This window comes from Echiichthys vipera, assembly GCF_963691815.1.
Source record: "Echiichthys vipera genome assembly, chromosome: 5".
In the NCBI taxonomy this organism is placed as follows: Eukaryota; Metazoa; Chordata; class Actinopteri; order Perciformes; family Trachinidae; genus Echiichthys; species Echiichthys vipera.
In genome coordinates, this window is record NC_139830.1 from 6,106,234 (window position 1) to 6,178,322 (window position 72,089).

At 43.0% G+C, this 72,089-nt stretch overlaps 3 protein-coding genes across 3 annotated transcripts in view; 2 read left to right on the forward strand and 1 right to left on the reverse strand.

Annotated features, from left to right (window-relative positions):
* LOC310946998 (retinol-binding protein 2-like) overlaps positions 1–554 on the forward strand; it is a gene marked incomplete at both ends in the record, with an annotated part of 1,770 nt that extends 1,216 nt beyond the window's left edge. Inside the window, 2 exons of the mRNA XM_083913613.1 lie at positions 101–202; positions 501–554. Of these exons, the coding sequence (XP_083769739.1) occupies positions 101–202; positions 501–554 (156 nt within the window). The remainder of the gene's footprint in view (positions 1–100; positions 203–500) is intronic.
* A 3,787-nt stretch (positions 555–4,341) lies between these two features.
* On the forward strand, positions 4,342–17,292 carry LOC310947017 (coatomer subunit beta'-like). Its single transcript, XM_083913634.1, has 22 exons — positions 4,342–4,421; positions 5,928–6,065; positions 6,279–6,365; positions 7,057–7,183; positions 7,347–7,495; positions 7,735–7,881; positions 8,638–8,737; positions 8,912–9,054; positions 9,168–9,367; positions 9,962–10,072; positions 10,428–10,516; positions 10,614–10,720; positions 10,802–10,945; positions 11,143–11,273; positions 11,477–11,684; positions 12,003–12,113; positions 13,023–13,237; positions 13,337–13,429; positions 13,627–13,807; positions 13,939–14,010; positions 15,167–16,168; positions 16,297–17,292. Exons 1-22 carry the CDS (start codon positions 4,419–4,421, stop codon positions 16,384–16,386), a joined length of 3,648 nt encoding a protein of 1,215 aa, XP_083769760.1. The 5' UTR covers positions 4,342–4,418; the 3' UTR covers positions 16,387–17,292.
* Positions 17,293–17,588: 296 nt separating this feature from the next.
* mrps22 (mitochondrial ribosomal protein S22) lies at positions 17,589–22,561 on the reverse strand (the record flags this gene model as incomplete). Its single annotated transcript, XM_083913636.1, has 8 exons — positions 17,589–17,948; positions 18,511–18,619; positions 18,776–18,921; positions 19,179–19,262; positions 19,682–19,825; positions 21,044–21,208; positions 21,307–21,464; positions 22,435–22,561. 8 exons carry the CDS (start codon positions 22,559–22,561, stop codon positions 17,856–17,858), a joined length of 1,026 nt encoding a protein of 341 aa, XP_083769762.1. The 3' UTR covers positions 17,589–17,855.
* Positions 22,562–72,089: the final 49,528 nt, after the last annotated feature.

Consider the following 72,089-nt stretch of genomic DNA (forward strand, 5'->3'; position numbering starts at 1 on the left):
CGAACGAGGAAATGCTCTCGATGACTGTTGAGGTTGAGAGACAGTAATAAAACACTATTTTTTGATTGCACAGCCAATAATGTTTGCGTGTTGATATCAGACACTGGTGAAGTGGGACGGGGACAAGCTGGTGTGCGTGCAGAAGGGGGAGAAAGAAAACCGCGGCTGGACACATTGGATCGAGGGAGACATGCTCCACCTGGTGAGAGAATGAGCATGACACACTGACATGTTGTGATATATTTGCCAGGGTGCGATCAAAATGCAGTTTCTCAACTTGTCCACATTAAGTGAACAAAAAGTAAGAAAATGTTAAAGAAAAAAACAATTCTCCATCCACTGGGATAATGAAATATTGCCCTGATCGTAACAGTCAATAAACGAGATAAGGAATCCCTATCTAAAACATATATAAGCTCTGCCTGTTTGCGTCATAAGAGAGACAGCTGTTGCGTCATGTTGAACTCGCAGTCTAAAGGTCTCTGTTGTTTCTCTTGCAGGAAATCACGGTGCTCGACAAAGTCTGCCACCAAATATTCAAGAGGGCCCAATAAGACGAAGCCCATCTGCAAAAACTGTCTGTCGTGTGTTGCATGTTTCTGCCTATTTATAATGTAATTGTAATCAATTGACTCCAAGGTATAATATGTAATGTTTACACATTAAAATGTCTATAATGTCTAGACCTATGTTATGTATTTTGTTGAACTGTGTACTTGAGATTTCCCCAAATGTTTCCAATAATGTTCCAGCCCGGTGAAATCAGTTATTGCATTCAAGGTAACGACCCATTACATTTGGTTGCCTGTCAATGGCGTCATATATCTTATACCCACTCTAGTTGCTCTATTTTAGGGAGACATGAGAGAAAGATCAGGTGATATATTAGAGAGTACCTTTAGGAAATCATACAATGTTAAAGAAATATGCATAGGAGCAGTAATAGCTATTTTTCTGCCACACTAATCCATTAGAGACCTCAGTCATTCGCCACTTAGCTGTAGCTTTATGGGTAGTCGACTCATGTAGAAGATCACTTTATCTTGGCTAACATTACTTGCGGTTATTCATAATGTGACATACTGTGAAAAATGAGTAACTAAAACTCCAGTACATTCATTCATTCATCTTCAACCGCTTATCCCTGTCGGGGTCGCCGGGGGGCTGGAGCCGAACCCAGCTGACATCGGGCGTGAGGTGGGGTAAACCCTGGACAGGACACCAGTCTATCACAGGGCACATGGAGACGAACAGAGACGGATAACCATCAATTAACCTAACACGTGCACGTCTTTGGATTGTGGGAGGAAACCGGAGAACCCGGAGAAAACCCACGCAGACACGGGGAGAACATGCAAACTCCACACAGAAAGGCCCGTGAAAATGATTTCTGCCGGAATAAAAGATTCAAGATTCAAGATTCAAGAAGCTTTATTTATCCCGAGGGAAATTATTGTGCAACAGTTTCAATACAAAGACGGGAAAGGATCAGAGTAACAATAAGCATAAAAACATAAATCAAATCAAAAGAAAGCTAACGTAAAATAAACCAAAAAATGACTAAATGTGACAGAGTGCAACGGACATTGTGGTTAAACGTAGGTTTTATACGATCACAGATTTTCATTAGCAATTACGGTTGTTTAACAATTAAGACGACAACTCCTATGACCCAATGCTACTTCATGACTTCATGATCAGTATGTTTCACACCACTTGTATTCTTAATTTAAATATGTAGGCTACTACAATTATAGAGCAATTAGCTGTTTTTCCATATTCAAGAAGAAGAAGAAGAATTCCTTTATTCATCCCGCAATGGGGAAATTCAATTTTCACTCTATTTTTTCATTTTTTTACACACAGGCCCGAAATACACATACATGCACAGACAGGACCTATATACATGCAACTAGTGAAGAGATGTTAGAGCGAGGGGGCTGCCAGTGACCGGCGCCCCGAGCAGTTGGGGGTTTGGTGCCTTGCTCAACAGCACCTCGGCAGTGCCCAGGAGATGAACTGGCACCTCTCCAGCCACCCTCTCCCCATTTCCCTTCACTCTGGACAGCCATATCAAAATAATATTAATAATATTTGTCAACGTATCTGGTACAGAAACAGTCTGATTGACGCCTCTGGTCCCTGGACTTCATCTCGTTTACCATCCCGTCGGTCCGTACTGAACTCGGCAAGAAGGCATTTCCCTACGCCGCGCCTGCGACCTGGAACAAGCTCCAGCAGAGGCCGAAGCTGTCCAGCTTTATTTCTTCAGGGGACTTCAAACTGCTTGTAGGGAAGGCTGTTGAGACAGTGTGTGGGGGTCGGCACTTGTACATAACTTGTTCTTTGCCCTTTGCAGTTTGTACTGTATTGTTTTACTGTTTGTGTTCTGTGTTGTGTCTCCTGTATGTTCAGTTAGTCTGTCACTTTGTGTTTTGCTGGTGCCTCTGGTGATGTGGTGGTTAGCACTGTCGCTTCACAGCGAGAGGGTTCCTGGTTCAAATCCCGGCTGGGGCCCTCCTGTGTGGAGTTTGCATGTTCTCCCCGTGTCTGTGTGGGTTTTCTTCGGGTTCTCCGGTTTCCTCTCACAGTCCAAAGACGTGCATGTGTTAGCTTAAGTGACGACTCTAAAATTGTAGGTGTGAATGGTTGTCTGTCTCTGTTTGTCTCTATGTGCCCTGCTGATGGACTGGTGTCCTGTCCAGGGTGTACCCCGCCTCACGCCCGATGTCAGCTGGGATCGGCTCCAGCACCCCCGCGACCCCGACCCCGGGATAAGCGGTTGAAGATGAATGAATGAATGTATCTGACACAGAAACAGTCCGATCGCAGCCTCTGGTCCCTGGACTTCATCTCGTTTGCCATCCCGTCAGTCCGTACTGAACTCGGCAAGAAGGCATTTTCCTGCGACCTGGAACAAGCTCCAGCAGAGGCCGAAGCTGTCCAGCTTTATTTCTTTAGGGGACTTCAAACTGCTTGTAGGAAGGCTGTTGAGACAGTGTGTGGGGGTCGGCACTTGTACATAATTTAACTTGTACTTAACTTGTTCTTTGCCCTTTGCAGTTTGTACTGCATCCTTTTACTGTTTGTGTTCTGTGTTGTGTCTCCTGTATGTTCAGTTAGTCTGTAACTTTGTGTCTTGCTGCTGCCTCAATTGAGACCCTGGGTCTCAATGAGATTTAACCTGTATAAAAAAAGGCCTTTTTTAGGCCTGGTAGCACAATGAATGTGGCCTACTGTACTGTTTTTTGAGCATTTTCATAAAACAAAGTGACAAGAAAGAGGCTGATGATGCACTGTAAAAAGGTCCAAATAAAACTAGTGCAACTTTCACATTATAACAGTTAGAAGTGTCTGAAAATGTTGCATGAGACAAAGGCACAAAAGGCCATTTTCATATTTTCCATTCACTTTGTAGACTGTAGGGATTAGGACTCCAAAGTAAGTAGGTGGGTTGTTTGCAGCCCGTGTTATTTTTTGCAGTGTAGCACGGACTCACAGGTACAGCATGTTCTGCTTCTCTGCCGGATCTTGAGCTGCTCCCTCCCACAGGAAGCGCTGGAGGATCCACGTCGTCAAAAAGAAGCAGCGTCAAATCACACAGCGACAGAGAGATCATGACCGGAAATGGGGCGTAATGGCCTCAAAATAAAAGCCTTAAATGTGCAACCATAAAATCCTAAACGTAAGGCACAGCGGTAATACTTAGCCCATTAGCTAGTAGTCACCACAAAATGTCCGTGTACATTATCTATTGTGTCAATATCATATTTGTTACATTAATGCAGAAAAAGCATAATAAATTGAATTTAATTATGGTCAACCGTAAGTACATATGATATGTAGCCTTTGGGTTATAGGTGGCGTTTTACAACCAGCTCTTCCATGCACCTTTGCACTATCTTTATCCCTTTAAATGACTAGTTTGACCTTTTCATGTAGGCATTTGTTGTTTATATAGGGTTACTAAACAAGCATACAACTATTAGGCCTATATAACATTAATGAAGAATTAAAAACTAGTGGAAGTTAAATATTTTGTTTGCATACTTGACTAATACACCTCTGATTCTGATTATTAGACCTACAATGCCTGCAATTAATTACCAGCTATTAGTGTGTATGTATATTTAATGGTTTGTATTAATTGTGGAAATTACAAGATTATATTTGTACTTTTAGATTAAAATGTTTGCCTCATCTGCTATAGTTTTACTTGCAGTTTTGTGTAGTTGATTTATTTATTTCTTTACTAACTTCTTGGAGGTTTATTGTGAAAATAAATACCGGATATGAGTCATTCCGCTTGGTCACCAAAGTTTCTCCACTGAGCTCCAGACTCGAAGCCCGACTCGGGCATCAGGAAACTCGGTACATTTTCACTGGACAGCCCGGCAGAGACTCACTGACGTGGAAACATGGTAGGCGGAAATAAAACATTAAAACGCCATAAACGATACTTTGTTTCTGTGTTGGCGGTTGTTTTGTAACTCTTAGTAGCTCAGTAGTAACTTAGTAGCTCCGTGGTACGCGGTGCCCCGTGTGCGTACACTCACTATCCACAACCCATTCAAAACACTCAGTGTACTGTAAGTACTGTAGGCTACTTACAGCAACGACAGAGACCAAAAACTGCATTTTATAACCAACAGTGTTAAAACCAGCACATTAAAAAACTTTTTTTCTTTTATGGCAACGTTTTTAGACTCGTTCCGGTGCTTTTTAGTTTCTCCCATTAGAAGTTAAATGAACAGGCTGCTAAGAGGAGTTTCAGCGGCAGGGCTAGTCCTGAGAGGACCCAGCCAGTGTGGAGCAGGCATGCATATTAAATGTGGAATGGGAAGTATCAACAGACACACCCCCTCCATTAGGCCCCGATATCTCCAAACCCTCAAATCCTTTTTATACACGAAAATACTTAATGCATATTGTTACTGTAGGTATGTGTGCACTCTGTGTGCTTTTCTCCTCTATTATGGCATCTCAGGTTTGTTCCAAAGTAATTCCCTTGTACGTGTGTGCAGTGACAATTACAGTGTCTATCTATCTATCTATGTATCTATGTATGTATGTATCTATCTGTCTATCTATCTATCTATCTATCTATCTGTGTGTGTGTCTGTCTGTCTGTCTGTCTGTCTGTCTGTCTGTCTGTCTGTGTGTGTGTGTGTGTGTGTGTGTGTGTGTGTGTCTCTGTCTGTCTGTCTGTCTGTCTATCTATCTATCTATCTATGTATCTATCTATTTATGTATCCATCTATCTATCTATCTGTCTATCATCTATCCGTCTGTCTGTCTGTCTGTCCTATCTATCTATCATCTATCTATCTGTCTGTCTGTCTGTCCATCTATCATCTATCTATCCTCTATATATCTATTTATCTATCATCTATCTATCTGTCTGTCTGTCTGTCCATCTATCATCTATCTATCCTCTATATATCTATTTATCTACCATCTATCTATCTATTTATGTATCCGTCTATCTATCTATCTATCTATCTATCTATCTATCTATCTATCTATCTATCTATCTATCTATCTATCTATCTATCTATCTATCTATCTATCCTCATCTGTCTATCTATCTGTCTATCTGTCTGTCTGTCCTCTATCTATCCTCTATATATCTATCATCTATCTATCTATCTATCTATCTATCTATCTATCTATCTATCTATCTATCTATCTATCTATCTATCTGTCTATCTATCTATCTGTCCAGTTGAATGCATTTTATTAAAACTGTTTACACCTCACAATATGTAAGTCATCGTCTACACTGCATACCATGAAGACATTTCAAAATGCAGGCTGCTTATTGAGGGTTTTTACAATCTTCTGGCAGAGAACGTCCACCACTGTTCAGAGGAGCAGATCGATATGTTTCTGTTCATTTTAAAAATCATCTTATTTTATATTAACAGCCTCTGCGGTTGGACATCAAGCGGAAGCTGACTGCTCGGTCAGACCGGGTGAAGAGTACCGATCTGCACCCCACTGAGCCCTGGATGGTGGCGAGCCTCTACAGCGGCACTGTGGTGGTCTGGAACCATGAGACACAGGTTACTATCAGTCAGTTACACATTCCTCCCAAACACACTTATTGAGTCATTCCTACACACACACACACACACACACACACACACACACACACACACACACACACACAATCACACACAATCAATTTGTGATCCAAGCTTTTAATTATTCAATGAAAGTAAAGTCTGTATAATGTTGACTCATGACTAATGTTGGCTGTGTCTGAGTGTGTGTAGATGATGGTGAAAACGTTTGAGCTGTGTGACCTGCCTGTCAGAGTGGCTAAGTTTGTAGCCAGGAAACACTGGGTCGTTGCTGGAGCTGTAAGTATTGCAAATTCATACATACATTCATACATATGAATATATGTATTAAAGCCCCAATTCATGTCAGTAACCTTTTCAGAGTGTTAACCGATAATAAATCAAGTTTAAAAGAACTTGCGATGAGCGCATTTAGATCAGATGTGCTTTGTCTCCAAGGGTAAATTCTGCTTGGGCAATAATAATTCTTTACACTGTTAAAATCAACGTAAAACAATATGTAGCCGCAAGACAGGACAGGACAGTGGTACTCAAAAGACACAATAAATAAGTCACATACAACAAGGATATGCAAGATATTGCACATGATATGTAAATGGATTTGTAAAATATTGCACATTCCCTCTGAGATAACATATATAAACATAGGCATTATGATATAGGGAAGGTAAATCATGAATACCATAAAACCACAGTAGAACTACAAGTAAACCATTGGTAGAAAAATATTGGGTCATCAATCAAACTCAAGATAAGTTACTGTAATGGAAATACTGAAATATGGTATGGTTCCAACTCTTTTAATCACACAGGTCAAATTTTCTGATTGTTATTGTACTGTATGTGTATTCTTTGCGGTTTTAAATGCCATGCGCATCATTTTGTACAACTAAAAATACATTTGTGACAGTCAGATAAGCCCGATGAATCAGTGTTTTTGTGCTTTGTTTCCCTCTGTCTGTCCTCTCAGGATGATATGCAGATCCGTGTGTTCAATTACAACACTCTAGAGCGAGTTCACATGTTTGAGGCTCACTCTGACTACATCCGCTGCATCGTTGTCCACCCTACACAGCCCTACATCCTCACCAGCAGTGGTATGAAAGACCTACATACCAACCAAAAATATATTTTTTAAAAACAACTCATTTAGTACACGAAGGGTTGTTAAACTCTCGCCTGACTGTAATTAGAAAAGAATGGCGTACTGACTGTTGAATACTCATTGTTTCGTGTTTTATACATTTGTTATGTTTTCAGATGACATGTTAATCAAGCTGTGGGACTGGGACAGAAAGTGGACGTGTAGTCAAGTGTTTGAGGGACACACTCACTATGTAATGCAGATTGTCATCAACCCCAAAGACAACAACCAGTTTGCCAGCGCCTCTCTGGACAGAACTGTTAAGGTACACGTATGCACGCATGCACACATGCAAATGCTTTTAAGAGTACAGACAAGTAAGATTGCTTTAGGGCACAAACAGACAAAGGTTGGTGCTGTTCTTCCACTTAAAATGAAGGTAAACGTAAGAGAAAGGAGGGTCATGCAGAGACATTTTCTCTTCAGCCAGAGGGGACAGTTCTCGATTGTTATACACATCTGCGTAATCACTGTCTTCCTGCATGTTTCTACTCTCTGCTGTAGGTGTGGCAGCTGGGCTCCAGGACTCCCAACTTCACCCTGGAAGGCCACGAGAAGGGGGTGAACTGCATTGATTACTACAGCGGGGGAGACAAGCCCTACCTCATATCAGGGGCAGATGACCGCCTGGTCAAGATCTGGGATTATCAGGTACTTAAATTCCAAATGAACTTTTCCTCAGCTCCCAGGCTTGCTCCAAGTAACTGTGATCGATGTTTCCGATGTGAACAACAGCCAACTTGTATGTATTTATCTTACTAAATAAGTATTGTGCAGCTCATCATAATCATTCAGACAGCATATCTAACAAATCCACTTTTCTTCCTCTAGACTGACAAACATCCAATTTCAACATTAAGTGGTAAAACACTAAAGCCCACCTGGGCACAATATCTTTACTTTTTTTAATATACAAAATATATTCTTATCAGCATATTCTTATGTTATCCTAAATGTACACCACACAGTGGTTTAGTCCATGCATCATGAGTGCACTGCTCTGTACTCTAACAGATGAATGTTCATCTTTGCATTATTTAAAAAAATGCTGCACAAAGTCATGCACATGCAACAACATGCACATCTTTTAAACCAGGATACAATCATTTGTTTATCCCAAACAAATACAGTATATCTCTTGTCAGCCTGCTCTCCATAACAGAGCTACACATATCTTCCAGTGGTTCTCAACCCATATGTATCAGTTTTGAAAAATGTAATATTTGTTTAGGGTTCATCATTTACTGTTTTAAAAACTAAACATGTTGTCAAGCGTACATACACTCCAGTGTAGCAGAAAGCGCATGCGACCTCTTCTTTATGTCAATATTCACTGTTATATATTGATAAGATACACACAAGAGCAGTTTAGTGTGAGTGCATGTGCTGTGTGTCTTTATCTACCAGAACAAAACCTGTGTTCAGACCCTGGAGGGTCACGCCCAGAATGTGACCTGCGTCAGTTACCATCCTGAGCTGCCAATCATCCTTACAGGCTCTGAGGATGGTAGGTTGTGAACTTAATAAAACATTTCTAAAGCTACACAAACACAGCTTTTATATATATATATATATATATATATATATATATATATATATATATATATATATATATATATATGTAGCCCCCGAATCACCACCAGTATCTTGGTTCAATTTGACCTCCCTGTTGTTTCATCAGGCACTGTTCGAGTGTGGCATTCCAACACCTACCGACTAGAAAACACACTGAACTATGGCATGGAGAGGGTGTGGTGTATATGCGGGCAGCCTGGCTCCAACAGTGTGGCTTTGGGCTATGACGAAGGCAGCATCATCATCAAGGTATACTGTGTTGTTGTTTTACAGATGCCACTAGCTCCCTAAACATTTGACGTTTTAATACATTACATTTTCCTGCACCTCATCCTCCTGTTTCCTCTCCCTCTCTGCGTCAGCTGGGTCGGGAGGAGCCGGCCATGTCCATGGACTCCAGTGGGAAGGTCATGTGGGCTCGTCACTCTGAGGTGCAGCAGGCCAACTTGAAGGCCCTGGGAGAAACTGAGATCAGTGATGGAGAGCGGCTGCCGCTGGGTATCAAAGACATGGGCAGCTGTGAGATCTTCCCCCAGACAATCCAACACAGCCCCAACGGGAGGTGAGACAGTGGGTCGATTAACTTCTGAGACTGTACAAATCAGCACTATAACACTGTCCATAATCATTCACACCCACACTTATCTGAGAGTTAATGCAGTTACAGTAAAAATATAATTTTCAGTCTAGAAATGATTTTCCTGCCACATAGTCCGGCTTACCAGAAGTACAGTGTGGGGGTAAAGCCTGACATCCAGCATATCACACTGCATTGTGATTGGTTTCAAGAAATACAAACAGACCAGAGCATGTTTTTTTCCACCTATTGGGGGAAAGTCTTGAGACGTCCTGCCACATAAATATTTTGGACTCTCACACATCTCTTCCCATCATGTGCGAAGGCTTTTATATGACTACTCTGATAGTTTCGAGCATCCTAGAACAACAAATGGACATTTTCTTATACAGCCGATATGTGTGTATATAACTTTTCACGACTGAGAGTAACAACGCATTTAAGTTTCCGGACTGTACTGTACTGTATGTTTGTTTGTAACCACAGTTTTACCATCCAGGACACATGCGAGTGCAGGTAAAAACGTGGTGCCGACCTGATTCTTTTGGGGTGATAATTGTCTTTATCGTCCATTTGCAGATTTGTTGTGGTGTGTGGAGATGGGGAGTATATCATCTACACCGCCATGGCCCTTAGGAACAAGAGCTTCGGTTCAGCTCAAGAGTTTGTCTGGGCACACGACTCCTCACAGTAAGTATTTAAAGGAATAGTGCGACATTGTGGCAGTGACACTTCTTTTTCTTTCAGATGAGAAGTCTGTAGTCTCTGTTTGCTGGCACTTCTGGAAAAATACCATTACGATAGGATTTATCAATCACCCCAAACATTGTTTTCTTCATTATATGTTCTGTAAAAGAAAATTCCATATTGGCGCACATTAGAAAATATATATATGCCGAGACACACCGTTATGGCTGCGAAAGGCCATTATTGGCCGCTAATAGCGACTGACCGATGTGTCAGGCTCTCATATGTCATAAGAGTAATTAACACTCTCCGATGTGGTCAGTCACATGTTTATTGAGTGTTTGCATTGTTTTCATAGGTACGCCATAAGGGAAGGAAGCACTATGGTCAAAATATTCAAGAACTTTAAAGAGAAGAAGGCTTTTAAACCAGATTTTGGGGCTGAAGGTGAGTTTCATTTGACACAACAGGGTTTTTTTTGTGTGTGTTTGTGGATACATTATGTATATGTATGTCTGATGCTTGGTATCCTGCTGTCCCACAGGTATCTTTGGTGGCTTCTTACTGGGCGTGAGGTCAAACAGTGGCCTGGCCTTCTATGACTGGGAGACTGCTGAACTGATCCGCCGTATCGAGATCCAGCCTAAACATGTGCGTCATACTGTTAGGGCTCTTACATCTCCAGCCGTCGGTCGATTGCCCTCTCCTAATATCAATTCTTCCTGTCTTTAGATCTTCTGGTCTGACTCTGGGGAGCTTGTGTGTATCAGTACGGACGAGTCCTTCTTTGTGCTGCGCTACCTACAAGAGAAAGTGTCAGCGGCCCAGGAGTCCAAGGCAGAGATGACGGAGGATGGGATAGAGGGTGCCTTTGAGGTCAGAAACCTGTAATTGTTTATTTCCTGAACAAATTTGCAGGGATGTCATTTGCAGAACGTACTCTCTAGAAACTTAGGCTAAAGTCTTAAAATATTTGGGTTTTTTTATTCTGGAAGATGCAGATAATAGAGATAAATAAGATGTTTCGACAGTTCATTTCAATGATTCTTTGTGTCTTTCATTCTGCTGAGCAGGTGCAGGGGGAGGTCCCAGATGTGGTGAAGACAGGGGTTTGGGTGGGTGACTGCTTCATCTACACCAGCTCTCTTAACAGACTAAACTACTTTGTTGGAGGGGAGATTATCACCATTGCTCACCTGGACAGGTACAATGCATGTCAATATATGATGTACCCACCGCTGGTGTATTCATCTCAGCCATCATCAACATTACCACTGAGTCTGCTGTGACTTGATGCCTCATGCTGTGACCACCTTTCTCTTGCTATCTATTTCTAGTCAGTGAATTAAAAATACATTGAAAAACATCTCGAAGAAGTACCTTGAAATTAGTCCCTCTCATGTATAGGACCATGTACCTGCTGGGCTACATCCCCAAGGACGATCGTCTCTACCTTGGAGACAAGGAGCTGAACGTCATCAGCTATTCCCTGCTGCTGTCAATGCTGGAGTACCAGACAGCTGTCATGAGGAAGGATTTCAGCACTGCCGACAAGGTTCTACCAACAATCCCCAAGGAGCAGAGGACCAGGGTAGCCCTCTTTTTGGAGAAACAGGTACGTTTGTGCAGCTCTCTGCTTTTCTCACTGCTCGAACTGCTTATACATTCAGGATTTGGTTATGAAATGCATAATTTACAGACCAGCAGGCAGCCAGATGGAGTAAAACCTCCGGGCAGAATTCTTGTCTGTTTCTTTTAGAGTATACAGTATTTATCATGGGAATGGTTTTTGCTTCTCACGCAGTCTCTTTTACCACTTTTTCTACATTCACACAGTTTTCACATATCTAATATTCAACTGTTGGCCACTGTCGGATAGCAGAGCAGAAAACTTGGACTAAAGTAACTGTTTGTGTTTTCCTGTGTTGTGTAGGGCTTCAGACAGCAGGCCCTCGCGGTGTCCACCGACCCAGAACACAAGTTTGAACTGGCTCTGCAGCTGGGAGAGCTCAAGATAGCCTACCAACTGGCCTCCGAGGCAGAGGTCAGAGCACACATTCACACAGACACAAGACTAAAGCTCCATACAGTACTTCACACTAATCCAAACAATATATGTGATATTGGTTGTCAAAAAAACCGCAGCTTTAGAAAGCTACTGCCATTTAACACATGACCGTGACAGGCTGTATTTAGGAACAGTGTTTTTGAGCTAAATCCTAACATCTGCATGCTAACATGTTCAGCATCTTAGTTAAGTGTCCTAGCATGATAATGTTTGCTAGCATTAAGCACAGACGGCAGAGGCTGAGGTAAATGTCATTAGTTTTGAAGGCATATTGTTATAAACCAAAGTAATGAACAAGTAGAAAGGCTGACCTGATAATGGCGTAAGATGAAAAGTCAGAGAATCACCATGGATACAATTGATCTTGAGGGGGAACTGAATGCGTGTACCGTATTTCCAAAAATAGTTGATGAGACATTTCAGCCCAAAACCACACATCAACATCATGGCAGCACAAGAGGAAGAGTCGGGGTTGAGACGGTACAATTAATTCTCTGGGAACCAAGAATGTTTGTATAAAATGTCCTGGAAATCTTTCAATAGATGCTGAGATATTTTAGTCTGGACCAAAGAAGTGGACCAAGTTAAGGACCTTGGGCCCTGCACACAGTCTTTTGGAGGATATTTAAATGAGTGTATATTATAATAACACGTTTCATAAACATTGTTTTTAAATCATTTTCTATAATGAGTAGCTGTGTAATATGCAGGATAATGTATGTAGAATCAATCAATTTTTACTCCAGAAGTCTTGCAGGGTGAGTCAGAACCCCGGCCTCCCATAGTTAGTAAGTGCTTCACAGTGTATTGTCGAGGTCCGTGCTTTTCCTTCTGTGATAATCCTCTCTCCGGTCTCTTTGGCACCTTGGCACGTGGGGGCTTCAGTCAGAGCAGAAATGGAAGCAGCTGGCAGAGCTCGCTACTACAAAGTGCCAGTTTAGCTTGGCCCAAGAGTGTCTGCACCAGGCTCAGGATTATGGGGGATTATTGCTGTTGGCGACCGCCTCGGGCAACGCCAACATGGTGGGCAAATTGGCCGAGGGAGCAGAGAGAGATGGGAAAACCAATGTGGCCTTTCTCACCTACTTCTTGAAGGGGAGGTGAGTGGGAGTAGAGGAAATGCGAATTACGGCCATTTTTTATACACATTTCTTTTTATTATTATTTTTTCACATCATCACTTCTCTGTATTTGCCCAGATTGGACAAATGTCTGGACCTTCTCATCGAAACAGATCGGTTGCCAGAGGCTGCTTTTCTGGCAAGAACATATCTGCCCAGCCATGTGTCAAGGTAAAGTTGTTCCTATTGAGTGTTGTACTCCAGGGTACTGGCTGTGTCTGTGAGCACACATTAATCCATAACAGAGAACAAAGCCCAAATCAAAATCCGTGGGGGACAAATGCAGTTCCTGAAAGTTTTTAATAATTGGAATGACTTTGTATATATTGTGCATCATTGGCAAGCTGTATGCGCTTCCCTTCCTCCAGGGTGGTGAAGCTGTGGAAGGAGAGTTTGTCCAAGGTCAACCAGAAGGCAGCAGATGCTCTGGCTGACCCCTCCCAGTACAGCAACCTGTTTCCTGGCCTCCAGCAAGCCCTGCTGGCTGAGGAGTACCTGAAGGAGACTCATGTCAGGGTCAGGCCCGCTGCAGAATACCCACTCATCATGGTCAGTGGAAGTCAGAGAAACTACACTTTTACTTTAATAGGTTATGGACAGAAGTTGTACTTAATTGTTCTTTCAAATTACATTTTGCTAATAATTGAGTCGTCTAAATTCACTATTTGACTCATTTTCAGCCAAATGAGGACCGTAATGTTCTGGAGGAATCTGCAAGTTTTGTGTCCAAAGGAGAGATCACTGAGCCGGAGGTGAGGATGTGTACCTGCTCCTCTCCATCATAGGTTCACACTTTTCAATACTCACAGGCCCATACGCCCTACGCTGATAAAATGCTTGGTCATGGTTATTGTTCCTGTGATCCATACTGACTCTGAAGAGACATGTGAGGCCTCTGCAGTCTGAGTTAGGCGAATCAAATGGGTAACTACCGAAGATTTTTTTTACAAAACTCCCTCTTGGCATTACTATCCTTCAGCCACAACTGACCAAGGAAATACTGTGTGGACGTGAGATACCCTCTTCGTTTTGCCATAGTTCTGAAGCCTCATATTAGTAATTGCTGCTTAATTTAAGAAATAGATTTTGCACGGAATGAGGACAGTGGATTTTGTCCCCCACTCTGTGACGTTAAATTAAAATAGATTTAGAAAGGGATCTCTTCACAGCCAATATGGAGAGAAGGAACAATTACAGTGACCAACGTTTTCAGCGATGGAAAGTCACTAAGAACATTTACTCTTGCCCTGTACTAAAGTGCAATCTTGAGTTATTTACCTTAACTTTGAGAACACATCCTAAGTTTCTGAAATGAAATGCATTGTTAAAGATTCGACCAGTGGTTCCCAGTTTTCTTTTGTCTTATAAAAGAGCAGTGTGTCCTCCTGGTCATATTTCAGATGTTCATAAGTTGTTAGCAGTTCTGGCATGGTTTAATCTGAATAACTGTTCAAGACCCAAAGAGAGAAATAAATGAAGATGAGAGAAATGTAAAAAAAATGAATATAAACATGTGTAGCAGAATTTTGTTTTGCCTTCTTTCCTCTTTTGTTAATCATCTCATCACGTTGGAAACCACTGGACTAAATTACCCTACCTTACAATAGACACTTACTGATTATGCATTTGTGCATCAGTATTAAAAATCAGATGTTATATCTAATAATATATCAGTCACATGGACGTTTTTCCCGTTTTTACTGTTGATATTTGCTGATAATACTTCCATACTTTTAATGAAGTAGGATGTTGAATGCAGGTCTGTTACTTCACACTTGGGTTACTGGTCCTAGTGATTTTTAGTGTGTTGTAATAGAGATGATGACTTTTATTCATTAGTACTTTTACTTTACAAATGTGAACCTGTTCTCTAAAACATAATTGCTATGCTGCTTGTTGTATATACAGGGGGTGGAAAAGAGCATAAATGAAGATGTGGTGGTAGCAGCAGTGACACAGGCTGCACCTGAAGAAACAGCAGTCGTGGAGGAACCCCTTCCACTAACACAGGAGGTTATCGATCCGGTTTCAGCAACAGAAGAAGAATCCACTCCAACAGCAGGATCCCCTCTGCCTGTCACAGTAACAGAAGAGCCTGTTGAACCAGAGCAAGCAGACTCTGTGTCTTCTCAGGAGGAGGCCATCACTGAATCAGAGGAGGCTCCGGTCTCTGCAGAGGAAGACATTTTGGAGTCCAACACAGAGATTCTCCCCGCAGAGCCAGAGATGGTAAAATCCAGTCCTGTGGAAGACGTCAGTTCATCAGTTGAGACAGAAATGTCCGCAGAAACAGATGCTGTGCCTGCTGCCTGTGTATCTGAAACATATTTAATCGAGACAACATCAGAAACCGTCATGGCAACAGAAGAAACGCAGACAAAAACCATAGCAACAGAGGATGTCCTTGCTAGCACCGGTCCGGTAGTTGACGTTGATGTAAAAGAATCTATAGCAACTGGAGAAACGCTTCTTTATGAGGAACTTGAAGCAGGTATCGACTCCTCAGGAACAACAAACATCATAGATACAGCAGAAGAGGAGACACATGTTACAGATGAACTCGTTTCAGAAACCACAGCGTCGCCCGTAGCAGTGGAGGAGCTCATCTCCTTTGACACCAAAGCAGATTCAGTGCTGGATGCGCCTGTTCAAGTCCAGACTTTTCCAGATTTGGTCCTTGACCCAGTGCTAGACACACTCCAAGATACAATGCCAGCGTTGAAGCCAGTCCCAGCAGAAGAACCAGAACAAGGGGAAGAAACCACAGCACTCCCAGTGAAGCCTGAGGACAGCCTGGAGTCTGCTGTGCCTCTCCAGGCTCAGCCAGAGGTTTTATCCCCAGTAGCAGTCGCTGTAGAGGGGAACGTAGCGGAGGAGGAGGCGTACCTCGAGACAGAGATGAATGAGGAGGTAAAAGGGAACAAATGTACTGCAGTAATATTGGCATGATTATGGAATAAAATGAATAATTTTATGTATCCATGATGCTTCTTGTGGCCTTTAATGCAACGTCTTTTGTTTGTTTTTTTTACCTTTAGCTCCTGGATGATCTGGATCTGGACAATTTTGACCTGGAAGACATCGACACCACAGACGTCAACCTGGACGATGAGTTCTTGAGCGAATAGCAGAAGAAATCTTTTGACGAGCCGAACCTTTCCATTTCTTTCAGGGACCAAAGAACTCAGTCAGCGGCAAACTGAAATGCATTTCAGCCTAATTAACAAGCATTTTCTTTATCGGTCGTGGAGTGAAATGATACCTTATCTACTTTCTGTAGATTTGTGATAGTGTAGGGCTTAATTGCTCTAAAGTACACCTCCAAGAATACAGGTTTATCAAAGTAAGCCACAGCCTTGATTAACCATTCTGAAGTGTCCAACCCAGTGGCACTCTGTAGTCAGTCATCACACGTAGACTGGAAGGGACAAACAAGGGGAAAAAAGGGATAATAAATACAACTGTTATTTGGAAATTTTGGATACATCCAGTTAAAACATCCCTGTTGTTGGTGACCTTTTTTACACTACACATTTTCTTTTGTAAAGTACTGAAACAGTCTCTATTTTAAGGGTAGGATGTTGCTCTTCCCTAGGGGACTGCAGTATGCACAAGCAAGTAAAGTAATCACTCACTCTCAGTACCTCTTCTTCTTCCTTATACCTCATGCAATAACACACTACTGTTGATCAGGGTGTTATCCAAGCCATTGAGGAATTCAAGTTTGAACATTGAACACGCTTTCATTCTTGAAGTGACATTTAGCCCTTTATTTTCTTAAACATTCCTGCTGGGTTTAAATTGATTGGAGCAGTGTTGTTTGAATTTCCACCTGGGACGAGGCTGTCAGTGTCTTCCATATGCCATTATTTTTATAAATAGTATGCATTAAAAATGTTGTACAAGCCCAAGATTTGAAATACAGCGACTATTACCATATCCTCTATTTTGTAATGTTCAGTGTCTTTATTACCTCTGTGTTGTTGACGTCCTAACGGTTTGGTGCATGTTTACTTCTCATAGCTCGTATCAACACATGCTGCTGTTTCTAGTTTACCAGATAAACTTATTTGCAATCTACGGTATGTTTGTGTGTTACATGTGTTCTTTTAAAGATTGTGTTTTTCCCCCCTTTCCTTTCTTTAAAGGATGTATGGTACCGTCTATCCAGACTTGGAATAGTGAATTAAAAAAAAGCTTCAATCAGTCAAGTCTTCTTTGCTATTCGGGCATCAAGTTATTTTACTCCAACAGCAGGTCACACAAGTACAAAGATCTTTATTTGTTATGTACATCATTTTACTTAACACATCAGGTTTGACTCAAAGGCCCAATGAAATACATACGTATATATATATATATGAGAGAGAGAGAAAGAATAAAGAGAGCACTTTTCTGTAATTCCTTTCAATGTTGTGCATCTTACAAGAGCTTTAAATGCAAATTCTTGATGGCTGCGAATCGTGTAGCTTTACTTTCAGTCAAGGAGCACGATCCAAAACATAAAGTCAATTTTCAGCCTGCCCCCCTGGTTTACAGGGAATTACCATTCCTCGCTGTGGATACATTTGTATATTTCTATCTAGGAGAGGGCCAGTCAGGCAGCAGAGCTCTTGGCAGCCAGCTGTTCGTACGCCTGCAGGGCCAGGTCGATGTAGCCCGACCTCTGCGACTCCTTCTGGGCATAGATCTGCAAAAACGAGGGCCGGAGGTCAGAAAAAGGTCACAACTTACTTTTGCAAAAAAAGCACCAACGCAGTATTAATTATTTTAGAGGCAGAATAATAAAATACATCTAAGTATGTGCTCTACGATCGAGCATGACTAAATGAGAGGCCTCGCGTGACGGTGCCTGTAGCAGACGGACACACACCCGTGTCTCCTGCTGCTAACCTTTCAAATTAAATGGCTGTCGTTCTCAATGTCGCTCTCCACTGCTTCAAGGCCGAGTGGCTGTGAGTGCTAATGAGACCTGATGTGTCCCGGGCTTGGCCCCGCGATTCCCACGCTGAAGACAAACCCAAACCCTCTCACACAGGAAACTTAAGATGAGACGGCCTTGACTTGACCTCTAAAGAGCAACACTGACTCCTGATTTACTCCAATACCCGAGGGACACCATTTCTATGACCTGGGCAATTGCTGGATCAAATGGCAATACAAAATATACACACAGCAAAGTGAATAGAAGTGTAAAACAAGAGCTAGGAGTCCGCAGGTATTTCCAGTCACGGTTGAGGTTTTTTTCTCACCTTGAGCAGGTCGGCGCCAGTGGCCTGCTGTTCGGCAGCTTCCTGGGCTGAATCACTGTGGGGGTGGACCATGTGGAACAGAGACACTAGGCTCACTGCATCCTGGAGCCTGGAAACACACACACACAGAGAGATTAGCTCTCTACCAGCAGGCACAGTGGCTGGTGTAACCTGGTACCAACAAAGACAGATATTCCAGTCCGAACATGCATCGCAAAAACAGCCTTTTATACGTGTATTAACCGTCCAGCACACACAAACTCACAGCTCTCTCTTCAGCATGTCCACTATAAGCCCGTCTACCCTGCGAGCGTTGAGCAGGTACCAGGCCATGCCTCCAAAATGTCTGGTGGAACGCAGCAGGTTATATTTGCCGTGCTTCTCCAGGTCCTCGTAGGTGGCTGCATGTACCTAGACACGAGGCACATAGAACGGACATTTCCCTAAATTCACTGGATATTGTAGACACTCAGCTCTTCACATCAAATTTCATAAACCTCCGATTCCACACTCTCTCTCCATTTTACACTCACACCGTAACAAGTGAGCCAAAGAAAATAAAGTACTGACTGTGGACGTTTCATGGTTTAACAGTCTATGTACAGTCTTCAGATTCCAGTGCAGTTGGTGATCAGGTCAAAATAACAGTTCAATCAACGTCATCTCACCCTGATGTAGTCCGAGGAGTCTGGTTCAAATTGGACCAGACACAGGTCCAACACGTCCACGTGACGGTCCTGGGAAAACACCATCTAATAGAAAGAGACATATAATTGTGAAAATTAAAGCATCTAGACGCTCACTGGACACTCATGCAGTTGGTTTCACTAATGTTGCCTGAATAGACCTCTTCTTTTGTCTATAGCTGCAAAAACAGTATACTATGACAGTAAGTATATGCCGTGCATAATTTGGATGGAGTATGGAATTGGGACACGGCATTGGAATTTTGTGACCTCCCACATTTCCTAGCGTAACTCCACCCAACGTCAACCGGCAAAAAAAAACACGTGTTCAGTTACTCTGCCCGTCGGGCCCAGGACATTTATTCAACTAAGGAAAGTTGTGAAGACTGATTTGGAGCTGATGCTGGCTTTAAATACATAAAGAAAAAGATAATAATGTAAATAATAATGTTATTATTAATAATGTTTTGATTGCAATTTCATACCTTTAGGTTCTCCTCCTTGAAGATGAGAGGTGCTGTGAGTTTGCGTCCTTCCCTGGGGAAGTAGACCTGAATGAGCCGGTCTCTCTCCTCCCATGTTGCCTTCCTGAGGGTCCCGGTGGGCTCCCGTATAACAATGAACCTCTCCTGGGGGGAAAAACAAAGCATATACGGTGTATAAAAGGATGAGTAACATCCAGAATCAGTTTCATCAAACTAAATTTAATACTTTAATATTTCAATAATGCATGAAACACAGAAAAAAACACCGGAGACCTGTTAGCACATAAATCTGTGTGACATCAATGCCAAAAAATCCGCAAAAGTAATATCTCCAAAATTGATTTCCAAAAAGAGAGCTGAGCCGGAAGGCAAAGCTCTCGATCTACCGGTCAATCTTCATTCCTACCCTCACCTATGGTCATGAAAGCAGGCTCATAAGTGAAAGAACAAGGTTGCGGGTACAAGCGGCCAAAATGGGTTTTCTCAGGAGGGTGGCTGGAGTCTCCCTTAGGGCGCACTCACACTGTCCTTCCGCACCGCGCCCCGGGCTTTGGGGTACTTGTGCGCACGCTCGTGCTTGTACATGTGCAAACGCGCTCTACAAAAGCCCACCTCTCTCGGACAGGCCGTGGACGGCCAGCTGGCCGCAGTTATGCGCGGAGCGGTTGCACTCACACTGGTCAAACGCACTAGGCTTGACCCGAAAAACCTGTTTAAGCCCGGTGCGGAAGGACAGTGTGAGTGTGCCCTTAGAGAGAGGGGGAGAAGTTCAGCATCCGTGAGGAACTCGGAGTAGAGCCGCTGCTCCTTTGCGTTGACAGGAGCCAGTTGAGGTGGTTCAGGATCATCTAGTAAGGATGCCCCCTGGGCGCCTCCCTAGGGAGGTGTTCCAGGCACGTCCAGCTGGGAGGAGGCCTCGGGGAAGACCCAGGAGCAGGTGGAGAGGTTATATCTCCACACTGGCCTGGGAACGTCTCGGGATCCCCCAGTTAGAGCTGGTTAATGTGGCCCGGGAAAGGGAAGTTTGGGGTCCCCTGCTAAAGCTGCTGCTCCCGCGACCCGACCCCGGATAAGCGGTTGAAGATGAGAGAGAATTTAAGATAGTTTTATTTTGTAACAATTGCACCTCAAGATTACGCCTCAACTTGATTTTACAAAACTCAACACACGTCAATACAGTTATGTGAGCGACTACACAGCTTTCTACCCAGGTGTTAAATGTTAGGTCGGTATTCTTCAGGCAACATTTGTCAGTCTTTCAATCTGACCTTGGCATAAAACATACAATTACTCACTAATTGTACCGTAGTATGTTTCAAGAAATCATGGATCCAACCCCCAGTGGCGGTAAAAACTACCTACCCTGTGTGAGATGTTGTAGGTGATGTCGGTGAAGGCATATTTGGCCGTGTCCATGCCGTCCAACATCTTGTCCTCAGACAGCACATCAGTGATGGGCTTTCTCTCCGGCAGAACAGGGGGCATCTGCAGCAGCTTCTTCGCCTGCTCTGTGGCTAACTCAACTGCCTGTAAACACACACACACATAGACTGGATGAGACATGTTACTGTGACACGGGTGTGCCCGATTGAGAGGGGGATGTCGTGGTTTATCCAAAGGGGTACCTGCTTCAGCTGCTCATCAGTCATGAGTTTATATGTGGGCGGCTTCAGCTCCTGTTTAATGGGTCGGAACACTTTCTGCAGGTCCAGGCCTGTTATCCTGCTGAGGATATCCTGCACGGCTGGGTCTGAGAACTGGGGCTTTGCATCGTCTGAGAGAGCTGGAGAAGAAAGCGACACGAGTAAATAACTTGCACAAACGGCAGCTCTGTAAATGTAAGCACTCAAAGATAACTCACTATCTAATTTTTACATTATTTGCTGTTAAAACTAAAGTCTTCTAACATCTACCAGACCACACGCATAACAAATATTGCCACGTTTGACTGTCAAGTTAGGTGACAAAAGCTGTGGATACCTGGTTTATATTAAGACCATCTAACTCCTACGGCTCCCCGTTTGAATTACACCAACATATCTTTAATTAAAACTCAACTTTCATAGTTCATTTTATCACAGTTTCAACCATTTTCCCTTGTTAGGGTGGGAAAATGGCTGAAACTTAGTAGCTCAGCTCAGATTCGGCTGGGAACCGGAGGGTCCCAGGTTCGAGCCCCTGTGTAGACCGTGAATGAAGTGTGGACTGGTGGCTGGAGAGGTGCCAGCTCATCTCCTGGGCACTGCCGAGGTGCTGTTGAGCAAGGCACCGGACCCCCAACTGCTCGGGGCGCCGATCCATTGGCAGCCCCCTCGCTCTGACATCACTCCAATAATTGCATGTATATAGGTCCTGTTTGTGCATGTGTGTGTATTTCCGGGCCTGTGTGGGTGTAACATGTATAATAACAGTATATCATCAATATCATCAATTGTAAACTTATGCTTACGCAGTGGGAAGCTAGCACTTGTACCTTTAATATGAGATGTTATTACAAAGCTGCTAACTCTTCATTAGCTACCGTGATGCCGAATTCATAACAATACTTAAAACATTTCTAAAAATGCATTAAGAATATTCTACAGTTTCTATATCTTTGCAAAAACGGTAAGACAATCATAAACTGGTAGATTTGTTAAGGGAGTCTGACAGCCACATTGAAAGTACCGAGGCTAACGAAACAAGCTACAAGGTCAGCGTTACAATAAAGAAAATAATTACATTTAAATGTTATTTATTACATTAAAACATACCGTTGTCTTGTGTTCCGCTACACAGCGTCCTGACGCCGCATTTGACCAACAATTGTTTGCTCCTTTGGACATTTTTCACCCGAGAGTAGCTCCGAAATAAGCACCGTGCTGTACCGAGCGCCGCCATGTTTGTTATGACGTCACAGATGCGACCTGACCTTTCAACAGCCAAGTGGTCATGGGAAATGTAGTGTATATATGTGTATTATGTATTATGTATATATGTATTATACTTTTTCACTAAATCAATACGCAATGAATTATAAAAATGTATTTTGATAGGATGCTATGGAAAATAAGTTGTATTTTGTAAGATACGTGTTAAGTAAAGTTAAAAAAGTAATGTTGGTGGAGTTTGAAAATAAATTATAATAATAAATAAATAAATAAATAATAAAATGTATGACAAAGGAAGCTGATAACTAACTAAAAACCATGATGGAGAAGTGTAGGGGTTAAATAAGTGTATACTTTAATTTTCTATATGACCTTTTATGTTTTTCTTTTTTACACGTTTGAATGAATCAATAATTTAAAAAAAGAAAGTTAAGGACACTTAATAACACAAGAAAACCGAATATTTTCTTATGTAGTAGCTAGATATATATAAAAAAAAAGAATCAGACAAAGATGCAAAACATCACCACTACTATAGTAAGTGTAAATTAACAATAGAAATATATTAAAAGACCATTATAATATTTTGGGCTTTATATGATTGTGGGTGATATTCATGTAGGCTACTTTCTTGGTATTTGGTATTACTTAAAATTAAATAATGTACTATAACAATGCAAAATCTTAAGACAAAAAGAAAGAATCAGACAAAGATTCTGTTAACTTACTAAAGTAAGGGATTAACACTTACTATAGTAAGTGTAAATTAATAATATAAATATATTAAAAGACCTTTATAATATTTTGGACTTTATATGATTGCTGGTGATATTCATGTAGGATACTTCCTTGGTATTTGGAATTTACTTACAATTAAATAATGTACTATAACAATGCAAAATCTTAAAAGAAAAAAAAAAATCAGACAAAGATGTAAAACATCACCACTACTATAGTAAGTGTAAATTAACAATAGGGTCGCTGGTTCGAGTCCCTGTGTGGACCATGAATGGAGCGTGGACTGGTGCTGGAGAGGTGCCAGTTCATCTCCTGGGCACTGCCGAGGTGCTGTTGAGCAAGGCACCGAACTCCCAACTGCTCGGGGTGCTGGTCACTGGCAGCCCCCTCGCTCTAACATCTCTCCTTTAATTGCATGTATATAGGTCCTGTCTGTGCATGTGTGTGTATTTCAGGCCTGTGTGTGTAACATGTATAATAACAAAAGAGTGAAAATTGAATTTCCCCGTTGTGGGACAAATAAAGGAATTCTTCTTATTATTATTATTATTAAAAGACCTTTATAATTTTTTGGACTTTATATGATTCGGGGTGATATTCACATAGGCTACTCCCTTGGTATTCGGTATTACTTACAATTAAATAATAGCCTATAACAATGCAAAATCTTTAAAGAAATACAAAATAAAAAAGTGAATTGGAGTGCTATTTTGATCACCAGGTGGCACTATGTTACCAAATATCCTGAAACCCTGTGAGGCCCGCACAACACAATCACCAGTGCAGCATCTGTCACTCTCTGAGGCCTGTGAGAGATAATGCTCATTCACAGGTTACATGTCGTACGTTTGTATCAGAGTCTCACAGCATCTTTTGTCTATCTCCTTCGTGGCTCGTCTCTGCGTAGCCTACACACATTCCTAACAAACAGTGTGTTCTGGGATTGGCTGATAACTTTTCAAAGTCTGTCTGGACGATAAGAGCCGCGCTTAGTTAAACACACTCGCAGAAATGTACACGCTCTATCAAAACAGTACAAATTGTGCACTCAAAACACATTTTACTGTGTAAAGTGTGACCCAAAATGATGATGTACAATTATCCATGAGCAGTAACAACCTGTAGATAATTTATGATATGTAATAATTACAGTACAGTTCTCCTTTTTACTTATATTTCTAAATGACTGATGAATTATGCATTTTTAAGGAGATCCATTAAGATATGCATATTGTATTTGGATATGCATTCATAGATTTCTAATTGATTATAAAATAAAAAGGATGCAAACACACACACTTTTGTATCTATGCACAAAAAAAAGACATTTTAATTATTATACGAGTACGTTTTTGCATCTCTGAAGTGTTTCTTTGCTCTCGTTCAGCTTAGAAATGGACACAAAGTCTGCAGAAATGTCACCGTCTTACCGCAGGGCTACAGATACTGCGCATCAAGTTGTGTCGCTTTGGGAGTCAGTTATTGACACAGGATTCAAACACAGGTCATCGGACTAATTTAGTCACATTTACATTGGCTAAAAAATGTCCATCTGAAAAAGCTGTTCTGAAGAGATGAAGAAAAGCTGAGGATGAGTAACTTTTGCTATTTGTATTACAACAAGTCACTGAGCAGTGGGTTCCTATATTTAGCATATTTATCATAAATAGTTGGTGGTGTTTTGTTTTCAGTACAGCACAATTTAAAAAAGTCAAAAAATCCAATCATTACTTCTGTTATTAGTAACTTGTGGTGAAATCGCTTCATGAACAACTCTAATTACCCTTTGATGTAGACATTTAAAGCTGCATACGTGCTACTAAAATATAATTTCCATGTGGAAGTAAATACTTAAATAAATGTTCTGGTACGTGATCAGCAGTTAAAGGATACTGCTGGCAATATTCTATATTTCATTATAAAATACTGTCAATTATAATATACAATATAATATATTATTTCCAACAAGTCCCATAAAGCCAACATCCAACAGTGCTGTCTGACTTCCCTACACGTCTGAGTCTGTGTGCCCCGAACGTATTTGTTCCCACTGGTGTGAAAAAATAATATACAACAAAAAATGTCCTAAAACAGCTGGATACTGTAATTTTAGCAAGCATTTCCCAGACAGGTGGCAAACACTGCTGCATTTGTTGGGGACTATTTTCAGTTGTGTATTTGATGTGCTAGTGAGTATTTACAGCAGCAGGGCGGACGTGCATGTGAGAAGAGAGTGTGTGTGTGTGTTCATGGTAATGAAGGGACATGTCAGCTAGTCCACCACAGTGGCTCGCTGATGTGTTTTTAATTGGTTTTGGACAACAAGGGCACAGAGGAATAAGATATATCAGGCTGTGACTACACAGGCAATATGTACAGTATAGGACCGACAGATCAATTTATTGTTGCTGTTTGTATTTTAGTTGGGATTTGTTGACAATAAGGCAATAATAGTAATAATAATATCACTAGATTTTTCCTTTTAAGGACAAAAAATGATGCATGCAGACAAACATTTGAAGGACGATACCCAAGCAGCCGCCCTTCGCCAGATAAAGGTCAACTGTGAAGAATCGAAGCTCTATAATAAAGCTCTTTTCTCATTTACAATCATCATGACGCCACCGCTCTCTTCTGTCTGACTCTCTCAGTAGTACAGTATTGCAGTCACAAGCCCCCCCCCCCCCCCCCCCCCAACATGCCACCACTACCCACAAACCCAAAAGAGCAGCCGCTGCCACCGCACAACCCTAGAGATCATGAATAAAACCTCATGTGCCACGCACAAAGCCTTCCTCTAGGATCTTGTTTCACCTCTCCCCCCCTCCATCCTCCTCCTCCTCCTCCCTCCTCCAGGCCCTGATTCCCCCAACTAATCTGCAGTAGGATTTAGATATTAGTCGGACAGATGGAGGTGTGGCTCGGTCGGTAATGAGGTGAGCAGTGGCAGCGAGTCCGGAGGCCCAGACACCGGCAAAACGATGTGTGGATTGAGCTGTAAGAGGCCCCTACACAACCAGATGTACACAGCTGTCACACTGCTGACAGAGAGTAATCCTGCGACCCCAGCCCACTGCCAGAGAGAGAGAGAATACCAATCTCTATCCTGTGGACATTTCAATGACTGCAAACAGTTTTGTTTCCAGATTCATAAAGGTCTGTCTATCTTTCTATCTATCTATCTATCTATCTATCTATCTATCTGTCTGTCTATCTATCTATCTATATAACTATATATCTGTCTGTCTGTCTATCTATCTATCTATCTATCTATCTATCATCTATATAACTATATATCTATCTGTCTGTCTATCTATCTATCTGTCTATCTATCTATCTATATAACTATATATCTGTCCGTCTGTCTGTCTGTCTATCAATCTATCTATCAATCTATATAACTATATATCTGTCTGTCTGTCTATCTATCTATCTGTCTATCTATCTATCATCTATATAACTATATATCTATCTGTCTGTCTATCTATCTATCTGTCTATCTATCTATCTCTATAACTATATATCTGTCCGTCTGTCTGTCTGTCTATCAATCTGTCTATCTATCTATATAACTATCTATCTATATCTATCTGTCTGTCTGTCTGTCTGTCTGTCTGTCTATCTATCTATCTCTCTGTTTCATGCAGGGGGGGAGGGGGAGCATGAACCTTCAGTGTAACTCTAAGTGATCCTAAAGTGGCACTTAGCTTCAGCTCCCAGGTATGAAATGTGAAATGCTCGCTGTTGAATTGGAATTTCCGTTCACCTCCTGAACTGAAATTGAGTTGACCCTGAAACAGAAGGCATGCAGTGGAGACACACGGACATGGACGCATTTGCATTTACACATGCGCTAAACACACGCACACGCACACGCACACGCACACGCACACACACACATACACACACGCACATACACATACACACACACTTACTTCTTACTTCTTACAAAGTTTCATTCATTTAATTTTCAATTTATGTCAAATTCAGGTAAAAATTGTCTTTTAGATTCTGAAAGTGGGAGACAAAATACCAATAGCTATTGCAGTTTTGTGTTTTTCAGCATCTTTGTAACAAGGCTTCAAACATCTTTTAATGATTTAACCCCTGAATTATGGGAGTTCACACTAAAATATTTGCATTGACTTCTTTAAAAAAGTACAATTACAAATGTAGATACTTGTACACTGCTACTTTATACTGACACATTTCAGAAGGAATTAAGGTACTTTTTACTTCACTACATGTATCTGACAGCTGTAGTTACTTTACTTCTAACATTTTTTCTTATAAATCCTCATCTTTTAAAATATAATGCACTGTTGTAGATACAAGAAGAAGAACTCCTTTATTAGTCCTGCAACAGGGAAATTTCAAACTCTATTATTTACGTTACACACACAAACACAGGACCTATATACAAGCAATTAATGAAGAGGTGTTAGAGTGAGGGCCACCAGTCCACAATCCATTCATGGTCCACACAGGGACTCAAACCAGCGATGCTCCAGTTCCCAGCAAAGTCACCTATGGACTGAGCTACCGCCACCCTATCAGATGCCCATCACTATATGAAGCCATCTAAATTGGCTCCAGATCAACCAGCTTCGATACCATAATGCAACTTCAATGCCTCACCAATGCATTAATAATAATAGTAATAAAAAAATTAATATAAAACATAGAATAAAATAAAATTAACCTCTGAAAATGATGCATAGTTTTACATTCTACTTTTCTGTACATTATGCAGGATGTTACCTGTAACTGTGTATTTTGAAAGAGCACTTTTAAAGCATTGCTACTCTTACTCAAGTATAAATACTTCTTCCACCGCCGCTCCTGTGACAGTCAAAAGGTTGAGTGTAAGAGTGTGTGTCAGCGTGACTGGGAGCAGCAGGAAGCTGAGAGGTGAAACCTGAGTGTAGAAGAGGGACTGGATGGGGGGGGGATCATGGAAAGGGGATGCAGGGGGTGTAACGGGTGGTGTGAGCGACAGTGGTGGTGGTGGTGGTGGTGGGGCACTTTGGGAATGACTTGCTGCATATGTTTATTAAGTTTTCTGCACAGTGGACGGAGGAACGGGTTCAGGGCAGGGTGAAACGGAAAGGTGTGTGTGTGTGTGTGTCTGTGTGTGTGTGTGTATGTGAGAGAGAGAGAGAGAGAGAGAGAGAGAGAGAGAGAGAGAGAGAGAGAGAGAGAGAGAGAGTGAAACTGTAAAGAGGATGTCTATCCTCAAACAACTGCAGCGTCAAACTCTTGAGAGGAGGTGATGGAACAAGTAACTTCATTTTAAACTAAAATACGTGCGTTTTTGTTAAATGGTTTGTAAACAGAACAATCAGGTGTTTATTTCAAAACTGAACATTGTTCTCAGCTCATAATATTCTTGCTCTGTAATGTTCTTATTCTGGGCTTTATGTCTTCACTGCTGCGTGTGTTAAAATAGTAAAAATCATTGGTACATATGTTTTGTATTTTCTGACCTTCTTCAATTATGTAGAAAAGTGAACCCTTCCTTTTGTCATACACCAGATTTGATAATACAGAAACCAGCCTTCCATATAGTATTGTTGTTGCACCAAATATGGAAATATCACGTTTTTTAAACAGTAGTATGGCCTTTGTATGTTCGGCCTCTTATGAACAAACTGTTAGAACTCCAAAGAAATATAGATAGACTCTTAACAAGTTTATTAAAAGTCTATTGTAGAATTTAAATGAGTCCATTGTATGTTAATAATATTTTACAGCTGGCGTCTCAAAGAAACCAAAACCAATAATGTGTCATGTCATCACTTCAAAATTGTATTATTTAGAAATGTATAAGTTGCAAAGGACTAGCTAATGAAACAATGTTACGTATTATTTTGGACCGTCATAGAGGGCCTGTGGTCTCCAAGACCGAATTTGTGCTTCATTTAAATGCATTTCTATTTGTCGAGCAAAGTTATCTGTTCAAGTTTCAATCTGGGACTCTTGGTGTATATCAATTATTTCTGTTTTTGGATGCAGCCATTTTGGCCAGGTCTGTCTTGTAAAATATTGTATTGTATATTGTATCTAAAGGGACATCCTGGTTAAATAAAAGAATAAATATAATTATACGTCCTCTGGTTTTGTACAGGCTAATTCCACTGATTTAAACTACAATGAGATGAAGCATTTACAGCCTCCTGTGTATATATATATATATATAGAGAGCGAGAGAGCTATGAAGAATTTAACGATTGTGTGTGTGTGTGTGTGTGTGTGTGTGTGTGTGTGTGTGTGCGTGTGTGTGTGTGTGTGTGTGTGTGTGTGTGTTGATTATGTTGTGGCTTGGGAGTGGGCACTCAAGGCCGGTCTTATTCTCCTCCTCCTCCTCCTCCTCCTCCTTCTCCCGGTCTTTGAAGAGGAATGAGGATGGGGGGAGAGGGCACATAGAAGGCCAGAGGAGACGCAGCGATAGGAGAAGTGAGGGGGAGATAGCGGGGAGGAGAGGAGGGAGGGAAGGGGGCAGAGGGCACACTGACATTTCCTCCACCACCTCCCTCTGCAGCTGATTTAATAATTCACAGACTGAGTGATTCAAATGAAAGGACAGAGTGTGTGCTGTGAAAGAGGGAGGACCTTATTAATGTGTGTATTTGATTTATTACATATATGTAAAGCTTTTTTTTGTAAAGCATGTTAAAAATGTGTCAACCCAACTAACACAGAGACTCCAATTGACTCGTGGAACGTTTTAACTCTTACCTACTGAACTTCCTTGACGTACCATTATCTGAAATGAAGTATACAAATACTACTTTTGCAGTATTAAGTAAAATGCACGATAAAGTGGAACACTGTATGTATTTTTTCAAAAGGCTGTTCTCAGTCACTGTTCATATACCTACTTGCAGGGCTGCCTCTACAGAGAAAGGCAGGCAACGTAGTATAAAGAGCAAGAAAATCGGCATAGGGAGAAGGTCGGGGTGGATGCATGGGTCGAACAAATAGGACTTTCACCAGGAGACCACTTTTCGTGCCCCATGTGAAAGCTAAAGTCAATGTGATTCACTTTAAACTTAGGTTAATTGATGACTCTAAAATAGCCGGTAGTTGTGAATGATTTGTTGTCTCTGTGTGTCTCTATGTGTCCTGCGATAGTCTGGCATCCTATGTCAGCTGGGATCGGCCCCAGCCCCCCGCGAACCCGACAGGGACAAGCGGTTGAAGATGAATGAATAAATGAATGAATATACTCCTTAAGATTTGAGATCCGTTGTTTCTAGCGGTCTCTGTGGCGGTAAGATGCAACCTGTTCTTTCAGAGCCTCCATGTTGTCACGTTCATGGTCACTGTGTGTTGACAGTTGTATTTATTTTCCCGCTCTTTTGTAAACTTTATTAAAACACATTCACCTCTCTACTTCTAATCCGCCCCCCATATTTTACCCTCTTAAATCCACACATACACACACGGTCCTATTATACTTCTACCCTTACTACAAGCCTGACTCAGAAATTGGAATTTACGATTTCAAGTGAACGCAGCATAACTGTTGTTGAGATCTGGGCACAGCACATGGTGCATATTTACATCTAGCCTGCGAATGTCGCCACAGACACGGATACTGGAATACTTGGGTAAAATGGCAAGTAGAAGTGCTTTCGTTAGTGGGTCATATGCTCAATCAGCATTGTTTTAACATACTATTTGATAGATATTAACTTAGTAAATAGATGGAAATCTTAGTACAACTCTAACTTACTTTTGTCATGTAACTTACATCCTTAACTAATACCACATATGTAACTTATGTGAGAAACATATTCATTTGAACCCAAACCACAATCTTTCCTAAACCATCAATGGTGTTGTTGGACATTCGTAGATACATACAAAAAATTGTGCATAATATTTCATAATATATTGTATGTACAATTATATGAGGATGCACTGTTTTTCACTGAGACACAGACAGGAAATGAGAGAAGAGAAAAGGGATGACATGCAATAAATGGTCCCCCGCTGGAAACCACCCCGGGGACGCTGCTGTCATGTGGTAAGCGCCTTAACCACGATGCCAGCCGGATTCCTACAGTGGGATAATTTTAACCAGTTGACTAAATGTTTCTTTTGCTTTAAAAAAAAGATTTTAGGTTGAGTATGAGCATCTTGACATTTGCTGCCATTTGAGATAGAGAAAGAAAGAACAAGGGAATGCTGAAGGTATGAACGCTGATGGCAGCAGAGTTCACCTGCACCTAATGACCTCCACTGGCCTCCATCCATCTGTTTATATTCACTGATTCCATGCCTCCCAGAAACGACTACACACACACACACACACGCACACGCACATGCACACGCACACACACACACACACACACACACATACGCACACACACACACACACACACACACACACACACACACACACACAAGATGTAGTCACAAAGCTTTAAAAAAATAAAATAAAATACAATAGATATATATTAAATGGATTTATAGCATTTTGGAAAAGAGCTCCTCATATACAAACATACAGAAAAAAAACACAAACAATAACACAATCTCATGGGAGGGCATATAAAAAGCACGTGCCGTTTAATGCCCCGTTCTTATTCTCAAGTCATCATATTTAAACGTGATTAACGCTGTGATAACAAACTAAACTACTTGGTTAGTTAGGTTTAGGAAAAGATCAAGGTTTGGGTTCAAATAGTAGTATAGTTAAGCAGTCACACAGGACACGAACAGCAGCACCTCCATTCACCTTTAACTCCCTCTCGCGGACGTTGGCATTCTTGTTTTTTAATTTTTATTAAGTGCAATTTCTTTTTAAGTATGTAGGAAAGGTGTCCCACACAAATGCACCGTTACAGAGAAAAAACATGCATATGCACACACTAACCTGACTTCGGCCTCACCTCCATCGCCCAAAACCCCCCGTCGGCTCAAAGTGTAAGAAACACCAACACCGACCCACACACACTCCTCCATCAACCCTCAGCACTGCATTTGTTTCCAACTAAACCCCCAGCCGGTAGGGTTTACGGGGTTTACATGCAATGCGAGAAGCAGCACACACTCCTGCACCCCCTCCACTCTCACTTTGTTATTTCTATAATTCAAGATTGGGGTGGGTAAGAGATGGGGTGACAGGGGGAGCGTGGCACTGATAAGGTAGCTAATACTCAGCTTTTTAAAAGGTCAAAGGTCACCTCTGTTTGACTGGGTGGTGGTGAGCGTGTTTTATGCGTACGGGGGGGCTGAGGTTTTGAACTGTGGGGGTTAAAGGAAGGGGGGAGTGTTTTTTTATCTTTTGCTATATAGCAATAAATAAAAACAAACAAGCAAAAAGCTGCAGAAGGAAAAGGAGAATGGTTTATCTCAGTGGTGGTTAGCAGAATCAGTCTCCCATAGGAACAGGAAATCCAGTGGGATCAGTCTTCTGATCTGCGCACACACACACACACACACACACACACACACACTTTTTGCCACTAAATCAGACTGTTGATTGAGCCGGCCTCTAATTTTAGCCCCAGACCCCGGCTCCCGACCAGCAGCGCTTTGCATCCAGGGTCCGGTTGGTAATAGGCGGAAGACAGTGTGATTAATAACTGTCATGTCTGTCACGGCAGAGTGGTGCACAAGAGGGGAGGGGTCTGCGGAGCTGACGCTGCGGGGGAAATGAAGTTACACGCGAGATGCTAACAGCTGTTGTTCTTGTTGTTGTCATCTGGGGAGGAGAACAACTGGAGTGCTTGCATGGGGCCTGCGTTTGTCGCTGTACAGCTATGCACAGACCCCTCAGTCAAATAGTTCTCCTTTTGCAACATACACAAAATATTCTGGATAGTTTAGATCACCCCAAATGCTCAGATAACACATCAGTGATAAAAAAAAAAACTTTTATCCAATCATTTGTTTCTCCAACATTTTATTTGTGGAATAAAATTCACTGAAAACAAATATTAAGAGACACATTCAGAAACTCATCTGTTTAAAAACTGATCCCTACACCACACTGTGACACTAAAGCGAGAGTCACTAGCTTATAGTGGACAGACCACCAGAGGGCGTTAGGTCAGAGAGCGATGGGTGACAACAGAGCAATCCTCACATGATTCCCTCAAACACTCCACGTTCCAAGATAATGTTTAACTTTGACAAAACTTGTATAGGCCACAGATGTAATCTCTAAGCTGTCTTATTCTTCCAAATACATCTAAAGATGGCTTCAACCAGGGGAGTGCAATTCTGGTCCTGGAGGGCCACTGCCCTGCATGTTTTAGGTTTCTCCCTGCACTAACACACCTGAATCTAACAATGATCAAAACTGTGAAAAGATTCAGCTGCTTGACAACGAGCACAGCATTAGAATCAGGTGTGTTGGAGCAAGAAGAAACCTCTAACATGCAGGACCGGAGTTGCCCACCCCTGGCTTAGATGTTGAGTTGCTGTAGAGGTTTTTATGTAAGCCCTGAGAGACATGTGAGGAAAAGTTGGATCTAAATTGTTTTCTCTCCTGTATTCCTGACTCAAAAAGAGGTGGGGAAAAAGTCACTCTGAAAGGCCTTTGCACACAAAAGACTATATTTTACATCTGAAATTGTCACATGTTGAAAAATGATGAATCAGTCACATTTACACAATGACTTGCTTCAGGTAGACACTGTGCCAAATGCAAACCACAGGCAGAGAGTGGAGACAGGTACTTCCAGTGGAGAGAGGTAGCGACAGCATTTTGTCTCAAATTGCAAATTTTCACAGCAAATACAATAATAAAATGCATCAGACACGGTGTGCAAGGTTTCTATATGGTCTGTGTGTGTGTCAGAAAAAGGGGTGGAGGGACTGGCACTTTTGTTGGCTAACAGCCTGATGTTTGGGTCATTCTCTGTAACAAGTATAGCCTTAAAACCCATTGGAATTAGTAAGTTAGCTAACTAGCTATCTAGCCAATTGTTAAATGAGTAGATTTTAACACCGTAATGCTTCATCCACACACTCATCACAGCGTAGGAAATCACATTGCTGTGGCCTGATGACAGACAACTTTGTTCCGGACATTTTCTGTAACAGGTGTAGCGTGAAAGTATAGTGCAATGAGCTAACTAGTTAGCTAGCTAGCTTAGGTAAAATTAGCCGAACAAAGTTATCATTCATATCTGCAGAGTATCCAATCAGAATACGAGGCAATGCGTAATATTCAACCACAGCGCAGGAGGGCGGGACTAGGCGCCGGCTCAGTGAAGCATGATGAGGAAGAAACATATGAATTCTGATATGACCGTTTTCACAGCGGTCACATGGCCGGTGATCAGCTATGCATCAGATTTAAGACCACATATGAAACTGGACCAGATCTGATTGGAAAAGATCTGATTTTTGTGTCCACATCACTCTGAAAAATCAGATCTGTCACGAGGGCAAAACAAAACTGATTCCTTCCATTAAAAATAATCTGTAAAAAAAAAGTTTTGTACACCACTATCCCCTGTTCTAAAAAGGACTAAAAGCATTCATGTTCTCTTCCAGGTGAGTGTAGCTCACACACTTTTAACATAAATTGAATTAACTCTTCAACCATGTATCTCTGGTTGCCCGGCTTCAGAATTAAACACAGTAGCTCAAAGCTGGTGTCTGTCTGTTGTACGTAGCAATCATCTGCGCTCCAGCACACTGCTGCATTTAAAGAGACAGTGTAATTAGCAGCAGCTGTGCCAATTAACCCACTCTGCTTTCATGAGGTATCCCCTCACCTCTCACTCCTGTAGGTGATTCCAAATCATGCTCCCCTGTACAGTGAGTTTCACCATGCGCTCCAAACACAAGGTACATATTGTGTGTTAGCAAGTTATGCAACATTAAAGTCATGTCTTTCTTTTGGCGGGTAATGTATTTTAATTGGTGCTAATGCTTTTAATTTGGAACCCCAGGTAGTGGTGCACTTTCGCTTCTTGTGGCCAAACTGGGTATTCGAACACCAAACACTTTTATTCCACCTGTTTCAGATGGGAAAAAAAATTAAAAACTTGATGGATCACCAGGATTTTTTTCCTCACTTGCCTCTCGGGGCTTTCATAGATTTTAGTGACCTTACACAGCGTGGTCCCCCACTTTTTTGGCTTATGACCCTTTACCCATAAATTCCCCAAGACGCAGAAGCACCATGTTTCAGCAGGGGCGCAGCTGCCAGAGCGAATCGTGGCCATTCTAGTCAATGCTTGTGATTTCGACCAGGCGCACCGTGGGACGTCCCGGAAGTGGCTCTTCAGTTAAGATAGGATCTGGTGGAATTTCGGGTTAAGCCAAGTTCAGGAGGTAGATGTGTGGGGATGGCTCATGAGAGCAGTGCCAGGTGAGTTGATTTTAATTGCGCTCTCCCCTTAAATGCAGTAGAGTCCTGGATCTCAGATGACTCCTCAATACTACAGACAGGCAGACCTCCCGGGCCTGCAGGTGGTAGGACATGACACCCATTGCGCCACGCTGATGGAGCTGGTTCTAAATTTGGTCACAGTTATCCCAGTCTCTTGCTCACTGAATGTGTCTGGGGATGTTAGTGTCATATTTACAAAAGTGGCTCAGTGACAGAGTAGATTGTCCTCCGTTTGCGAGATTGGTGATTCGATCCCGTGCTCCCCCGGTCCAGTGTCCTTGGGCAAGACACTGAACCTCTGAATTGCTTGTGTGTAAATGTGGTGTGAATGGTTAGATTAGATTAGATGGTATGTAGAATGTCTGTGTGAATGCGACAAGTAGTGTGAAAGCGCCGTGAGTAGTCAGAAGACTAGAAAGCCCATTTACTATTTACAATCCAAGTTCCCAAATCTTGTCATCTGTCCAGTTTGACATTTTCGTCTGCGTCTTTCTATAAGTCACCTTTCTTCCTCCATTCTATCTCTAAGAATAGGCCGGAGAATGTGCAGCGGTATTCACATGAGCCCACTCAGATTTGTTTGTTTTTTACCCTATGTTGGGAACCACCGACATAATCCATTTTTCTGGCATTGTTTGGATAATTGTAAAAAAAAATAACACTCAACCTAATAACAAAACAAAGCATCTAAAGCCAACTTCTTAAAGAAGAGTTCACGTTGCTCTCATACCTCTAGAAACCAATGAGACATTTGGAATACTCATCATCAGGAAGGTTTAGACTGGACACGGTGTGAGTGTGTTTGTAGTTTTCTACATGTAAATGTTTGAGATGTACCGTGGCTGAGTCTACATGTTAAAGTGTATTGTCGCAAGATATTTCACACTTCTTCACTTAGTGCTCTGTGTTACGCAAATTGCATCACTCGTGCACTCTCTCGCGTACACGCTCGGACACACTACACCCTTATATTATATCGCTTGTCAGTGCCGTCTAGAAGGCTTTAATCTTAATTAGCAGCCAACGTTCGCGATGTTTAGACGTGTCTGTCAGCACCAATCACTTAGAGCTGAGCTGGTTTCCAACAAATCAGCTCCAACTGACCTTGTTCCCTGGATGATTACCCAGTTAGCACCTGTTTGCTCTGCCACAGGTAAACTCTTGTTATGACTGCATCTGATAGAAAGCCATGAAGAAAATGTTGCAGGATGATACTGAAGGATTGCAAACAATGAAACCTGCATATCAGTACAAGGGTACAAGTTGAACCATGGCGCATAATGTTCTTGGACTGAAGCATGCACGTAGGTGTGTGTGTGTGTCCATCTGTGTGAGTGACCTCAATCTGTCCACCATATCTGTATCTCCGGTCCTGCAGACTGTGTATCCCCTCGTGAGTGGGAGGCTTCAGGCGTTTGATGTGGCTGACAGTCGCCTCCGCTCTCCCTCTGGCCTCAGATCAGTGGCCCAGGCCCGCGTGGGGCTGGCCCGGTTGAGATGACCGCAGCGGTGACGGTCAGCTGCCAAACCCACTGGTCAGGTTCTCCTCAGTCACATGACCTGGGTCACGTGACCCATTAAGGGCAGCCAATAGTGTTGCTGCCCTTGCCTCTTCATGTGGTGGGAAAACATTCCAACAGCTGGCCTCGGACTGTTTCTGAAACATCTGCAACGTCTGCCGCTAGTGAGAATCCCCCCTGCCGCCTCAGAACACAACCTTACGATAATAGAGTCGGTGGATTAGGAGTGATATTGAAAAGGCGTTTTTTTTTTTTCCTTTGGTATCCGTTGCTCAAGGTTGTGGGAGAGCATGAAGTTTTTCAAGAGCCGCTCATCATATTAGCCTGACACACTGAGTGGACTTATCTGTAGAGGTGCTGGGGTTATTCCTTATCATAAAGCAGATCTGAGTGTGTGTGCATGTGTGTGTGTGCGAGAGAACACTCCATAGCCTTTGACATATTGTTAATTTGAAGAATGTTTGAAGTATGATGCAACATCAGCTGCTCTCACTTAGCTTTGAGCTGCTTTCCTCTGAAAAGTCCCCTCCGGTCTCAAATTACCACAGAGACAGCGCTAGTACCAGTGCGTGTGTGCGTGCGCGTGTGCGTGTGTGTGTGTGTGTGTGTGTGTGTGTGTAATAACACTTTAAATGTCTGGTTAACGTGGTTAACACTGTAACATGCAATCCATATGAGATTAATCGAACATTATTTAGAAGCATTTATATGAGCTGACCAAATTTGGGGGGGGGGGGGGGGGGCATTTGTAATCTCCAAATCCAAAATGTGGAAAAGATAAGATCCATATCTGTTTTGGAAATTTGCGTTCGGCTAGTGCACAACCGAGGCCCAGTCTCCAGTTGGAGACTGTTATGAATAATACTCAGTTGAGTGTTTGCTTTGTTGTGATGTGGACGTGAGCGTAAGTGAGTTGAGTAAAACGGTGTTTTCCCAAATTTCAAAAATCTGTTGGTGGAAGTGTGCGGTGGAGATAATTTTGTTTGCATTGGGTCCCGTTTGTTTCCGTTCCTTATAACCCTGAAGGAGGGCGTTTGAGCGAACCCCCTTCATCCTCTTGTCATGATGTAATATGAAAGGTTTCTGTTATCTCTGATTGCAACCAAAGCCCCAAATGCCCCATTGTTCACATGAAGTTATGACAAGCCGAGTGCTCGGTGTGAACCGGTCGAAGAAATGCGCATGTGCTCGCTCAACCCTTGACATCACCCCTGATCCATGGAAGACATTGCTTCCTCATTCACACTCTCTTCCTTCAACACGTTGCGCCTTTTCGTTCTCGGTATTTTCCTCAGCACATGAGCTCATTTGTTAATTTACCTTTTCGGGGTTGGCCTCTATCCATCCTCATCGCTCCAACAGTTCCTGCTGGTGCTCTGCCAGGACTTTCGCACAAGTCTAAGGGTTTGGTACTGGAGGATCAGTTGGAGTTCTCCATGAGCAGCAGGCTTACTACTGATGCTGGAGTTTGATAAACAAGAGAGGACAGGATTCGTGGCGCCTCGGTAAATTGGCCGCGGCCCTTGTTGTGATCCTAGCAGAAATATATTAGCAGAGAAAAAAAATATACATATTCTTGTCATCCTCCTTCTGCTCCAGCACAATATGCTCAAAGCTAAGGAGTGAGTATGATCACATCCGAGTAAAGATGATGTTTTCAAGGTGAGTTTGCATCAAGACCAACTCCATACATGCCCATGTTAACTGACAGTATCGGTTATCATTGGAAAAGTAATTAGCAGAACTAGTGACTCACAAAATGTTTTTGCTAATACTAAGCTAAGTAGTGAGAACAATGAGAGGAAGATACGTTCGTCAAACTATTTTGTATCAATTACTAACTCCATACGTGCCCATGTAAAGCATAATCATAAAGCATAAAAAATAATTAAATAAAATAAGGGTGATGAAAACTTGTGGGTATAAAACTGAATGGTTCGACTTCGATTTTTACATTTTTTTTAAAGACATGATGAAAAAAACATGTTTGCGCTTATGTTACACATTAACTAATGAAAACAATTACACCAAAATGAATAATAATCCAACATGCCAAAGGCCCCTGACCAATCGTCAGTTTTTGACGCGTTGGGAGTGAGACTGTCTTGAATAATCATACATTAGCACGATAACTGACAGTATCAGGTCACTCATATGGAAATAAGAAAAAAAAGCAGGATAAATATTGAATATAAAACTGAACAATTCAACTTTCCTTCATTAAAAATATATAAAGAAAAGTGACAACGTAATCACTCTAATATATTTGAAGTACTTACAACAGAAACTAACTTCTCCTCTCCATTACTGCCCCCCCTTTTACAGATATGCTGCTTGACAGTGAAATGTGATGGCTGATGCATCACCGCCCATCTGTCTGCTACATCACGCAGTGTACAACAATAGTTATAATTTGCACTGGCATCGTCTTTGACCTCTCACCTACATGAAGTAACCTCGGGGTCTGCTTTCGTCTTTCAACTCTGAGCACAGGCCCGGGCCCTCGAGCTGCTAGCCTCTAGGTCAGCGTGGATAAAAGCTCTGCATTATAGGAAAAGGAAGCAGCACATGTTGAGTTTGTTTTACATGGAGCTTAATGGATTCCCGCTTATGCATGTATGTGTGAACGTCCGCTTCCCTTCACCGCTGGGCCGGCAGCACAGACACGCGTGACCACGCACACGCATCACGCCCGGGGACAGGATGGGCACCCACACATTATGCCCACATCGCCGGGGCTCGGGAGGCGAGATGCAGGGGCAGATGGTTGCCAAGGCGGGCACGACGGCCACAATGGAAGGATGTGGTGTATTGTTTTAACCCGTGTGGCGACGGGGCGAGGACTGCCAGAGGCGAACGTCACGGTTTGACACATGTGACGAGGCCGATGACTGACGGTAGTTAAGAGCTGAACTGGTGAATGTGGAAATGGACCCGAACCGTGAACTTGAACTTTTCACTGCGATGGATATAATAGGATGTTATCAGCGAGATAATAAGGTCAGGAAGGGAATGAGAAAAAGGTTATGAAAATGACTCAAATTGAGTCAGGTACTGCCAAAATATGTTTCACCAAGGTACTTTTTTGCCAATTTTGTAGCAAAACAGTTTATAAACCGGAGTGTTTGGACAAATTTAGCACATTTCAAATGCCTTTAGCAGCCGTGTATAATTTGAGGGGGCGACATCAATGGGAATGTACGTTGGAGTGGGTTAGAATGTGGAATGTGCCACAGCCAATCAGGCGCCTCAATCTCAGGCTGACAGCCAATCAGGTCATGGCACTTCAGGTCCCCGAGAGACAACTGAACTCCGCGCAGAGGACATTTCTGAAGAGATCATGAACTTTTCACTCCAGGAGATCTCTGCTTCCTTTTCTACATCCATAAATTGCTTTTTTTTTTCTGTCTTAGAGAAATATGTCTCTGGTAATTGTATTTGCCTCATGCCAAAGAAATGTTTCCTCTCTCACCGCCGCTGATCTCTCTCTCTCTCTCTCATTCTGTCTCTCTGTCCGTCTCCCCTCGTCCCCCCTCTGTCTCACTCGGGTGATGGGAAAAGAGCCTGAGCAGGAATTTTTGTGTCTGTGAGTGCTGTTTGGTTAGACAGAGTCATATAACACGGCTGTGGCGCGTTCACATGTGCCTGAGAGTTGGGGCAGCGACGGCTATTTACATTAAAGAGCCCAGAGCGCGCAGCACTGGGGCTCCCAGCCCTCCACGGTTACATTAAGTGAAATAGAATCAGCCCAAACCCTCACCACTCAACACTCTCCGTCTCTGTCTTCGACTCCGTCTCCACACTCTGTCCCCTTCTCTCACACTTTTTTCCACGAGCAGACTTCATACTGCTCTCCAAAGTCCCTGAGGTATCTCGGTCACTTTAGCGGCATTTCAATTTCCTTTTTCGTGCTCTCTACGCTGCTCTTTGTTTGATGCTTGTAATGTCGTCACCCTCAACACCGGCGCGGCCCCAGCGGCGTCGGGCCGCTACACAAACTTGTGAGTCCATGCGGAGTGAGCTTTCAAAACAACAGTGTTTGGCACGTCACATCTGTCATTGGTAAACTCGCCGTCCTTTCCTCGGGCTCGCTGCCACCCTCCCCTGCAGTTTGCACCCAGTACTGCAACATCTGGCAGAAATGGAGACGCACCCCACCTCTACCTTTTACCTCTTCACCTCTGCTATCCAGCTGTTTTGGTGGAAAACAAGTCAGTAGGCATGTACCCCTTCACTTTTCAACGACACCGACATACGTCTTCTGATGCAAACATACATCCTCAAAGAAATAGTTCAACCTTTTGGTGAAATACACAAATTAAGCACAAAGCACATGACCATCTCTGCAGCAGCCAATTGGCCCTCTCCCTGTCACATCTTCAGGTATCTTCAGGGGATCATCAGAGTTTAAATATTTTTTATAGTTTTTATATTTGAGCGGATTTTTTGCTCTAACCCAACTGAGTCGTAATCTCTTTTTTTCCATGGTCTTAGATCGGGTTGTTGGGCCTGTTCAACAAGTATTTCCAATTGTTTCCTTTTTTTTCATCAACAGTTGAGCAAGAATCTTTCGTTCTATAATCAATAACCTACTGTTTTGCCCAATTTGAACATTACACTATTGTTTGACTTCTATTTGAAAATCATGTTACTGATAGTGGTTGAGTAGAACAATCCTTCGAGACTCCCGCCTTCTAGCACATTTAGTTAGAGTGGTATATGACAGTTTAAGAACGGTGCTGAACATTCAAGAATGTGCACATTGAAGATTAAATGTCTGTTACCGCACTGAAAAGACTTTTAGTTGACTTGTGGTAATATAAAAAAACGTTCTGTCCAAGCCTGACCCGAGTCCAAACCATGGCAGCAAAAAAGTATACATATACATATATATATATATATCTATACACACCTTTTTTTTATCTTTTTCCTCAAAATTTAGCAGTTGAAATTGGAGCTTTTAATCAGGCTCAGAGCCAAAACTGCTGCCATGGTTCCGGCTTGGGTCGGCATGGACAGAAACTATGCAGGTTCATGTTGGGTCAGCCACATTTTTTGGGCTTGATCACAGCTAGTTTACACCTCCACTGATTCCCATGATCTGGAGAATTAGACAGGTATTGGCTTTGGCTGCTGTTGAAGGAGGCTCAGCTGAGCCAAATATCTCCCTCCCTCACACACACACCTACCTTATATTCACTTGCACACACACACACACACATCAAGTTACCATGACTAATACCGGACCTCTTGGCAGGCACAGTCTGGGTTCAAAGGTCAGCTCTGTGTCAATAAACAGGGGACCATGTGATTGGCTCCACAGTGACTCAAAGCATTACTGCAGCCTTGTTTGACTGGTTTAAAGCCGGGCTACCACCCCTGAAATCATCTTTTAGTGAGTGATATTTACAAACAAAGTTTCAATCTGAGACAAAAGTACAACAAATTATATTTATGCTAATTTCCTCAGGTGATTGGGGCGGATATCACCAACACACACATAACTGATAAGAAGAAATAAATAGATGGAGGTAAATCAAATCAAGTAGCATCTGAAGCAGTTAATAACAATCTCCTAGTGTTTCAGAAACATCCAGATGACTATAGCTCTTAATATTTTCCAGTGTTATTTGGATTTGTCCCCCAATGTGATCCGAGTTCTGACTTTGACCCACCTGAGATCAATTCCTTTTCCTTTTTAACCTGTCGGTGGCTCTACCTCCAGCCTGCTCCAAAAGACAGGTATAGTGTTTCTCCCTAAGCTTTACACTCTGTTTGACCCCGGCACATAGAAAACATGTTAGATAATGGGTGCGGGCTGGCTAGTGGGGCCAAGTCGTAGCGTTTGATCAGGAAATCCTGCATGCGGCTGTACTGGATGGAAATCTGATTAGTAACCTTGGTGACGAAGCGATGGGATCCACAGGGCTTTGCTTCAATCAGATGTGACAGGTCAGGTTTTTGTCCGCGGCTCCAGCGCAGCGGGATCACCTCGGCCTATAAGGCTGAGTTAGAGCATTAGATAAAGTACCCATTGAATGCATCAGCCAAATGACCTCTGATTGGCCACTGATAACCTGCACCATTTACCTGATTTGTCCATTCCAAGTGCCTCACATGCAATGCAACGCCTCATTTCTACAAAAGCACCGGACGGTTTGATACGGGTGACTCCAAATGTAACACTTTTAAAAAGAGTTCTTGAGATGTTTATGTGCCTTTTTAAGGATGTACAAAGAGGGGGGCTAAGGTGACGCAGTGGCCAGGAAAATCAGCAACCTAAAGGGTGAAAGTAGATTCCAGTAGTCAGGAATTTCTAAGCATAACAAACATGTCAGACCTATTTAGCAGGCCACGGCAGGTCGCATAGCCGGAGCTGTGAGGTGTATATTGTTTCTGATTAAGCATTTCGATGCTCATGTTGCTGCCCTCGGTAACAATTTACTTTAAATTCATTAGAGCTTCAAACATTTTGCTTTGCCATCTCCATAAAAAATAAATCAGCCTTGTGGAAGAAACGAAGCTGATTAGCAGCAGCGTTCCTTCATCTATCCCGTTCCCCAGGGTTTTGAAGGCATGCAGATGAAATGTATTTGTACTCCATGCCAAAATTATACTCTCTCTTAGGCGTCAGATTTATTATTTCCTTTTGTATCTATACATTGATCGAGCACAGATCCCTATCGCTCTTTCTTAACACTCAGAAACTCAAAATAAATCATTTCCTGGACTTCTCAATCTATTTTTTCTCCCTAAGGTCAAGGATATTAATATCAAACGGGAACACTTCACACCGAAACACCTCATCCGCTCTCTCTTTCCGCGTCCCTGGGGGATCCCGAACAAAAAGGGATGAACCGGGTGACCATAAAAAGCCAGCGCATCGATAATTTCCCAGACATCTGCGAAAAATGTACCCTTTTCCGTCGCTCTCATGATGTCAGTGGGCTGTTGTGTTCAGCGGGGGATTGGGCTAAAACGCTTGTGACGGAGCCAAGGTAAACCGTTCCAAATGGAGCGTGGCGCGAGAAAAGGGACACCATCGCAACAAAAGGAGTTAGATATGGATCGTTGGGTCTGCGCACCGGCCCCAGCTTGAGCCAATTATTGGTGTCATCTTGATCCAATTTAATCAATCTGAGGGGGGACTCAGAGAGAGGAGGGGAGGAGAAAGGGGGGAGTGGCGGATGGGTGCAAACGTTGGTCAAATATCCTGAGCTGACTGAGGAGCTGTCAACCCCCCCACCCACTACAACTCCTCTTCATACCGCCCTACCTCAATGTTATCACATATTACTTGAAAAATCATTGAACTCATCTCCAATATTTGATCAATTCCATGTAGCCATCTTCAATTTGCATTTAACCTCACAACTATCTTTGAGTGCCAGAGTGGATTATCAGGGAATATGATATAATATGATATATGAGGGAGGATATCATAATATTAGAATTTTAGGTAACTGTGTCCGTGCCAAGTTTTTTTCTCTGTGCAAGTAACGTCTACTGTCATCATTTCTTCCTCTTTAAATGTAACCAGAGATGCGACTAAGCGCCTGTTGCCTGGAGGCATTGGATCCCTCTGCTTAGCACAGCTAAGTGTTCCAGTATCCGTGTTTTCTAAGGTCACTGTTGTTTTAACACTTTGTTTCTCTTCTTTTTTTCCCCCTTTTATTTGTCATGAGCGAAGCACAAATGCTGAGCATGTCGGCTCCTTTGCAGAAATGCTCTTATTCTCACTGTTGTTCTCGCTGTGTACACATTCACATCTTGGACCTGCCCAGTGTAAACAAATATTACCTGTGTTTCAACCGGAGGAACCAAGGTCTAAATTTAGCTCCTCCACCATGGATCCTGGTGCCCAAACAGTCCGTGGTCTGAGGGTAGTGTTTTCCAAAGGTCCAAGAACTCTCAGGGCAGGTTTTGACCTCGTGTGCACAGCTTCATTCACACACTTAACACGCTCTGGTTGGCACTAGCCAAACACATTGATGTAGTCAGCTTTTGGAAAACTCAAAAGAGTGAGATAAAGAGAGAGACTGTGCGTCAACGAGCAGTGATTGAGAGAGAAACAAAACTTAAAAGCTTCCCTGAGGAGCTTTGTTGTAGATGAATGAAACTCACCAAAGCACGTGTTTCTAACAAACATGTTGGATGCATTCCCATCCTCCATAAAACATTTTACACTGCCAATATTTTTGTTGACTCATCCATCCACCACAGCCTCCTCCATATTTAAACATGTCATTTTGGGGCACTTCCTGAAACAACTGATGCTGCAGATTTTCTTTGGAGGACAGTCACATTGCTGTCACCAACTGTTTATCAGCAGAATATGGTAATAAACCAGGAGCACGGATGTTTTTACGATCAGGACCCACTGTTAAAAACATGGCTCCATAGGCGCTACCAGTGGTCACAAATGCCACAGGACATTATATCTATATATAGAGTATTTCATGCATAAATACTTAGACAGATACAAGCATATAATCAACTCAACTTACACACACACTCTTGACTTGCAGTGTGTAACAACTCTCATCTCTAATCGGTGTTTCAATCACCAGAAGTCTGTTGAAATAATTAAGGATTGAGTAAAACAATACACAAGGCTGGCTATTATTTTTCATCTAAAGCCAGGTCACGTTCCCAATTACTCTAAAATGTTGTGATGACATGCTCTCTGTTTTCACTGATAATATTGATATTATTCCAGGTAATGTGTCTCGGCGCGGGAAGTGAGCGAGATGCTTTCTCTTAACGACAGTTTAGATTAAAGGTTTGACATAACTAGACCAAAACCTCCATAGAAAACTGTTATGATTTGTTTAGTCCCTCTAATATGTTGTGTTAAAACTACTGGCTAAAACACTCTAATTATATATATTATTCTTATTATTCACGTTTCATTTACGCTTCTCGACTAATTGTACATTTTGTTTGTGTATTTCTCTTAATGTTGGTCTGTGGGTCTCCTTAACAGCTGTTGTGGTAATTTACTTCATGTCCCATCAGCCCTGTGATGTTTTGGCAACCCTGGAAGCCGGTGTGTCCATCCACAGGATGGTAGTCAATTATTTGGAGCCCGCTCCAGTTTTCCAAATTAAAAATGGTCTCCTTCCACTGTTGACCTTGGATCAGCTTTCCATTTCTTATTATTATTAGGTTATTAACACAAACCCCTGAAAGTATCTTTTTAAAGTCTAAAACAAATTCGATTAGGCCTCTTTACTCGCACCGGTGCAGACATATCACTGTCTAACTCCTGTCTGCTCCCTATTACCTTCGACACTGAAGTCAGTGAGAGAGTCCGGACCTGAAAGCATATATCCCCCCGCACACTGGACAAGGCAGGGGGGTGCCGGGTTTGCAGCACATTACCGCTTTATTGAATTAATTACGATAAGGATCATAACTTTAAACGCGGGGTGAGGTGCGGGGCGTTTTTCGGCGCACATCGCTCGGAGCAATTTCTCCCCTGAACGAGGGTGGAGGGGTTATTGGATCTGTCAGGCCTGAACTCTGTGGCATTGTAACGAGCTCCATAAGGTAAGCTGAGGTTGGGCACAGTTCGCTGCACTGATCCCTATATGCCTGCAACACGGGGAAATTTGTACTACATACTGAACAAATAACGAGAAGAGAGAGAGGAGAGAGGCGACCACTGAGGCCTTGTTTTGATGGCGCCTCAGTCCGAAGACCCAGAGGGTCATGCAGGGTTATCCCGAGGTCTCGCGCCATATACAGTTCCAGCAGATGCAATGAAGTGTGTCATTATATTATGATGCCGCTTGGATGTCACAAAGACTCTTGTTTTTTCCCTCTCGCTGCTCACCAAAAGGCATTGTGTCTGTGGTTTAAACAGGATTGTTTTATTCATTCGTAGGGTCCAGGCCTCCCCAGAAACCAGAAAGTGGTCAATTATGGTGAATTTTGGCAAGTCTGCATCAGTCAAGGAGCTATTTTTAGGAACTGCAGCAGAATTTGGGTTAAAATGGGATTTTTAGAAAAGGGTTACGGTCAGCGCTGGCATCCTGTCACGTCAAATACGGGGCCGAAAGAGACAATATAAGTCAACAGACTGTCCTCACATGTCTAACAATTCAAGGATGTGTTTGTGTGTAGAAAGCCTCTATCCAGGGCACTTCAAAGAATTCTTTCCTCCTCATTCCCACCACGCGTACCCGCCAGCAACATTGAAAGTGGTATTGGACGTTTAGTGAGAAACATTTGTGGGTTTTTTTGGGAATAACAAAGGATTTGAACCCGCGTGGTTGTGAGGGGGAAAAAAAACTGAGTTGAGGAAGGAAGGAAAACGCCACGGGTTAGTCCGTTTCGGATTAGCCGCCACATTGATCAATAGGCCTCCCCCAGGGGCCGATGTGATGCTGATGACACGCGGATAGCGTTTTTATTGCTTTGAGCGCCCACCAACATTTTAACACATCTGACAGCACTCCGAGGCTCCTCTCTTTGACTGTTCAGACGTGTGAGGTGTGTTTTTGATGTGTGTCCTCCCATGTCTCTACAGGCTTGTGTGTGTGTGTGTGTGTGTGTGTGTGTGTGTGTGTGTGTGTGTGTGTGTGTGTGTGTGTGTGTGTGTGTGTGTGTGTGTGTGTGTGTGTGTGTGTGTGTGTGTGTGTGTGTGTGTGTGTGTGTGTGTGTGTAAAGCTGAGAGCTAAATAAGTGCAGATGTATCATAATATTTTCACTGTAAAAAAAGCGTCTTTGAGGGACAATAACCTGCAGCTGAATCAGCGTGCTGCCCCGCCACGCGAGTGCCTTTCATATGAGCCACCCAACTATCCGGAGAATGCGTAGGCTTGCTCAGGGTGAAAGTTGGAGCGCTCTTTTTCTCTTTGCTTTTTACATCGCCTGTGTATACATAGCCGCTCTGACATCAACTTAAATCTCTTTGACAGTGCGTCTTTCTTTTTTTTAACACACACGGCCACCCGTTTATGCACACCTTCTCATCTATAAACATGCTGCACAGGCACACATACAAAAGCACTACTATTAAACTCACCTATCCATGTCCAGAAGACAAGCCTGCTTGATCCGAGACACCTCAGTTTGATTGCATGCGGCCCTGCTCTTATTTGCTGCTGAAGGGAGCAACAAGTCTGCTGTTGGGGGTATTTGGGGCAAACAGTGGGGAGATGAGATGCAATCAAAGGCTTGTACAGCTGGGTCTTGTTTAGCTGGTCGACACTGTCGAAGGGGGAGGAAAACTAATTCCCAATCAAAATACATCAGCATCAAAGAGCCTCCAATAAAGGCTGAGGGTAAAAGCTGCTCTTTCATGTAAGCTTAGGTGATCTACATAATTAATGGACTTGTCAACAGAAATTTTGTCTGTCAGTTTTCAATATTGCATTCTTGTGGCCATGATTGACTGTGTATGACCCTAATGCCTGAGATAAATGTGAATATATGGAGTATTTAAAATACAGCAGCAGCTCGTTGGACTGTGTAGTTGTTTTTAGAGGGAATCATTTGTGGACCTTCTTTGGGGGGTGCGTGGGAAAAGAGCGCGTGGTTTCAGGAACAATGCCAGCTACAAGTGAGCAGGACACATTTGTGGGTGTGATTTCCACTCGTGATGGACCACTTATTGTTTTGGGTTCCTCTCTGCACATTGTCTTCTCACTGTCCCTCCACCATACTTAAGACGAGAGATGATCTGAGCTGGTCAAAAACATTGATTTACTGCAGCAGTCAGTGAAAAAAGTGTTTTTCTGACTTTTTCCAACCTGGGTTTTGCCTCTCAGGTTACATGCAGCTATCTTATTGGTGAGGGTTGTGGGAGCTGTATGCAGGCTGAAAGGAATACCTGCAAACATTGTGATAAAATAGGCTAGAAAGTGTAAACGGAGCTGTACTCAACATTCACAACATTAATATAGCAAGATTATCATCGAGGGAGCGACAGAATGCCACCTCACGTGACCTCACTCACATGATCTGACGGGGAAACAGTCAACAAAAGAGAGACTGACGTGTTGTGACAACGCCCTGGAATAATGCTTAACAGTGAGAGAAGACAAAAGCAGGAGGATAAACACGATAAAACAGTCAACGCGGGTTCTGTCAACAGCAGCTACATGTCAGATAACGTTGGCCTCAAGGGCTAAAAGGATACCGCGGCTCGGTAACACCGTCAGCTCCTACTGGTTTGTCATAATCGCAATCATCATTATTACTTTATTAATCCCGCAAGGGGTAATTCAATTTTGTTCACTCTTGTTATTATTATTATTCACGTTACACACACAGGACCTATATGAACAAACAAGACCTATATACATGCTATTAATGGAGAGATGTCAGAGCGAGGGGCCTTGCTCAACAGCACCTTGGCAGTGCCCAGGAAATAAATATCAAATATATTTGAAAATGATCGGATTGGCAGTTGGGGAGGTTTAAGATTGGATCTGTAAACGGCTCACATTACCAGATAACCTAAGTAATGACTTGATTTCTCCTCTGATTGTCGGGAGGGGTGTATTGGGGATAAATCACCTGAGCCCAGTTTAAGTTACTGCTATGATGGAGTTTTCCTGTGCAGCATAGCAATGTTGACGTGTTCTCAGATCTCAGGATTTTTGTTTGATCAGGAACCTGCGTACAATATTGTCATTACAGATAGAAACGATGGCCAAAGTTACAAAAGTAAGACCACATTGGAATAAGATTATCCTTTATTGTGTGCACATAAACCAATAATGCAGACGTTATTATGGTGTCATTATTGGTCCCAAATTAACACTTCAAAGGGCTACAAGAGCTGCTGAGATTCATTAAAGTGGTAGTTCCCGCTTCCATATTTGCTGGAGCTGAATATCAACTGGGGCGGCAGTAGCTCAGTCCATAGGTGACTCTGCAACGAACCCCCAAACTGCTCGGGCGCCGATCCACTGGCAGCCCCCCTCGCTCCTCGCTTTAACATCTCTCCATTAATTGCATGTATACAGGTCCTATTTGTGCATGTGTGTGTATTTGGGGCCTGTGTGTGTGTAATCTGAATAATAATAGAGTGAACAAAAATCGAATTTCCCCGTTGCGGGATTAATAAAGTCATTCTTCTTCTTCTTTCTTGCAAACCTTTGAAAAATGTAAAATATGTAGGTAGATGTCGGCCTTTAAGCAACCACAAGCACAGGCCTATACAAATGCAACAAGTTACTGCTTTTAAAAAGCATTTGGACCCATGCATGTAAATAGGAACTACCCTCCATCCCTCCATCCCTCCTCTCACCCTTTTTATTCTATTAGCTGGATAAATATCCTGTTGGATGGTGCACTCTTATGGATTGACAGCCCTCTCTTCACTCCACAGAAAAGCCTCTTTCTTCCACACTCCGAACCTTATTGGCGGAGCTATCTCTCCATCTTTGGCCCTACTGAACCTCTCCGTTTTCTGGCCTGCTCTCTATCTTTACATCTCCGTCTCTTTGCCTCTTTTTCTCCCCAGCCTGCGTGTTCCAGTCCTCTTCTATCCCCTTAGATTTTCTTTCCAGTAACGCCTCATCTAATCACCTTTTCCCTGCAGTTCCCTCTCGGCCAACACACATATTTTTACCGAACGATTTAGTCGCGGGGCTGCGGGCCCGTGGGGATCACATATTTTCTTCCGCTGATCTCTTTATCAGCGTGTTCGCTCGTCTTTTTTTTGTTTCCTCATCTCTGTCTTCCGTGTGGGTCCACGGCAGCGCTATTTATGTTTTGCTCACTTGTCACTTCATTATTTGTTGTGCCACGGTACAGTAAATGTTTCCGATAGAGATAGGAGCCGCTGGAGAAGCACTCCTTCGTTTGTTTTGTGTTTATTTTGTTATCCTTCCCTCACTCTCCTTCTCTTCATCTCTGGGAGGCGAGCAGGGCCAGAGTCTTTATCTGGTGGCCAAGTTTACACACTGGAAGGGGAGAGAGGCTTCAAACAAACAGCTTCGCTACTCTTAACGTAAACACCGCCACTTTAACTAGACCAAATATTTACCTTTCGCCCCCGTTCATCCCTCTGTTGGGCTTCTCTTTCACCTCGCAGTGCCACACGCCGGCAGATGGATATCACACACTCAATAATTTGGCTTGAATATGAGGAGCCCCTAGTGTTTTGGATTGTGCTCCTGTGTGTGTGTGTGTGTGTGTGTGTGTGTGTGTGTGTGTGTGTGTGTGTGTGTGTGTGTGTGTGTGTGTGTGTGTGTGTGTGTGTGTGTGTGTGTGTGTGTGTGTGTGTGTGTGTGTGTGTGTGTGTGTGTGTGAGTGTCTGTGAAAATATGTATTTTTACTGTAAACAGGCAGCATTGAACACACACACACACTATCACACGTCTATCTCAACAAGCACTAAACATTTAAGTTTGTTTTCATAATCATTGTCAAAATAATGAATCATCTACTCACTCACACACACACACATGCGCACACTTGCAAATTGCACACACACTTTCATAATAGTCTTGGCTATTATCGCAAACACACTTACACATCTCAGCGAGCACTTGATTTTATTTGTTTTCATACTTGATTTCAAAAATAATAAAACATAACTGGCTCTGTTACACTGTCTCTCATGTGCACACGCACACACACACACACACATGCACGCACACACACATACACACACACACACACACACACATACATACTACGTAGACTGCTTTTTAGAAGATGTTGAAAGGACGGATATGCTTTGGGTTTAAATACCTAAACTATACTCATACTACACGTGTGTGTGTGGGTGTGTATATATGTATGTGTGTGTGTGTGTGTGTGTGTGTGTGTGTGTGTGTGTGTGTGTGTGTGTGTGTGTATGTATTCAGTTCTCTCAATGCTCATTGTGTTTGCGTGTTTGTTTAGGGGCACAGCTTTTGTTTGGTCCTGTCAGACCCTCTTCCTGTGCCGTGTGTGTGTGTGCGTGTGCGTGTGCGTGTGCGTGTGCGTGTGCGTGTGTGTGTGTGTGTGTGTGCGTGTGTGTGTTTGGCTGTAAGCTTGTGTCTGTCTGTCTCAGGGGGTCTGATGTGTATATTCTGGGTTCTGTTTTCTTAATTCAAGGTCAAAGACACTTTTGGTAATCGTGGCTGGTGGAGTTTACGTGAAGCTTAGCGACTTTGCTTATTTTGACACCATCTCTGTGAGCCTCATCTTGTTTCTGTCAATTTTTTCCCCCACCACAAGCAACCGTGGGTCATTCCTCTGAGCTCATCAGAAGTCCCGCTCCACATCCCATCTATCAAGATCTTCAGTCATTGCCCTTAACCACCTGTGTCAAGACTCCTATGACTTTAAAATAATGACTTTATGATGGGGTCTAATCGACAAAGACTCCTCTCATTATCATCATTTTTTCAACTTTAATGTTGTGCACTATATCAAACTAATTGTTCTACACCTTATTATTGTATTGTACAGTATTTGACTGCTCTTTAAAAGTGTCCACAGATCTTAAGCCCGATGGGTGAGACAGTTCCAAAGTTTAGAAGCTACCTCAAAAGGAGCGGAGAACAACCAACAAACCCTGATCAGAGGACCTCAGAGACCTGCTGCTAAAGTCAAGGTTGCAGAAGCTCTTTAATGTACGCCGACGCCTGACCGCACAAGGCTCTAAACGGGATCCCGAGAATCTTGAACTGGATTCTCAACTTGATGGGAAGCCAGTGTAAATAAATCAAAATGGGAGTAACAAGAGACCTTTTTGGAGGACTTGGTCAAAAGCTTTGCAGCAGTATTCTGGACGGCTTGTAAGCGATTCAGGGAAGTCTTGCTAAGGCAGGTGGGAAAGGAATTGCAGAAGTCAAGATGGGAGGGAATAAACTCATGAGTAATCATTTATAACTCAACACAGTGGTGTAGTAGTTAGCACAGTCCCCTCACAGCGAGAAGGTTCCTGGTTCGCGCCCTGGCTGGGGCCCTTCTGTGTGGAGTTTGCATGTTCTCCCCGTGTGTGCGTGGGTTTTCTCCGGGTTCTTCGGTTTCCTTCCAAAATACATTCACGTGTTACGTTAACTGATGACTCTAAAATTGTCTGTAGGTGTGAATGGTTGTCTGTCTCTGTTCAGCCTGGTCTCACCAAAAGGCGTGTGAATGACACTCAAGCCATCTCGCGTTTAATTACAACGCATTTCATGATTTTTTGCATGTCATTTCACGCCATTTAGTCTCAATAGACTTGTATAGTGCAGAGATGGCGTTGTCATTTGACGCACAAATGTCATTGAGGGAAAACCCACGTGTTCGTATTTCTCCGCAAGGTGGCGGAGAAATACGAAGTGGTGGAGCTTTCTGTCAGAGGGTTAATTTTAAATCAATATTTCATGTGAAGGATGGCTGAAATGACGGGCGTTAAATGACACGCGAAAAGCTTAATATGCGTAGACATGCACGCAAAAAGTCATGCAAGTCATGAAAAGTGGCGTGCTATTTATATGCCCTCCCATGAGACCACGTTACTCTGTTCGTCTCTATGTGCCCTGCGATAAACCGGCGTCCTGTCCAGGGTGTACCCCGCCTCACGCCCCATGTCAGCTGGGATCGACTCCAGCCCCCCCCCCCCCCCCCCGCGACCCCGACAGGGACAAGCGGTTGAAGATGAATGAATGAATGAATTAACTCAACACCATTTTTCCTCAGCTGAGAGAAACAGGAGCGGACCAAACAATTAACTTGCTGGTCAAAACTCAAAGCCAAGTCCATAGAAACACCTAGATTACGGAGGGTAAAATGGACCGTCTCTTTGCGCATTCTTTGATTAGCTATATATGACTTTGCGGCATTTTCATGAGCATACAGGGTTATGTGTATCATGCATGTGTGTGTGTGTGTGTCTTGTTGAGGAACAGCTGCGAGCAACAGCAATTAGGCCGAGAGCGTTATGTAGTACTGAGTGTCACTTCACACTTCAGCTCAGAGCCAAAGTCTGCTCAGACTTTCCACCCGTCACTGCTGACACCTGCTGCAGCATACAGTACATACGCACACACACACACACACACACACACACACACACACACACACACTCTCACACAAAAAACCCTAATACTGCTGTATATATATAGGTCCACAAGCATATTGATATAGGCTAGCTTATATACACAATGCATATGCATCAAAACGTACATTTTATTGCCCCAGAAGCAGAAAAAGTTGCAATATTAATACTGCTGATGTTTTTTTTATTGAGATTGACCTTCAAGTCGAGTGCCACTGGAACTAGTAGTGAGCCGTGCTAATTGACCTGCCTGACATGTCTTTCTTTCCATAAATTATAAGCATAATTTGGACACAGATGGCACTCATCATACCTACAGCAATGGAGTCCAGGAAGACCTCAGCAGAAATTAATTTATTTACATTTTCCTTCAATTTGACCAGGTAAAAGTCTCGTTGAGATTAAAATCACTCTTTCGAGGGACACCCGGCCAAGAGGGCAGCCTCAATCATTGTGACAACAATAAAAATAGACAACAACGCACCACAAAGAAGCGCCTGAAAACGATAAAAGACCCAGAACGTGTACCGTCCCTAACGGTGCTCGATAAATCCACGGTGCTGTCCATTGTGCTGAAGTAGCAGATAGATTTGTAGATTGGTTTCCGTAATGTAGTGGTCTCGTTTGCCTAACACGCAAAAGGTCCCTGATTCAGAACCGGGCGGAAACACATTTCATTCTTGAGTGTCCTGTGATAAACTGGCGTCCTGTCCAGGGTGTACCCCGACTCACGCCCGATGTCAGCTGGGGTAGGCTCCAGCCCCCCGCGACCCCGACAGGGACAAGTGGTTGAAGATGAATGATGAATGAATGATATATAAATTGAAAAAACAATAATAATTGTGAGAATGTGGGCAATGTTAGTCTTGATTTCTACATGTTTTTACGATATTTAGAAGGAATCCAGATGTCAGAAATGAATTATTACCACTATTAAGACATCATTTCAGTTCAGATCTGATAGTCAGTCAGTCATAACCTTCAGCTCGCAGTTTTCAGTTTCAGTTTTGGCTAAAAAAAGGCTAGTAATTGGTGCAGGGACCCAATTGTTGTATAGAAGCCTGCACAAGTATCAACAAAGCTTGAGTGGATAAATTCACATGAACTCATCTCCCTGCAGGATGGAACAGAGACTTGGAAACATGCTGCTCGGAGCACACACGATATTTAGTTGCATTGCTTTGCACCGGTGTACTTCATTTCTGCCTGCAGAGATAAAGCACCAGGCTTTGGGCATTTTCCTGCCACAACTCCCCACCACCATCCCACCACCTCCCTCCACCCATCCCGCCCTGGTATTTGGGAGCCTCTCACGAATACCAGCATGGACGAGCGTGTCCTACCACTGAACCCCATCCCACCTCCCTGGTGACACACACACACACACACACACACACACACACACACACACACATACACCCGCCCTTATCGACACCATCACGGCACTGCAGAGGAGTTTGCTTCCTGCTTTGTTCACACACATATAGGTGCTTGGAGCTTGCAGCGCGCAGGGCCGCACACAACTGCCACAACACCCTCTCACACTTTCACACAAACACGATCATCAGTCTTATCTAATTCACTGAGATTCAATCACACATAACTTCATGAGTACCCACACACTCTCATACCGAGGCATACGCTCACTGGCTCTGCAGTCTGTGGTGGTGGTGTGTGTGTGTGTGTGTGTGTGTGTGTGTGTGTGTGTGTGTGTGTGTGTGTGTGTGTGTGTGTGTGTGTGTGTGTGTGTGTGTGTGTGTGTGTGTGTGTGTGTGTGTGTGTGTGTGTGTGTGTGTGTGTGTGTGTGTGTGTGTGTGTATGTCCCATCTAAGATGTGAGGGAGATGCCTATCTGGACCCTACAAGACGAGTTAAGCAGACAGCAGAGAGGGAGACAAGAGGGAAGACGTACTATGACTCAGAGACAAAGACGGGCTGAGATGTTTTGTCCACTGCCTACAAATTTACCTGCTTATTGTGTTGATTTGGTCACAGACACAGGCCCACACACTGCTTCTAAATATAGGCTCAATATGTCTGAGTCTACTTTTATTTCTTCTTGGACAGATTAAACAAATGACACACACAGTGTCAAGTAATGAGCTTTAGAGTAGTGGTGTTACGTTCTCTCATGACCCGATTCTTTTCTACAGCTCTTTGGTACAAACCAAGGGAATAGAGTTGTAGTTAGTGAGAGATGTTTATCGTTATACGGTACTTTATCATGCCAGTAATAAGGTTTTCTAATATTAAGCGATGCATGAATTACATTTGTTAGGTAATAGGAGTAATCTGGTGGAATGTCTACGTTTGATCTTATCTTAATCTTACCTGTTTATTCTAGTGATTCAGTTTTAATGTGAGCGAAGACATTTTAACGTTTGTTTACAGGTCGCTTATTGAGTCCGTCTACATTCACAACGTCTCACCCTGTTACACTTCTCTTTCTGTCAAGGACAAAACCAAATCGTCACGCGTCAGTAAATATGCAAGTAAAATAACAGGCACCGCGCAGTTCTCCCTCTCAGACCTTCACACGCAGGCAGTCAGACACAAAGCCACCGCTATCTCGCACGACCCCTCGCACCCACTGTTGCTACAGGGTCCCTATAGCAAGGACAAACTTAGTGAAAGAAATTCATCTCATCCATCAACATCATCAACAACTCACTATGAAATATTTTAATGTTCTTTTAAGGTTTTATCCTGTATTCATTTATTTATTTACTCATATTTATTTACTCAACACTATATTATTACAAAACAAGAACAACTGCACTATATCATGTGAATATGTATATATGTCTATTTCTATTTCTTCCCTTTTTAAATGTAATTTTATTGCTTATTTTTGCTTTTTTTTTTAATCTTATTTTGTAATATTCTGTTGCTGCTGTGACAAACGAATTTCCCCGTCTGCGGGACATTAAAGGTTTTCTGATTCTCATTCTGATACCTTTCATTCTGTAGAAGAAAAGGATGAATTATTACTTTATTAATCTTGCAAGGGGAAATTAATTTTTTTCACTCTGTTATTATTATTCACACACACACACTGATCCGAAATACACACATGCACAAACAGGGGACCTATATACATGCAACTAATGGAGAGATGTCAGAGCGAGGGGGCTGCCAATGGATCGGCACTCTGAGCAGTTGGGGGTTCAGTGCCTCGCTCAACAGCACCTCAGCAGTGCCCATGAGATGAAGCACCTCTCCAGCCTGCACTCGACTCGAACCAGCGACCCTACAGTTCCCAGCCGAGTCACCTATGGACTGAGCTACTGCCGCCCCAATCTATAGTTTGTTTTTATATTATGTTTAATTGTGTTTTTCTTAACTTCTTTTATGCATGTTTAAGAAAAAGATTCCACTGCTTTTTGCAGGGGACGATAAAGGTTTTCTGATTCTGATGCTGATTATTTCGTTGTTATTATTAATAAGTATTAGTAATACTAGTAACCCCCTTGAAAAAAAAAAAAAGAATGATGAGCCGGCTCTCGGAAAGGAACAGCGTCATAAGATCCGGCTCCCTTCAGAGAGCTGTAATTCCCCTCTCTACTTTCGAGGTGCTGGCAGACGGGTTTTGTTGCCTTTGGACCGTCGTGCGGGCCTAGCTGTGTCCCCCTGCTCCCAGTCTTTATGCTGAGCTAAGCTATAGCCTAACTCTACCCAGAGGATAACACCTATCCGCGCCTCTAAAGCTCACCTCTTAACATGTTATATCTCGCTTGTTTAATCTGTACAAAGTGTTAAAATGTCAAGTAGTGAGCTGTAGAGGTGCCGGTAGATTTTTTTTAAATCTCCAGACAAAGTGTTTTGAGTCTTTATGGCTGTAGATTGAACGTCCATGAGAGGGGGACTGATCTTCTTACTCTTGACAAGAAAGAACATAACAATGCCAAACTATTCCTTACAGTTCAGAGGTGTTTAAGGGTTATTCAGTCCTACACACACACAAATGTGGGCTTATCTGAATGCATTAATTAGTCACACATGGATTAAAAAGTTGTGGTGGCGTGTAGTTGGTTTGTCTTTGAAGCTTGTTGACAAGTTTTATTTTCTTATTAACACGACTTATTAAAGGAATTGCAACATCAAAATCTAAGGTGACATTCCTTGTGATGTAAAATATAGAAAAAGATAAGCAGTGTATTGTCTCCGGAGAATCATCTCTCCCTCTGTCTCTCTTTCACACACACACACACACACACACACACACACACACACACACACACACACACACACACACACACACACACACTCTCCAATTAGCAGGCGCTTTGCCCGCAGGCGGTGAGTCTTGGTAATAAGTGATTGTTGATGTTTTCCAAATATTGCTAATAGGAAGAATCAACATGGCCTAACCTTTTAATTGAGTGATGACATGACGATGATGAAGAGATTGTTAAACGCTCGGTGTGGAGAGTCCTTGGTGTTTCACCTCTCCGTCCATCTGCCCAGTTCCTGTTTGCGTTCATTAGCGCCAGAATGACTCAGGACACTGGATTGTTTCATTCCTTCTCCTCTCTGTACAGTGCAGCAGGTCCTCCCATCGTTGCACTGGAAATACCTCAAGTAACACAAAGTGTTATTCATCCTATTGTGCTGTTAGCATGTAGCTTTCATACCCTGTATCCACACCAAAGTGTAACTACCTCTAGTGTTCAGCAAATGTTACGTTGTAGACGCAGGTTTTTGTACGCAGTGGTCGGCTAAGACCATCGGTGACACGCACTAAGCGCTGTGCTCTCTCTTTTATACCACAAGCTGTTAGGCAGCACAATGAGCAGTGTGTGTGTGTGTGTGTGTGTGTGTTTGTGTGTGTGTGTGTGTGTGTGTGTGTGTGTGTGTGTGTGTGTGTGTGTGTGTGTGTGTGTGTGTGTGTGTGTGTGTGTGTGTGTGTGTGTGTGTGTGTTTGTGTGTGTGTGTGTCTCATTGAGTGTGATGTGTATATTCTGGGCTTGGTTTTCTTAATTCAAGGTCAAAGACACTTTTGGTAATCGTGGCTGGTGGAGTTTAAGCGACTTAGCTTTTTTTAACACCATCTCTGTGAGCCAATCATCTTGTTTCTCTCAATTTTTTTTCTCCACCACAAGCAACCGTGGGTCATTCCTCTGAGCTCCTCAGAGCCCGGCTCCATACACATCCATCAAGATCTTCAGTCATTGCCCTTAACCACCTGTGTCAAAACTCCTATGACTTTAAAATAATGACTCAAAGACTCCTCTCATTATCATCATTTTTTCAACTTTAATGTTGTGCACTATGTGTGTGTGTGTGTGTGTGTGTGAGTGTGTGTGTGTGTGTGTGTGTGTGTGTGTGTGTGTGTGTGTGTGTGTGTGTGTGTGTGTGTGTGTGTGTGTGCGCGTGTGTGTGTGTGTGTTTAAATGTTAACTCATTATCCTGTAATATTCATCTATGTTAAGTTATTACATCAGTGCCTATAAGTATAGGTGTAGATGCATGTATTTTATCTATCCTCATCGAGGTTTTTTTATATATAGGCACGACGGTGGGCATAAGCAATGTCATTTCCATTGTTATGAATGCAATAAACTTGACTTTGACTTTGACTTTGACTATTACTGTCAGCAGCACATAAGCATCGGCTAATCCTCCACTCGTCTTCTCTCCCTTTCTGTTGTGAGATCTCCTGTCAGAGCCTTGCCACTGCTAATCTCTGAGATGGATTCCTGTCCTTTATTTCCTCTGCACTAACCTCCACTCTAACCCTTTCCTCCTTTACCTTTTTTTGTAGCACCGACCCTAAAGGTACCTGTAAGCACGACCTCGCGTCCACGCAGTTTGGTTCAAAACCTTGTCTCTCGCCGCACTGGTGGCTCACCAATAAGTTCCACTTAGCTTCAGGTGAGCCTACTACATCCAAATCACGGTGGGCGAAAAGAGCTGCTCATGAATGGTGGCGGCTGCAGGTTTATTGTGATTTCAAGCAGGCGGGCTCATATGTGGCGATGAGGGTTGAACTCTTACCCGGAGAAAAATCCTGTTGACAGTCTGGGGGTTCAGTCCGGGGCTGAAACGTGAACTTCTGAGGAGCAGGACCCACTGATGTTAGACTGTTTCAGTTCTCTCTCTCTCTCTCTCTCTTTTTTTTGCTGAGTCTGTAGCCAAAACAAGTGATTAGAAGAACACATTTTCAGTTAACACACACAGCGCAATCTTCTTTAAACATGTAAAAGTAATACGGAAGCAATAAAATATCAAATCTATCATTTACAATAAATAGTACAAATCAAACAAATGGGTTGTTAATCTTTTTCTCCTGTACATATTAAACCGTTACGCACCGCTGCTAATTAGCAACATGAAACAACTTGATCAGATACACTTTCTGTGAACGTTTTATATTCTTTAGATTAAAAGCTATGGCTGCTTTAGCACTAAGGTGGATAACATCAATTGAAATTTTTAAATTTAAACTTATAACCTACCTATTCAGCCAGGCATATTATTAAGGACGGTTTAAAGACATTCATTCATTTCATTCATCTTCAACCGCTTATCCCAGGGACGGGGTCGCGGGGGGGCTGGAGCCGATCCCAGCTGACATTGGGCGTGAGGTCGGGGTACACCCTGGAAAGGACGCCAGTCTATCGCAGGGCACATAGAGACGAACAGAGACAGATAACCATTCACACCTACGGGCAATTTTGTAGAGTCATCAATGAACCTAACACATGCATGTCTTTGGATCGCGGGGGGAAACAGGAGAACCCGGAGGAAACCCACGCATACACGGGGAGAACATGCAAACTCCAGACAGAAAGGCCCAGGCCGGGATGCGGACCTGGACCCTTCTCGCTGTGCGGCGACAGTGCTAACCACTACACCACCGTGCAGCCTGGTTTAAAGACATTATTTAGATTATTGGGTTCACTTATTTTAATGTAATATGTGTTGTTGTTAAGTGTAGTTGGGATTTCTGGCACAACTGTATCTCCTACCAAAGAGCATGGACAGGGGACTAAAGTCTTAAAATATCAGCAAAACTTATAGAGTTATAGAACAACTTTATTGTTAGACCTACAGCATTTAAATGTTGTATGCCTACTTCTTCTTGTATTTAAATGCTGTTTGTAATGTTCCTAATTACCCAGATGAAGGGTATCTTATGCAGGGAATTACGTAATGCCTCACCCACACGAAAAGATTAAAATAAGACTTTAGAGTAAACAACTTGTGCAGAAAATTCACTAAGAAAAAGAAAAAGAGAAAAAAAGAATAAAAACCTAAACAAAAATATGGACGCAGTCATGGAGACTGCTGTTATAGCACGGCCTGGAGGTGATCACAGTTGGCGAGTATATAACGTGGTGCTATTAAGGGCGTGCTCACACTGTCTATCCGTACCGTGCCCAAACAGGTTTCACGGGTAAAGTCTAGTTCGTTTGACCAGTGTGAGTGCAACCGTACCGCTCCTAGTTGCAGCACGCTTGCCGGCCACGGAGCGCTTGGGAGAGGTGGGCTTTTGTAAAACACATTTGCACATGCACGAGCGTGCCTGTTCGGACATAGAAAAAAAGGTGTGAGTACAAACGGGCCTGGCCCGCGGGGGGAGAGGGAGGGGGGACAAGTACCCTAAAGCCCGGGGCACGGTACAGACGGACATTATGAGTGCGCCCTAAGATTCAAAGTAAAGAACGGCTAATAAGCAGTAAATCAAATTTGACAGCATGTTGTTAGCATGCACGGGGCGGCCGTGGCTTGGTGGCAGAGTGGGTCTTCCTCTGATCGAGAGATTGGTGGTTTGATCCCCATCTCCCCCCGGTCCACATGTCGAAGTGTCCTTGAGCAAGACACTGAACCCTGAATTGCTCCCCGTGCTGCGCATGGGTGTGTGAATGTGGTGTGAATGGTTAGATCAAATTAGATGGTATGTAGATGTCCACTGCCATCAGCGTGAATGTCTGTGTGAATGGGTGAATGTGACAAACACTGTGAAGCACCTTGAGTAGTCAGAAGACTAGAAAGGCGCTTTATAAGTACAAGTCCATTTACCATTTACCATGTTATCCTTCTTTCCCATGTGACTGCATCTTCGGCCTTAACCTCTTGGAAGGAGGACATTGAATCATAAATAATGAACATTTTTAAAACTTGCAACTTGCACTTAGGTAGGCAACACGGTGATGTGGTGGTCAGCACTGTCACCTCGCAACAAGAGGGTTCCTGATTCAAATCAAGTTCTCCCCGTGTCTGCGTGGGTTTTCTCCGGGTTCTCCGGTTTCCTCCCACAAATTGCCGTTGTGAATGGTTGTCTGTCTCTGTTCGTCTCTATGTGCCCTGTGATAGACTGGCGTCCTGTCCAGGGTGTACCCCGCCTCACGCCCGATGTCAGCTGGGATTGGCTCCAGCCCCCCCGCGACCCCCGACAGGGACAAGCGGTTGAAGATGAATGAAACTTGAAATTGAGTGTTGGGAGCGTTGCAAGAAAATGAAAATGAGCCTGACACAGATGTAAATCAAGTACTATACAGTCCGAACATGCCCACACAGTCCTGAGAAGAGCGCTAATCAGGCAGAATAAGTGAAAATGTGAGTGTGTATGAACCAAGGGAATGTGCAAGCTTTAAAGGAGTCAAAAAGAGTTTTTGTCATAAGATCCAGCTGCACAGTTTGCTGGGGGACTTTAACAAGTGGTCCACATGCCATTTGTAGGAAATGAATGCAAACAAGTAATGATTTTATGATGTTGTTGTTGCAGCGCCATGGCATCATGCAGTGACAATGCAATGTTTGTCATGCCGTACAACTCAAATGCATGTGTCTCTAAGTGTTAAAGAGCTGACCAGGAGCATCCAAGGTCTACAGAAAACTTCAATTACGGCATCTCGGTGCTTTCAAGAAAGTTCACACGCATGATCAATTCCAAACTGTCGCCTTATATAGACAGTTGGTCCCACAGGATGTGACCGCAGCATAAAGCAGTACAGACTCTCCACTTCAGAGAACAGCCTGTACTTTCATCTTTCCCCTGTCGCTTTCTTCCTCATTTCTCCAGAATTTCAGCTTCACTTTCACCCGAGTGACAAAAGTGCGTTGGGTGGCTGTTCGAGAGAGTTCAATAGATTCCTTGTACGCACACATTTTTTTTCACATGACCAGCAGAACAACAGACAGGTGTACAGACACACATCCATACACACAGTCTTAAGTGCATAGTCTGTATCTGTCTGAGTGTGGGGGAGGTCCAGGGCCCCCAGGGAACCAATAGCAGGTCAGTATTGTCAGGCGGGGGGGTCTGTCAGCCTATTAGAGAGCCACAGAGGAATTCTCTGTGAAACAGAGACCAGCCGACTGACAGAGACACCACACAGCTGCGCGGCTACAGCGTCGCTGACAAGCTGCACCGCCGCCTTTTCAAACCCATTTTCCGTGTCTTCAAACCCATTTTCCTTTTGTCAATCTCATGCATTTCCTCCAGCTGAATCTCCTTGTTCTAGTGGTCGCAGAAGGCAAAAAGGGACAGACGCTATTCTTCTGGGGCAGTGTCTAGTCCGTTGTTTAATAGATAATCGATTGGACTCAAGTATGAAGATGTTATGCTCATTAGAGACAACAATGAAAACGTATTGTGATAGAAGACCAAAGACTGCATAAAAGAAATGGACATGGTATCCAAATCTGATGCAGATAAGCTAATGCATACTGTAAGTGTATATATGTCCCTTTTTTGAGAGAGTTTTTGAGAAATTACCCAACTTGTTGTATTTTTCCAATGAGTCAATGATCTTATTTGCTATTTTCAAGTTTCAATACAGCATGATGCTAATTTTGCTAATTATGGTCCCAGTTAGGGTCATAGACGATAAAGCAGGGTGTGCTCTAGGAGCCGGTGTCTCAAACTTATCCAGTAAAGGGCCGCTGTGGCTGCAGGTTTTCATTCAAACCAAGCAAAAACACACCTGATCCAACAAATCCAACTGTGTGAAGGCGATTCAGTTGGTTTGAATAAGTCTAGTCAGGTGTGTTCTTGCTTGGTTAGAATGAAAACCTGCACCCACAGCGGCCCTTTACTGGATCAGTTTGAGGCACCTGGCACTGGCTACCTGATTGACAAGTCATCACCACAGCGACATGTCAAACAAGATAGAGGCTTAGCAACGCCAACCGTCCTCCTCCCACTTCATCACATAAGGCTGTTTTGTCAGGACCCTTCGGTGTCACTTTTCAGTGCACTGGGTAGCCCTCCACGTTGAAAGCATGACGCTCCTGGACGCTGTTTTAAACACGGGACACACGTCGCAAACTCACATAAAACTACATGTTCAGGCAACAAAACTACCTGGTTAGGGTTGGGAAAAGATCGCGGGTGGGTTAAAGTAACTACATGGGACATGAGTGGGACACGAACCGTGGCCTCCTGGGTGAAAATCCAGAAATTGTTTGAGCCATTCAACAACCCCACCCTGCCGCCTTAAGCAGAGTTTGATTGCCCTTAATCCTGTAACACTTCCTCTGTGTGTCTAATGTGCCCACGGACAGGTTAACAGTCGAAAGCCTGGTGCGATTGGCCCTTTTTGTGCTGGTGCCAAACACAGAGGGCTGGGACAAAATGCCAGTATTTGATGCCCTGGGTATGAGAACGGGCTGGCAATGTGTATCCATGGTACTGTACATTTAAATGGCCGTGAACTTGTTTTTGGGTGCTGTCTGTGTTTTTGCCTTAGATCTTTAACATTTTGGTTGATTAAAAATGTCTTGTTCAGTATTTGGTTGTACTAAAAGACACTCGGCAGATTCAAATGTTCATTTTTTCTGATAAGTAAATTTTGTTCTAAGCCTGTTCTTCAGAAGCCAAAATGAATATTATTCATAAATGTTTACTTCTGGCTCCAAAAAGATAAGATGCCAAACTCGAGGCCTCAAAACGATAGTCCAGACACCAGTAGGTGATGTAATGGTAGTTACGTCTACTTCTTTATACTGTATACGTATATAGAAGACTTCAGTATATGATGCTATGTGCACCAATCCAAACACACACACCACCTGTCTTTAAGTCTCAGCACATCTGGGGAATTGGGAGAAGGGAGAGGTGTGTATATGCGTGTGTGTGTGTGTGTGTGTGTGCGCGCGCTTGTGCGTGTGTTTGTTGAGATATGAGTGTATCACACACACCTAGTGTTTGCCTTGGCCCCAGAGGTGCAGACACAGAAAGAGAAGAGAGAGAAAAAGAGGGGAGTGGAGAGCCATGCCCTGCAGTGTTTAGATAATGAGCCGTGTGTGTGTGTGTGTGTGTGTGTACGTGTGTAAGGATGAAAGCAGCATGTGGATTCTCTTCCCACCAGCTAAATGATTTTCATTCTTTCAGCGTGTGAATTGAGACAAGATATTATCGCACATGCCAGTCAGTGCTACAACAAGGAGAAATGCCACGGAAGAGTTTCCACACTATCTGATGAGCGTTTCACACGTTTCGCTCCCAGTCCATTTCACTCCCTGATTTGGCATGACATGTATAGGAAAGGCCAAACACTTGTTATTCCCGTGTTATCTTTATTTTTTTATTCACATAAACCACATAAACTCTCACGGACACACTCTGATATACGTGTGGTTTTGCGGTGTGGCGGGTTGATTGGCAGGCGGTAGAAAGGAGAGGAAGTGAGGCTGACAGGACTCTCAGGTGGTGTTAACTCCTGACTGACAGGCAGGCCGCACCCTCACTGACAGGCGGGGAGGGTCAGTTAACTGTTCCTTGCCCAGACTTTTTGCAACATGCAAGATTTATTGTTGCATTTTTTGAAATTTGATGCTAAAATGTTTATTTTTTTCTGCTCTAATGAAATATTTTTGGGGGAAGGAGCTGAATATCATGCAGCAGAGGCCTTGATTATGATGCTGAACACATCTAATCTTGTCAGATACAGTATGATTTCATTTCTTTACACTCTGTATAGTTCAGATGTGATTTACATGCCATGTTGACCTTTCGATCATTGTTTCTCGCCTTTGTTTCTGCCTGACTTTTTTTTATCCCCCACCCCTTACCCTCTACCCCTCACTCTTTCTCTGTTGTTGAGTACTATCTTGCATCTGGTTCCTTCTGTCTTCTCCTGTTTCTCTAGAGTGTTTCTGCTGATCCCTGACTTTCCCTGCAGATCCCCAGGGTGTGTGTCTGTGTGCATGTGAAGCCAGGTGTCTGCTCTTTGGGCTGTGTCTGTCAATGATGTCGGGGTTAGGGGGAGGGGGGAGAGGAGGTGTGTGTGTTTGCGTGCGTTTGTGTGTGTGTGTGTGTGTGTGTGTGCGTGCGTATGTGTGTGCGTGTGTGTGTGTGTGTGTGTGTGTGTGTGTGTGTGTGTGTGTGTGTGTGTGTGTGTGTGTGTGTGTGTGTGTGTGTGTGTGTGTGTGTGTGTGCGTGTGTGTGTGTGTGTGTGTTGGTGAGTAGGAGCTGCCAGGGCACTGTGACCAGGAGCGTCTGGGAGAAATTCTCTACATTCTCAGGGATCTGCCTGGGATAAAAGCTCCACAGCAGTGCCATGCACCTGGCTGAGAGAGGAAGACAGAGATATAAAGGCATAGCCCCAACCCTGACACACACACACACACACACACACACACACGCAGACAGACATCATCTCTGTACCAATTAACCTGAAATGTAAAACCACACCATCAAGTGCAAAGGTCAAATAGAAAATTTGATCCTGAGGACCACCCCTTCTCTCCTCTCCTGACAGAATAAAACAGATACTTTCCTCTTTAATTCTGTCTTTTCACTAATAATCAGCATTTAAAACAGCCCCCCTCGGTACTGACATTGAAATACAAATGGTTTTTCAGACTGGAGGGGTTCTCACTAAATACAACTGCTGAAAAACGTGTCCAATCCTGAAGATTTAACACTTCCTCTCCATTCATTCTTAGTATAATCTTCATCATCTTCTGTTCTGCAGGACTGTCAGTCAGGCCGAGAATATAAAAGCGAGTGCAACAGTGAGTGAAAGTGTGCTAGTGAAGCTGTTTGTGTGATCAGAGGCCCTTGACAGTCTGTCATCTGTCAGCACTAGTCGTCAAGAGCGCTGAGAAAACAACCACAGACACAGACAGGCACAATGTGAGGGGGGAAGCGCGTTATAGGAGACGAAACTCTGGTTAAACATCGTGTTTATATGGTGATATAATATATGGGTGTATACAGTAGAGTGCATGGACGCAGAAAATCGTACTGAAAAACATAGAGGAATGAAGAAACAAGTGACTTCCATATGTTTGCTTCGTCTACTTCTGTGTGACAAGATTGCAAAAGGAAATATTGTGAGGTACTTTATTTTAATTCCTACTGTAGTTACTTCTGCAAAGGAAGATTAGCTCAAACACAACCAGCTGCAACATTAAAGTGTGTTAAACAAACATTAATGTATCAGAAGTAATAGTAAAGAGTTGATTTTGATACGTTAGCATTAGCCAGGCAGCTATTTTCAACAAACAGGTCGGTCTGCGACCTGCTCAGAACCAAACCGCAGACAAAAAAAAATTGGAGCCTTTAGCTGTCTTTGGTATCCATACGTTCCTGAGGTATGCTACGTAGCCGTCTCTTTAGATTCAAGATTCTCATTGAATCTTGAATCTTGAATCTAAAGAGACGGATATGTAGCATACCTCAGGAACGTATGGATACCAAAGACAAAGCTAAAAGACTTAAAATCCTGCAGGTGGACAGAAACCCGACTCCAAATGAACGCTTATGTCGCTTCGCGTAGGCAACTGTTGGCTAACAAGTTCATTGAAAGTTAAAGTTAAAATGAGCTTATTGGCTTTATTGAGCAATGAGCTATTAGCCCCAGTAACTCCAGAGTTGCCCTTTCACACATGGGGCGAATAGCTTAACACAACAGAAGATTTTCTGTGTCAGGTGCGTTCTTACTTACTGAACTTTATTCGGTTTAGGCGAAGGGTGGTAGAGCGTGCAGGAGGCAGGATACGATGACACTGTCATGTCGTGCAGCCGCTTCATTATTTGGTCATACACAACCTCTCGCCGTTCACGTTTCTTGAATTTGTCTGATGATTTCGGCATCTGCCAAAATCTCGAATCTCGCCGTCTTTCCTGTTAGACATTTTTATTGCCGTCTTTGTACATGACCCTTCTTCTTCACCCTTGGATGTTTGACGGTTTTGCGCAATACTCTATTCACACATGGATAATCCATGTAATGCCCAATGTCCAAGTGATGGGCAGACATGAGAGCGGTATGAATCTTCTCATCTAACTCTTGGCAAGAAAGCAAATTAGAGTATTTCCTAAAATGTTTTATTCATTCATGTTGGAGATCTTTAAAACGTCTTCCACCATTGCTCAGTAGTCTTTTTCTATGTTCTTTTTTTTTCTGTACCCTGGTAATAATTACTCAGAAGTATTTAAGTTGCTGTCAGTATTTCTTTGTACTTTTCTTTGTACGTTCTTTTATTATTCTTATTATTATTATTATTATTATAAGTGACTCAGTTCCATAATTCATATACGAGCTGCAGTCGGACAAATTATCCAGACAGTATTTCTCTCACAGATGTTGTGAATTAAATTAAAGGTGGATTCTACCATTCCACTGATGTTACAGTTGACCGTGTTGACTGTGATGGGCTGCTCTCCACAGCTGACTCTGCTTTCGCTCAGTTTCAAGTCCGTCTCTTTGATACGGAGCAAGTGTTTACTTGTACTTCACTCCCCTCCTGTTCTTTTGTTATTCCTCTCTTTACTCTCCTCACCCCTCCCTCTCCTCACTGTGTGTGTGTGCGTGCATGTGTGTGTGTGTGTGTGTGTGTGTGTGTGTGTGTGTGTGTGTGTGTGTGTGTGTGTGTGTGTGTGTGTGTCTGTGTGTGTGTGTACATGCAGGTGTGTTTTTGTATGTGTATATGTGTGTGTGCATGTGTGTGTGTGTGTGTGTGTGTGTGTGTTGGTGTGCGTGTGCGTGTGTGTGTGTGTGTCTGCTGGAATGTTGACCGACGCGGAAAGAGTGTGAAAGACTTCCCAGACATCAAAAGGCAGGTAGCTGACAGGGAGAAGAGGGGACGATAAGTCCAGTTGGATGACAATAGACCCCAACGCACACCTGGACTGTATGGAAAGGCAGCGACGTGGAGAGAATTTCACACACACACACACACACACACACATGCAGCACACTTGCAGCTCAACACATTCTCATTCATTTCCCTCTCTAGTTATGCTCCAAACACACACACATCCTCTTAAACGCCTCGGAGCACTTAGCTCGGTTACCATGCATGTCTCCGCAACATTCATATGCTCCCGTCTGCCTCCTTGCAATCCACCCACAGAGACCCCCACCCGATCCACATCCCCGACCTCTGCACCCACAGGTGTTGGGGTCTTTGTCCTTGGACATGTGTGAGCAGCCCGATGTTGTGACGAGCCCTCAGACCCCTCAACCGCCCCGACTTCTCTTCTCTCAGGTGCAGCAGGGTCTCAGGTGCGCTTGTAGGGGGGGGGTTAGGGAGGAGGATGAAGATTAAGCATAACTTCACACCTCACAAGTCAAAGCATTTACGGTGGGATCAGTCTTTTTTTGTTTCTCCTTTTCCTCCATTTTAGACCCTTTTTTACTTTTTTCAGTCGGATAATTTAATCTATAGGATGTTTTGTTACGCAGTAATATTGTATTCAAGGGCCTGTTTTACAAAAGCACATTGCATTCACCAAAGGAAAACAAAACTGGAGACTTTATCTTGTTGTCGTGATAAAATATTGCAATATCTTGTTGTTTCTTCTGTAAATAGATGCACAACGGATCACATGACTAGTTATGTGGAAACAAACACTGATAAACATTGTTGTTACCTGCCCAGCACAAAAAGGACAGGACAGAGAAAACATAAGAACTTGCCCAGCACCAAATGGCTCTCAGACAAAGTTAGCAGCTACCTGGTGAACTTAGTGGAGCTATTAGCAGCACAAAAGATTGGGGAGGGGGTGTAGAGGTAAAAGGGACAGCAAATGTAGGACTTAAGATCACCAGGTGGATAGAAACAAAACACAATGGTGCACACAGCTGTACTGCAAGAGCACAGATGAGGGTGAACCAAAAAAGTAAAGTTGTGGGCCATAAAACAATCAAACAATGAGCTGAAACGTGGAAAAACTTTCCAAAAAGCTGATGGAAACTCTGAATTGGACAAGTGTCTATATAAGGCATGAATGTTGCACATTGTGCTCACATTTCAAACGCATTACCGTTGTGTTCACACACATCTTTGATTCTGGTGGGATCCTGTGTAACTTCCTCCGGGAAGAAAATTGCAAACATATTCCACATGTCAAAACATAGTGTCCTTAATACACGCATCTACACTACACTGGACTCAAACTTCTAAGAGGGTCAAGACCAATGGCTAAAGTTCTGAGAAAAGGGATTTGACATTTATCTGCCTAAAAACTTTGTTTCTCTTTCAGGGGGTCCCGCTGGGTCACAGTCCTCTCAAAGAGGCTGAGAGGTCCATAAGTATGAGTGGCTCCTATTGACTCTGTTTGTGCAAAAAGACCAGATATGAATACTTTACATAGAATAAAGGATCCATGCGCGTCTTGTGCACCATTTTGCATCTGCGGCATTTTTATGACTTGGATTCTTTGAACTTGATTAACCTGAGAGCTTGTGTTCTGGAGAGACAAGCAGGTATTTTGTCTGATAACTAGTCCAAGGACATGGCGGGGAGGAAGAGAGGGAGATAACACAGATATGGGAGACAGTTGGATTAACAATGACCTCCAGCCTCACACCTTATCATTGAGAGGTGTGGGTTTGGGGTAGGAAGTGGCAAGCCTAGCCCTCTAAAATCATTAGTCTCCCTACTCCCAACCTCCCAGTTCTCATAATACTGCCATCACATGCAAAGCACCCACCAAAGCACACCACCCCAGTCACCCTCTGAACTCGTGCTTCACTCTACTCTCATCTGGCCGTAGATACAGATCTCTGAGCTGTATGAAAAAGCATGCCACAGTAAGAGCTCCGTGCCCTCTGCCATGGGCTCATGAATTGTATTCCTTGTGGCTATGTTTTTGTTTAGTGCATGCATGATCGTGCCATATGTGTATTGAGAGACAGTTATCTGTATGTCCAAACCATGTTTACGAAGTCGGCAGGTTTATTTTAAGTGACACGGTCCCATTAACGCGTTAAACACAAATGAATGAGGGGAAAGGGGCTGCACGCGAACGAGGAGGGGTCCAATCAGTGTCCCTCCTTGCCCTCACTTCCTGTTTTTCCTGCCGGGATGTCCCGTCACCTTGGCGACCCAGTGGCACACGCAGCCTCTCAGTACCCCCCCTTCTTCAAAGGAGTCAGTAGGCCTCAGGAAATTAGTTTAAAGTCTCTGAAAGGGAATCAGTCCATTTCCTAATGGGCACTCATTAGAACAATGGCCAACTGCCAAGTCTGCATTGGCTTCAGTGTGACGTGTTTTCCTTCTTCTTGTGTTGATTGTGTTTGATTCCCCACCTACCGCATGTCCTTTTGTGTTTTTAACATCCTAATTAGTGCTCCCTTCTTTACGAGTCAAGCTCTCCTGAGACTGCGAGTGTATTTATCCTGTGAAACCATAAAAACCTGACCTTTATAATAGGCTCCAGTTTGTTCTTGTAACCTAGAATCAAGGAAGTTTGAGTGTTATGTTGCCTCAGTATATATCAGGTGAGACCTCTAAGTATGTGTATAAGTATTCTTCAGCATATACAGGCAGCAGTTCAGCCTGTACGGAAGATTCAAGGGCAGCTTGTACATATGGGCTCTGGGTATCAGCAGCAGCCTAGTCAAGATTATGGGTTTGTAGAGCGAGTGTGTCAGTCAGTCACCACCTGCATTGCTTAAAGCTTAACCGTGTCACAAAGTCCTTGACTGAGTTTGTATCACCGTTTAATGTTGTAACCCTTT

Bases quoted from the DNA above. Each gene is read 5' to 3' on its own strand.
- LOC310947017 (XM_083913634.1), top strand. The intron at 7,882-8,637 runs GTACTTAAATTC...TTTATCTACCAG, and splicing joins TCAAGATCTGGGATTATCAG to AACAAAACCTGTGTTCAGAC. The intron at 9,368-9,961 runs GTGAGACAGTGG...GTCCATTTGCAG, and splicing joins CAACACAGCCCCAACGGGAG to ATTTGTTGTGGTGTGTGGAG.